The sequence below is a fragment of the Equus quagga genome, chromosome 7 (genome assembly GCF_021613505.1).
Source record: "Equus quagga isolate Etosha38 chromosome 7, UCLA_HA_Equagga_1.0, whole genome shotgun sequence".
Classification (NCBI taxonomy): domain Eukaryota; kingdom Metazoa; phylum Chordata; class Mammalia; order Perissodactyla; family Equidae; genus Equus; species Equus quagga.
The window spans coordinates 45,894,815-45,966,903 of record NC_060273.1 but is presented as its reverse complement, the minus strand read 5'-3'; the positions used below and the strand labels follow the sequence as shown (position 1 = coordinate 45,966,903).

Sequence of the window (72,089 nt, the reverse complement as noted above, 5' to 3'; positions counted from 1 at the left end):
GGGATGGCTTCCAGTTTTTGCCCATTGAGTATGATGTTGCTTGTGGGTTTGTCATATATGGCCTTTTTTATGTTGTGGTACTTTCCTTCTATACCCATTTTATTGAGGGTTTTTGTTATAAATGGATGTTGGATCTTGTTGAATGCTTTCTCTGCATCTATTGAGAGGATCATGTGGTTTTTGTTTCTCATTTTGTTAATGTAGTGTATCATGTTGATTGACTTGTGGATGTTGAACCATCCCTGTGTCCCTGGTATAAATGCCACTTGATCATGGTGTATGATCTTCTTAATGTGTTGCTGTATTTGGTTTGCCAAAATTTTGTTGAGGATTTTTGCATCTATGTTCATCAGTGATATTGGCCTGTAGTTTTCCTTCTTTGTGTTGTCCTTGTGAGGTTTTGGGATCAGGGTGATGTTGGCTTCATAGAATGTGTTAGAGAGTACTCTGTCTTCCTCAATTTTCTGGAATGGTTTGAGAAGGATAGGTATGAAATCTTCTTTGAATGTTTGGTAGAATTCTCCACAGAAGCCGTCTGGCCCTGGACTTTTATTTTTGGGGAGGTTTTTGATTACTGTTTCGATTTCTTTACTTGTGATTGGTCTATTCAGATTCTCTATTTCTTCTTGATTCGGTTTTGGGAGGTTGTAAGAGTCTAAGCATTTATCCATTTCTTCTAGGTTGTCCAATTTGTTGGCATATAGTTTTTCATAATATTCTCTTATGATCTTTTGTATTTCTGTGGTATCTGTTGTGATTTCTCCTCTCTTGTTTCTAATTTTATTTATTTGAGTCTGCTCTATTTTTTTCTTGGTGAGTCTGGCTAAGGGCTTGTCAGTTTTGTTTATTTTTTCAAAGAACCAACTCTTTGTTTCATTGATTCTTTCTACTGTCTTTTGTGTTTCACTTTCATTTATTTCTGCTCTAATTTTTATTATTTCCCTCCTTCTATTGACTTTGGGCTTTGTTTGTTCTTCTTTTTCTAATTCTGTTAGGTGTTGTTTGAGATTGCTTATCTGAGATTTTTCTTGTCTATTGAGGTGAGCCTGTATTGCAATGAATTTCCTTCTTAGGACCGCTTTTGCTGCATCCCAAATGAGTTGGTATGGCATGTTTTCATTTTCATTTGTCTCCAGATAGTATTTGATTTCTTCTTTAATTTCTTCAATAATCCATTTTTTGTTCAGTAGCATGTTGTTTAGTCTCCACATTTTTGCCCCTTTTCCAGCTTTATTCTTGTAGTTGATTTCTAGTTTCATAGCATTATGATCAGGAAAGATGCTTGCTATTATTTCAACCCTCTTGAATTTGTTGAGGCTTGCTTTGTTTACCAAGATATGGTCTATCCTTGAGAATGTTCCATGCGCACTTGAGAAGAATGTGTAACCTGCTGTTTTTGGATGGAATGTTCTTTATATATCTATTAAGTCCATCTGGTCTAATTTTTCATTTAATTCTATAATTTGCTTGTTGACTTTCTGTCTGGATGATCTATCCATTGGTGTTAATGGGGTGTTGAGATCCCCTACTATTATTGTACTGTTGTTGATGTCTCCTTTTAGTTTTGTTAATAGTTGCTTTACATATTTTGATGCTCCTGTGTTGGGTGCATATATATTTATAAGTGTTATGTCTTCTTGGTGGAGTGTCCCTTTTATCATTATATACTGCCCCTCTTTGTCTCTCTTTATCTGTTTTGCTTTGAAGTCTACTTTGTCTGATATAAGTATGGTGACACCTGCTTTCTTATGTTCATTGTTAGCTTGGAGTATCATCTTCCATCCCTTCACCCTGAGTCTGTGTTTGTCTTTGGGGCTGAGGTGTGTTTCCTGGAGGCAGCATATTGTTGGGTCTTGTTCTTTAATCCATCCTGCCGCTCTGTATCTTTTGATTGCAGAGTTCAGTCCATTTACATTTAGAGTGATTATTGAAATATGGGGGCCTAATGCTGACATTTTATTGCTTGTTTTATGATTCTCTTGTATTTCCTTTTTTTCTCATCCCATGATTTTTGGTCTACTAATTCAGGTAGGTAAATTTCTGTATTGGCTTTCTTCTTATTTGTAATTTGTGTCTTTATTCCTGTTATTTGTTTAGTGGTTACCATGTGGTTTGTGTAAAACATCTCATAGATGAGATAGTCCATTTTCTGATAGCCTCTTATTTCCTTAGATTAAGCCATTCCGTCCCTTTCCTCTTCCTCTTCTAGGTTGTTATTGTAAGATTTTTTTTCTTCCTTCTTGTGTGTGAGTTTGTGGTTAAAATGACAAGATTATATTTATTCTCGGTGTTTCCTTTCCTTTTATCTTTAATGTTATACTTAGCCTTTGCTAACCTGTTCTGATGGAGAGCTGAAACTTTCTGATTTTGTCTTTCTACTTATCTCCTTAGCTCTGGGTTTTGTACCCCCTTTCCTTTTTTTGATTTTTCAGGTATGAGGGTCTTCCTGAACATTTCTTGTAGGGGAGGTCTTGTGGCAATGAACTCCCTTAACTTTTGTTTATCTGGGAAAGTTTTTATTTCTCCATCATATTTGAAGGATATTTTCACTCGATAAAGTATTCTTGGCTGAAGGTTTTTATCCTTCAGAGTTTTGAATATATCATTCCTCTCTCTTCTAGCCTGTAAATTATCTGCTGAGAAATCTGCTGACAGCCTATGGGGCTTCCTTTGTAGGTTATTTTCTTCTGCCTTGCTGCCCTTAGTATTTTCTCTTTGTCATTGACTTTTGCAAGCTTCACTACTATATGCCTTGGGGTTGGTCTTCTTACATTGATAAAGTTTAGAGATCTATTAGCTTCTGTCACATGGAGTTCGATCTCTCTTCCCGAGTTTGGAAAGTTCTCAGCCATTATTTCTTTGAACAGGCCTTCTGCCCCTTTCTTCTCTTCTCCCTCTGGGATACCTATAATCCTTATGTTGCATTTCCTGATTGAGTCGGATATTTCTCTGAGAGCTTCTTCATTTCTTTTTAGTCTTAGTTCTCTCTCCTCCTCTATCTGCAGCATTTTTATATTCCTATCCTCCAAATTGCTAATTCTGTCTTCCATATTATCAACCCTACTATTCAGAGAGTCCAGATATTTCTTAATCTCCTCCATTGTGTTCTTCATTGCCAATATTTCTGATTGGTTCTTCTTTATAGTATCAAGCTGTTTTGTGACATAGCTTCTGAACTCGTTGAGTTGTCTATCTGTATTCTATTTTAACTCATTGAGTTTTTTAATGATGGCTGTTTTGAATTCATTGTCATTTAGGTTATAGATTTCAGTGTCTTTGGGATTGTTTTCTGGGTACTTGTCATTTTCCTTCTGTTCTGGAGATTTAATATATTTTTTCATACTGCTTGATGGCGTGGATTTGTACCTCCTCATGGAGATAGCATTTAGTTACTGCTTCCACTTGCTTCTACTGGAGTCGGGGGAGCAGCTGTTTAATCTGCACCAACCAGGATCCCTGTCAGCTATTGCTGACCAGACCTGGGCCCCTCCTCATGATCACAGTGGCCCTGTGGAGTCTCTCATCAGCTGTGGGGACAATCGCAAGGGGGCCTCAGGTTGCTGGTGCCTACTGTTGCAGACCACCTAGGCGTGCTCCCTCCTTAGGGTCTGCAATGGTGCTATGGGCTTTCACAGCGGCTAGGAGCAGGTTCACCTAGACTCGCAGCTCTGTCACCATCAGGGCCTGCAAGACCTCACTTGTCCACTGTGGGCTGCAGCAGAGCTATGGGTATCTACTGCAGTCTATGGTTAGCTCACCCAGCTGTGCTACTTCTACCTCAGGGCTTTCCAGCCTTGTGATTGCCGGGGAGGGCCTCTCCACTACCACTGCACAGAGGCTTTCACTGTGGCTGCTGTGGGACCGTGGATTTTCCCATTGGACCTCAGAGCAGGCTTGCTGGGACTCCAACCTGCCACTGCCCACTCACAGGGTCTCACTGAGTCTCCCTTGCCCCCTCTGGGCCACAGCAGGAGTTTGTGAGTCAGAGGTGGCTGGCAGACTGCTGCACCACCCGGGATCCTCCTGCCCTGGGGCCTCCCAGCATTCTGAGTACTGGGCGGGGCCTCTCCGCTAATGCCGAGTAGAGGCTTTCCCTGTGGCTGCTGTGGGACTGTGGATTTTCCCACTGGGCTTAGGGGCAATTGCAGGGGGCTTAGGTAGGGCTGTAGTCACCTCTTTCCACTGTCGCTCCACCGATGCACACCCACACCCACCCTTGGTGCCATGGCGATGCTATGAGCATGTCCACTGATAGAAATTCGCTTGCAGGTACTAGGCTGTCTGGGGGTCGGAGAGTTTTCACCTATCTCCATCTCTTCCCAGGGGGAGTCCATCCACCTTCCAATGTACAGCAGCACGGATCTCTCAGGCGTCCTAAGATGCTATGTGGATACCCTTTGCTGACTGATGAATGTCCAATTAGTTGTACTTTGAAGGAGGAGAGACAAAGAAAACTGCTCACTCCTCCATGTTGCTGACATCTCCATACAAACTTTTAAATTGGCTTGTCGATTTCTTTAAAAATGTCTTAGCATTTCACTTGGGATTGCATTGGATCTATAGATCAGTTTGGGGAGAATTAATTTATTTCCAATTATTTTACTTTTTAATGTTATTCTAAATTGAATATTTTAAATTTTATTTTCTAGTTTTCCATTGCTTACATATAGAAACAATTGATTTTTATATATTGAACTTGTACTCTAAAATTAAATTCTTAATTCTAGGAACGTTTCTGTAGATTTCGTCATGTTTTCTATGTATGTAAACATGTACACTAAAGCAAGAGTCAGCCAACTGTTGCCATAAAAAGCCAGATAGTAAACACTTTACATGCCGCACATCTCTGCTGCAACTACTCAGCTCTGCCATTTACCATGAAAGCAGCCGTGGACAATGTGAAATAACTGCTCATGCTATGTTCCAAAAACTTCTGTTTAAAAAGAAAAGAGCAGGTGGAGGGCTGGACTTTGCTTATAAAGCCCTATTCTTGGGTTTTATATAAATGAAATTATATAATGTACTTTTATCTGGCTTCTTGAACTTAAAATTATTTTGAGATTTATGTGTTCCTTCCTTTTTATTGCCGGGTAATATTCCATTTCATGGCTATACCACAGCTGTCCCTCCAGTCACTGTTGATGACATTTGTGTTGGCTGTTAGAAAAAAAGCTGCCATGAACGTTCAAGTACCAGACTTGTACAGACCTGCACTTTCATTTCTCTTGGGTAAATATCTAGAAGAGAAATGGCTAGATCATACGGCAGAAACTGCCTCTTTTCCAAGGTGATTGTATGCACATATCTCCTGGTGAATTGTTTGTCCAAATTTTTTGCACTTTAAAAATGATATCATTTGTTTTTCACTTGTTGAATTTGTATATTCTGTATACTTGTCCTTTATCAGATGTATGAAGTAACAGATAAATGTTCTTACTAGATCTATGATTTGCAAATATTTTCTTGTAGTATGTAACTTCTTTTAATTCATTTAGCAGTGCCTTTTGAAGAGAAGAAGTTTTTAATTTTGATTAAGTCCGATTTATTAATTTGTCCTTTCATGGATGGTGATTTCAGTGTCATATCTAAGACATGTTTGCCTAATCCAAGGTCCCAAAGGTTTTCTCCTATGTTTTAGAAGTTTTACAGTTTTAGATTTTACATTTAGATCTATAGTCCATTTTGAGTTAATTTTTGTATATGGTGTGAGGGAATCCACTTCTTTCTCTCTCATGAATCACGTGGATATCCAGTTGTTCCAGCACCACTTGTTAAAGAGACCATCTTTTCTCCCTTGAACTGCCTTTGTACCTTTGTCAAAGACTGGGTGACCTTTTGGGGCTGGCCCCGTGGCTGTGTGGGTAAACTTCCACACTCTCTGCTTCAGCAGCCTGAGGTTCACAGGTTCAGATCCCGGGGGCAGACATGCTCCACTCATCAGCTATGCTGTGGAGGCTCAGGGCTAATCCTGCTCAAACAAAAAAAAAAAAGGACGGTTAGCAATGAATGTTAGCTCAGGGTGAATCTTACACACACACACACACACACACACACACAAAAAAAAAAACCTGTTGACTTTATATATCTTGGCCTAGTTATGGTTTCTATTCTTTTCCATTGAAATACTTGTCTATATTGATGGTACTACTATCTATTGATTACTGTTTCTTTAGAATAATTCTTGAATTTGGGTAGTGTAAGCCCTTCAACTTCAATTTTCTTTTTCAAAGTTGTTTCTGCTATGCTAGGTTCTTTGCATTGTTATATAAATTTTAGAATCACTTTGCCAATTTCTGTGAAAAAGCCTGCTGAAATTTTGATTGTGACTGCATGGAATTTTATCAATTTAAGAATTGACAGCTTCACAATATTTAGTCTTCCTGACCCAGGAAGAAAAATGGAATATTTCTTCATTTTTAAAGATTTTCTTTAACATCTCTCATGAATGTTATTTTTAGTTTCTGTTGTACAGATTGCTCACATTTCTTGTCAACTTCAACACTATTTCATATTTTTATGCTACTGTAAATAATACCATTTTAATTTGAATTTTTCATTATTTGTTGCTATATGATTATTTTTTAAAATATTGATCTTGAATCTTGAAACTCTGCTAAACTTGCTGAGTAGCCTTAGCAGGTTGTTTATGGTTCCATGAGGAATTCTGCATGCATGATTATGTTGTCCACATACAAAGGCAATTTTACTTCTTCCTTTCCAATCCACTTGCCTTTTAATGAAGGTACTTCCTGCTAACGACATTTCTGATACCAAGTGTATGAGGTTTTTTCCCCACACTGACAACCAGTTCTCCAACTCTCAGAACACCAACGGGGTGTCCTACAATTCAAGTCAATTCTGACACTAACTATCCAGAGCTAGCACAGACACCAGAGGTTAAGGGCTCAGTCCCACAAGACTGTCCCCACTTCAGACGTCAGTCACAAGTAGTGGGTCCCCAGGTTACCCACAGTCTGTTTGACTTGGCTGCAGATTGGGGTTCTCATGACCCCCTCCTCAGACTAGATAATTTGCTGTAATGGTTCACAGAACTCAAGGAAGCACTTACTTACTATTATTGGTTTGTTATAAAGGATATTATAAAGGATATAAGTGGACAGCCAGGTGGAGAGGCATATAGGACAAGGTCAGGGAGGGTCGTGAGTGCAGGGTTTGGGTTGCGCTATCCTCCCAGAACATGAATGTGCACATCAACCCGGAAGCTCTCCAAACCCCATAGTTTAGGAGTTTTTATGGAGCTTTCATTATGTAGGCATGACTGACTAAATCCTTGGCCATTAGTGGTGAACTCAATATCCAGCCACTCTCCTCTCCCCAGAGGTCAGGGAGTAGGGCTGAAAGTTCCAACTGTCTAATCACATAGCTGGTTCCTCTGGCAGCCAGCCCCATCCTGAAGCTGTCTAGGGGCCCGCCAAGAGTCACCTCATCAGCATAAACTCAGGTATGGTTGAAAAGGGCTTATTACGTTTAACAAAATATGCTCCTCTCACCCCTATCACTCAGTAAATTCCACGTATTTTAGAAGCTCTCATGCCAGGAACCAGGGACAAAGACCAAATATGTTTCTTATTATATCACAATATCATATCTTTTATTTCTTTTTATTGCTTCATTGCACTGGCTAGAATCTCTGGCACCATAATGAACAGAAGTGGTGAGAGCCCTTCCTGTCTTGCTCTTAATACTAAAGGGAAAGCAGTCTCTCTTTCAGCATTAAGTATGATGCTAGCTGTAGGTTTTCATATATGACTTTAATCAGAGTGAGAAAATTCCCTTCTGTTTCTGTTTGCTGAAAGGTTTTTATCAGGAATAGCCAGCCCTGGTGGTCTAGTGGTGAAGATTCGGTGCTCTCACCACCATGGCCCAGGTTCCTTTCCCAGTCACCATACCACCCATCTGTCGGTTGTCACACTGTAGCAACTGTGTGTTGCTGCGATGCTGAAAGCTATGCCATCTCTATTTCAAATACCAGCAGAGTCACCTAAGATGGACAGGTTTTAGTGGAGCTTCCGGACTAGACAGACTAGGAAGAAGGACCTGGCCACCCACTTCCGAAAAATTGGCCATGAAAACCCTGCGAAAGGCAGGGGAGCATTGTCTGATAGAGCCCTGGAAAGGGAGAGGATGGCATAGAAAGACCAGGCAGGGTTCCACTCTTCTGTACACAGGCTTGCTGGGTGTCAGAATCAACTCAACAGCACTAACTTTATCTTGAATCTATGCTGAATTTTGTCTATTACTTTTTCTATGTCTGTTGGGATGGTTTTCCTTTTTTAGTTTGTTAATACAGTGAATCATATTGATTTATTTTCTAATTTTAATCCAACCTTGCATTCCTGAGATAAAGCCCATTTGGTCGTATATATTATCCAACTTAAGACACTTCTAAATAACACATGAGTTAAAAAGAAAGTAATAAGAGATATTTTTTAAATATTTTAAAATAAAATTTAAAAATAGTAAAATTTGTAGGATACAGTTAAAGCAATACTTACAGGGAAATTGAATTTGAAGTTTAAAGACTCCCTCCCCCAACCCCCAAAAAACTCCAGGCCAGATGGTTACACTTTCTTGCAGAATATAAGAGGAGAAAACTTTCTCAACTCATTTTATGAAGGCAGAATTATTAGAATACCAAATCAAAATAAATTACAAGAAAAGACAACTACAGATCAATATCTTTCATGATCATAGATGCACACATCCTCAAAATAATATTAGCAAATCAAGCCCAGTAACATATAAAAAGGATAATAAAATACATTACAGCCAAGTGAGGGCCACCCCAGGAATAGAAGGCTGCTACAGCATTAAAAAAATCAGTCAATGTATTTCACCCTCTAAATAGGCTAAGAAAAATCTTTTGATAAAATTCAACATAATTGGTGAAAATATTGACCTACACAAAGGAATGAATAGTAAAGGAAATAACTACTACATGGTTAAATATATAAGATATTTTCTTATTATTTAAATCTCTTTGAAAGATAATTATCTGTTAAAACAATTCAGTGGTGTAGGGCTTATAACATCTGTAAAAGTAAAACATATGACAACTAGAGCAAAAGGTCAGGGGAGGAGAAATGGAAGTGCACTATTGCAAAGTCCTTGTATTATATGTGAAATAGTATTATATTAATTCAAGGTAGAATGTGATAAGTCAAAGATGTATATTATGGACTTCAAAACACTGATCACTTGTATTATAAAAGGAGAAACTATACATATGTCAAATCATCACAATGTACACTTTAATTATCTTACAATTTTATTTCTAAATTATGCCTCAATGAAACTGAAAAAAGAAAGAAAAAAGAAGTTTCAAATCAGTAACCTAAACTTTACCTTGACAAACCAAAAAAACAAGCAAATGACACCTAAAGTAGGCAAAAGAAAGAATATGATAAAGATAAGAGTGTTGACAAAGATGTTTTGCTTGATCAAACTTTAGTCAGCCTCCTGATTATGTTAATACATTGTATACCACAGAAATAACTGTTTCCTTATCAAATGAACTCTCCTCAGATCTTTAACCTCAATCATTTTTTAAAAAAGTCTTTTGTCATTCACAGACAGTTACTGTTTTACTCTGATTCTTCTCTGAAAGCATTTACAATTAACTAGGTAGGAATGCTCCATGATGGCATCACTGACATGACTTTGGGACCATGCCACTGGAATGAGTAAGAATTCCCAAAACTAATGAAGAAGCCAGTGGATTCCTAAAATTGCTAACTCAAGGTCAAGCAGAACAAGAATTAATTACTTGGGACTGAATGAACTAATGAGGAAAATTATAATTTTTTTATATTCTTTGTTTGAAACATTGCTGGTTCTTTAGTGTTTTGTTTTCCAGGTTTAAGGAAAACTTCTTCTCTTGAGCTACCTATAACTTATGGCAATTTGGTAAATTATATCTGTGTAAACAGAAGTGAAACATTTCTCTTTTCTCCCCACCTGATTCTTCCAGAATTTGGAACGTATTGAGTATTCTTATTCTCATGGCAATATAGTCATTTACATAAGATCAATAAGAATTTGTTCTCCTTGTAACAGGATATAATTAGAGATGATGGTTATGTCACAAAGGCTTTGACTGGAATCTTGTATTTGAGAATGACGAGCATAGACTCAGCTATGACCAGACAGCTTTAAGGAACTAAGGTTGACTTTATGGAGCCAATAAAGCCCCTCGGAAAAATCTGGCCTGGGACCTTGTTTACAGGGTTCCCAGCAGTCTTACCAGGTGAGTAATGAAGGTCACTTTCTGACAGGCCCAGGAACCTCAAGATATTTGGAGGACCTCAAGAAGAGAATTCACTCAAATATGTAGGTATTGCAGGGAGAGTCTGATGGCGAGTCCTTGGCTTGGCTTCCTAGCCTCAAAAGGTTTTGAAAAGTCCTATCTGAGGTTCATCATGAAAAGCTCCAGCAAAGCAAACTCAAAAGGCCTATGTGATCAGTTGCTATTCTTGCTGTACTTACATAAGTAATCAGGCCTGGTTTAATTTTGCAAACAAATTAGTCTTACTTTGATTATCTTTGATAGAAATGGGAGTGACTGTAAAGAGAAAGATTATGTTTCAATGGTAAACTATAGCAAACCTGTGTGGGTATTAACTTCTAGTCTTGCTTATTGCCTTTAAGCTTTTGTTACCTACCTGTAAACTGGGCATCCAGCCTGAATTCTTCTAGTTCCCTCCAGTATCTGGCTACACCTGTCTAAATTAACATTTCCAATTTCTCTCCCTTTTAGCTTAGAATCATTGAGAACTAAAACTACCCTTTCCCCAAAATCCTGCAGGCTGATAAACTTAATGATTTGATACAAACTTCAAGGAAATCACCATAACAGATCACATATGGGCAACCTTCATGCCTGCTGCTGCGTGGGTCTCTCAGAAATTTTACTGGAACACCCAATGCTGTTGCCAGAGACGTTCAAACTGCAAACCAGGGAAACTTATCACATGGCCACTGCCACCCTCACTCCACCATTTAAAGGTATGTTGAGCCCAACATCTAGAAATCTCGACTGGCTGCCTTCTGGACTCAGAAACTGGGTTTCTAATTATTAATCTTTCAATTTTAATAGAAATCCTCCTCATTAAATGCCTGACTGCTAGCACCATCCAGCAAATATCCTTTACAACCAAGTCCCAACAGAAGGTTCAGCTGCTCCCCAGTGAACAAAAGGAGACAAAAGGAGAAGCGGATTTATATTGTTCAAAGGTAAGAAGAATGTATCTTCTTTCCTTAAACAAGAGGGGGAACTGACAAAGATTCAAACTTTGGTCAGGCTCCTGAACCTTCTCCTAGGCCCATCTGTGCACTTCCTTATAAAAGCCAATTTTAGCAAGAACCCTGCTGAGTTGGTTTCACCAGAACCCCCCACCCTCAATATCTGATCATTTCCCATATCTGACCCAGTTCCTCCTCCTCCACCATCCCCCAGGTGATCTCTGATCACCCTGGCCTGTCTTCGGCAAGAATCCTATTAGGTCAGTTTAGCCAGAATCTCCCAGTAACTCTGATGTTTCCTCTTAGTAATTTTCCATCCACTGCCCTCCACTCTGCTCCTTGGCTATAAATTCCCACTTCCCCATGCTGTATTTACAGTTGAGTGCACTGCCCATTGCAGTGGTCCCTGTACCCATGGGCCTGAATAAAGTCTGCCTCAGCATTTTTAGCAAGTATCATTGAATATTTTTTCTTAAACACTGATGATCTGCCTGAGGCCAGAGTAAGCCACAGGAATTTGAAGAAGCAGAGGCTACTTATTTCATATCTGAAGCCCAACAAAGAAGCCTTATTATTTTAAAAAGATTGCTCCTTTGGCTGTCCTTAAAATGGAACTCTCAGACTCAGGGGGAGTGAGTGTGTGCATGAAGCCTGGGCTCCTGCAGCGTGGGACAGAAGCCCTAAGAGTACAAGGTGGGGTCAGTGCTCAACCGTGGCTCATCTATCCACACAAGGAGGGCCCAGCAAGTGACCTGCACACTCTAGAGCTATCCGTGATACATACGGATAACTCAGTATTGCATGGGTATGCCAAAATGCAATAATCTATTTCTCTGTTGATAGAATTTGGATTGCTTCCACTTTTTTTTCCTCTTAAAAGTCATCATACTGTGAAAACATCTTTCCCATGGATGGGAGAATTCTTCTAGGGTCTATAGCTAAGGTTGAATCATATAAAGCTGTTGATTTTTAACTGATTTTTTGACCTACAAAAAAATGGCATTTTCCTGTGGTTCAATCTAATAGAAGAGGAATTACTAAGTCATAACGGTATGTACTTTTTTCCAGTTTTACTACATACTTGTTGTAAAACTTTGCTCTCAGTGATTAATAAACAATGAGACTTCTTTCTTGAGCTCTTTGCCGAGAGTTGGTGCCGTCATACAGTTTCATCTTTGCCGCTCTGGTGGATGTGAACGGTAACTCATTGTTTTAATTTTCTTTTTTTTTTTCTGGGAAATTGAGCATGTTTTCATGTGTTTATTAGACATTTTATTTTTATCTTCTCTGAATTGCCCTTTTGTCCTTTCCTCATTTGTTAATGGATTGTTTATCTCTTTCTTATTAATTTGTTTGAGCTCTTTGTATATTTTGGTAGTAATCTCCTGTTTTTTTACACATGGTACAAATATCTTTTCCCAGTTTGTGGCTTTCCTTTTAACTTTGTTTCTGCTGTTTTATTGTCTTTTGTCAAGAGAATTCTTTATGTGGCACGGTCAAATTTACTGAAATATTCCTCATAATTTTGCTTTTAATAGCTTAAGACGTTCTTCTTTAAACTGCGTTCATAAAGATAGTTTCCTATGATTTTTTTCTAGTAAATAATTTTATTGTAAATGCGGGAGTAAGTCTCCCTTATAGGGTCTTTAAAGATCACTCAAACGCGGCTGCAGAAATTACACTCGAAGAGGCATCTGAAATTAAAGGGTTTACTGTACAGGCAGGTCCCAGCGAGGGAGGCACGGTATGCCCAGAAGTTTGGTCACAGCGGGAAGGGTGGGAGAAGAGCAGCCCCGTGGGCAGTGCGTCTGCTGAGGGTCCTGCTGGAGCAGCTCCTGGCAGGGGGAAGCACTCTCAGTGGGTAACGTGCATATAACTGGATCACCATGGAAAGGAGTAAAATGGGGACGTCATCACAAAGCTCGCCACTTGAATGCACATATTGGGGATGAGTACTCAGAAACCGAAGGTAAGTAGGTGAAAGTTCAAAACAAGCAGGGTGGGGGCTGGCATTCAGGGAGCCATTGAGGCAATAAATAATAGCTTTACGTTGCAGTGTCAATTTTCACATTGGAGTCTTTAATCCATTCAATGATTATTTTTATGTAAGTTGTGAGTGGGGTATGCATTTCTAGGTAACCTTTTTTTTCAATGTGGAAAGCTAAGTAATCCAACATAATTTGTGGAATCATTTCCCTGTGGATTAATAAAGTCTGCTCTGTAATATATTAAGGTCCCATCTTTCATTGGTCCTGTTTCTGGTCTCTCTGTTCTGCTCTGTGAATCCTCTTTTCTACTTCTGCACAATAGCACACTCTCTTAATCTGGACTGTAAATTTACACCATCTTGATATCTGGGAGGACAAATTCTTCCTTCTTCTTTTTTGTTTGTTTCATTATGTGCTTGTTTTTTTAAAATAGTGTTGGCTTTTGGGATCTTTACTCTTCCACATACATTTTTAAATCAGTCACTCGAGATCCATGAAAACTCTTTTTGAGTTTGACTGAAATGATATCAAATGTATAGATTAATCCGGGAGAGAATTGACACCTTTCAAAATTGAGTCTTCTATCAATGAACTATCTTCTCACTTATCTTCTTTTATGTTCTTCAGTATCATTTCACAACCTTTTATCCTCTTAAGTGCTTACACATCTTTAACAATATGATAGCTATATACTATTGTGAATAATTTTTTGTGTCATAACATTTAACGAGCTACCGCTGGTAAATACCAATGTAATTAATTTTGTTTGTTAATCTTGTTTCTAGGAGTTTGTCGATCTCTCTTGTTAGTTCCCAAAATTTTTCTGTAAATGCTCTTGAGTGTTTTATACTGACAAAGATAAGATATATACATAATAAGAATGATTTTCTCTTTCAAATCCTATGCCTCTTATTTCTGTTTCATGTCTGATTGGATTGGCTGGGACATCCAGGACAACGTGGAGCAGTGGGAATAAGAGCAAACAGGCCTGCATTTTTCCTGATTTTAAGAGAATATTAATTATGTTTTGTCATTTAAGAATGACAGGTTTTTGACAGATAATTTTTGTCAGGATATCTTGTCAGTTTTAATGAATAGCCTTTATCAAGATAAAGAATTTGCTAATAGTGATATCATATTAAAATTATGAATAAGTGTTGAGTTTTATCAAATGCTGGATAATCATGTGGTTAACTGTTGATCTAACAAATTATCTTAATATAAGCCTGTTCTTGTCTTCCTTTTGCTAAGGTCAATGTCCCTTTTCTGGGACCTAATTCTACTCAAATACCTTATGTATTTTCTTGTCCAATACACTAAGTATCTTTGCATTATCCTTTCTGAGTAAATGAGCTAAACAAGAACTTACATAGGGTCTTCAGAGGGGCAGATAATTCATAAAATTAATTTAAAAAATTTTTAATAGCAATAGCTTTCCTCCTTAAAAAATGTGAACAACATGGAGACATAGTGAAAAATGTGCACATTCACACTCCCCATTATAAAGCAGAAACATCATTGCCAAAGTCCATGGGTTTCCTTCATTGACGGAGGTGGAAATGGAAGCACCTGTCAGAGTAGGTAAGTGAGAGAAGGAGAACCATGGAGACTAAAACATTCCTTTCAGAAGCAAAATGCAGTCTTCATGTTGAACTAGGGGATTAATCTTAACGAAGAATATAAATTATCCTGGGGATAGGGGACCCCCTACCTGAGATGTGTGACCCTTAGGAAGAGTTTGACAAGGTCCCTGAAGGAGAGCAGGTGTCAGCTGCTCTCCGGAGCAGGCTGCTACTCGTCTACACCAGCATCACTTCCATTCTCCCTCCTTACTGAGTGAATAACGATTGCTAGCTACCCACATTGCTGCTCAGAATAAAGATTACATTTTCCAGCCTCCCTTGCAGCTTAGTGTGGCCTTTTTACTAAGTTCTAGCCAATAAGACTGATGTGAAAGTGTGGGAATTCTGGGAAAGCTCCCTAAAGGGAGCCGACTCAGAGTGGAGGAGCCTCATTTTCGCTCTTCTGCTTTTCCTTCTTTCTCTGGCCTGCAGTGTGGAAATGACAACTGCTCCACGAGCTGCCATTCTGGACCATAGGATGAGGATAGAGCAGCGATATCTGAGCCTAGGGGTCTAGTGACGCCTTAAACCCACTGTACCAGCCTGGGAATGCCTACTTTGGAACTTATTTTGTGTGGGATAGAAATAAACTTCTACTTGTGTAAGCCACATCTTTTGCTGTTCTATATAGCAGAACCCAATCCTAACGGACCCATCAGTTGTGAAAGTGTATAGCCCCGCCCTACCGCTCTTAAGCTATATTAAAAGAAAAGAACAAGCAATACACGATTTGCAAACTGGAACTTTGAGAGAAGGCCAACAGGTCTCAGATAGCTTGAGAATGGAGGCAAGGAGAATTCCCTCATGCTATCTTAGGATGAATAGATAGTCTAGATTCAAGAGACCTTCTGAAAATGAGAGTTAGTTTAAAAACAAAAAAGAATTGCAACTGTGCAAAGATAATACAACTCTTCCTCCTCCATCAGACACACAGAACAACAAGGAAGAAATGAGGGCACCAGTCCTGCAGGAAAAAAAGAGTAACGTAGCCTCAGAAGGACACTGTGCTTTTGAGGATTGCATAAAGAATAAGAAATCACTAAGAAAAGAAATCTAAGGCGACAGAATGTGATGAAATGGAGAATGCAAAGATACAGAAACAAATGGAGAACCAAAACGATACAATTATGGAATTATTAATCCATTCAAAAGAGTAAGGAACAACAAGGCTAAAAACAGAATTAGTCACTTAGAGAAAAACCTCTAGATAACTCAGTGAATGCACTGGAAAGAGACAAAAATGAGACAAAGAGAAGAGGTAAAAAGGCAGACAGTGCGAGCCAGCTCTGGGGCCTGGTGGTTGAGATCGGCGCACTCTGCTTTGGTGGCCTGGGCCCGGTTTTCGGGCATGAACCTACACCACTTGTTTATCAGTGACCGTGCTGTGATGGCAGCTCACATGCAAAATAGAAGAAGATTGGCAACAGATGTTAGCTCATGGGGAATCTTCCCCAACAACAACAACAACAAAAAGGCAGACAATGTGATCCAAAAAGAAGGTAAGACAATGTGTCCTTATAGGCATTTGATTCTCCCTGGTCTCAGGGGTCCTTGTATGGTCAGGCATGAGTTCACCTTGTCTCAGGATGGCAAACAGGCATCCTGCTTACATTAGGACATCCTAAATGCTCAGAGTGCCCTAGTGGAGCAGGAGGTGTTTCGAGGCTCCGAAGAGGCCACAGAGGGTCAGATGAGTCTGAAGGGTGAGAGTTGCAGAGTCTGGCAGACTTGGAGAGGCCTGGGGAGGCAGGGGTATTGAAGAGACAGAATGTCACAGGGGGCAGGGTGTTGTGGGCCTCATGACATTTTTATCATGTCAGAACATTCTTGAAGTGTCCTTATAACATCGCTAACTTCGAGGTCAGAGTGTCCTGGAAAACCAGACTGTTTTCCTAGAGTCAGGGTGTCCTGGGGGGTTGGGCTGACTGGCTGATCCAGAAACTTCAGGGAGTTCTGGGAGTCCAGAGCTGCCAGGGTTTTCAGGTAGGTCAGCATAACCTGTTGGTCTCTGAATGTGTGAAAATCAGGAATTCTAGGGAGATGAAAGTTTTCTGGAGATCTGGGGTCCTTGAAGGTTTGGATAGGCTTGAATGGACGTGTTATGGAGTAGAGTGTCAAGGTGTCCTTGTACAGTTCAAGTGCTCTCCAGAGGCAGAGGGTCCTGGAGGAGCAGAGGACGCTTGGCAGGGGTGAGAGTATCCAGGAAGTGAGGGTGCTTTGTCGGTTCAGGGGATGTCATGGAGTAAGAGTGTCTTGTAAGGGATGGTTTCCTTGAGAGACCAGGATTTCTTGAGGGTTAGAATAATCACTTTGTGGATTCAGGGAGTCCTGGTGAGTCAAAGCCATTCTGGGCTGTCTGTGTGTTGGGGGTAGGGGGAGTGTGGCAGTGATTAGGGTGCCTGTTGAGAAATCCGGGGCTGAGTGAGTCAGAGTGCACCGGAAGGTCAGAGTTTCCCCACGTCAGATGTCCTGATGCGCCAGCATCCACAGGAGGGTCACGGTGCCTTGGGAGATCACGATATGTCTTTACTTGGTCCAGACGTCTTATGACTCAGGCCTGCATGATCAGGGCATCTCCTGGGATGGGGTTTGGGGGTTCAGTGGTTTTTCAGTATCAGTGAGCCCTTTGTAAGATTGGAACCAACCAGGGGCCCCAAACAGACTGGAGGACAGGCTGCCCTTGAGTGTCTGGATCCTGCCGGGTCAGGGATTTCCTTACAGGACCAAAGTTTCCCAAATCTCACCATGTCCCGTGAGTCTGGGTATCCTAGAGGGTCATGGAGTCATTGTGAGTTCAGGTGACCATGCTGACTGTAAGGTGCCGAAGTCAAAACTTCTTGGAGGGCCTGTGAGTCCTAGAAAGTGAACGCGTCCCTTGTGCCCTAGGGATTCAGGATCAGAATGACCCTGAGGGCTGGGGTTTCCGGGGGACTTCGATAATAATAATGATGATAACAAAGTAACATTTTCTCGTGTGCTTACTATGTTCAAGGTGCAGTCCTAAATGCTTCTCTTTTCTTGACTCTCAGTCTTTACCACGCATCAGGTAGGTACAGCTGATCATTATTATTTGTGAATTCCGTATTTGCAAATTCACCTGCTCGCCCAAATTTATTTGTGACTCCAAAATCTATGTCCTTTGCAGTGCTCTTTGGCACCTCTCTGGTTAGCTGGAGCCACGTGCATGCACAGAGGGGAGAAAAATTTGATTTGCCGGGTTCCCAGCTGAGGTCAAACAGGGCAACTGTTCCTACTGTAGACACGTGTCCTCTTGCCGTCTATTTAGTGCCGCCATTTTTCACACTTTTGTGCCTTTGGGGGTAATTTTGCTGTTTCAAATGATCTCCAGGCGTAGTGCTGAAGTGCTGTGTGGTGTTCTTAAATGCAGGAAGGCCACGATGTGCCTTAACGGAGAAAATGTGCGCGTTAGATACGCTTCGTTCAAGCACAGTTATAGTGCTGTTGGCTGTGAGTTCAGTGTCAATGAATTAACAGCGTATGTTAAATGAGGTGTCTTTAAACAGAAACACACAACAAAGTTATGTATTAATTCGTTGACAAAAACGTTGTGGCCAGAGGCTCACAGAAACCCATTTCCCCTAGCAGCAATGGTTCAGTCTTCACTAACTCAGTGTTTACAGTGACTCTATGGAACATTACCTCAAATAAAGAGAATCAACCCCAGATGATAAGACTGAGGCACAGAGATATTAAGTAATGAGCCCAGGATCACACAGCTAGTAAGTGGTATAGCTGGGACTTGAACCCATGGCAGTCTGGCTCCGGAACCTATGCTCTTCCCCACCACACCATTCTGTTTCTTACAGAGTGGGAGGATCCTGGCTGTTAGGCTTCCTTGCTAGGTCAGGGGTTGGGGTGGGAATTAGGATGCCATGGAAGACGAAACGCCTCTAACCCTCCCAGCCTCCTGAAGGATCACAGTATTCTTCTTTGACTTGGGATGTCAAGTCAAACTTGTAGTGTCTCAGTGCCCTCAGGGAACAGGAGTGGTGGGTCAGAGTTTCCTTGTAGTATCAGAATGCCTAGGGGCAAATCAGGCTGTCCTGGACGGCTGCCCAGAGTCCCCTTGTGGGGTTAGGGTATCTCGAGGCAGCAGAGCATGTTGGAATTCAGGGTTTGTTTGTGGACCAAGCTGACCACTTGTTTCTGGGTCTGGGGAGGTCAGGCTGTCACAAGGCTCAGGTGGCTCTAGGAGGTCAGAGTGTATTCTGGGGGAGGGGGAGGGGTGGGTGTCTTGGGTCAGTGCCTCTTGACTTTAACATTGTTAGGGACTGGATATTTGAGTCTCTCCCTTAGTCATGTGTCGAAGCCCTAACCCCAGTGTGATGGTGGTTGGTAGCGGGGCCCTTGGGAGGTGATTAGGGTTAGAGGAGATCATGGGGGAACAGCATGAGGGGATTGGCATCTTTATAAGAAGAGGAAGAGAGATCAGAGCTAGTTCTCTCTCCACCACATGAAGACTCAGAAGGCGCTGTCTGCAGCCTGGGAGAAGAGCTCTTGCCAGGAGTTGAATCAGCTGGAACCTTGATCTTGGACTTCCCAGCTTCCGGAACTGTGAGAAATAAATGTCTATTGTTAAGCCGTCCAGCCTTCCGTATGTTGTTATGGCAGCCCAAGCTGACAAAGGCTAATGTACATTCTGTTCTCCCGGGGATCTCGTTACAGTGCAGATTCTGATGCAGTAGGACTGTGCTGGGGCCCAAGATTCTACAATTCCAACAAGCTTTCATGCGCCACTGATGCTGCTGATCCATAGACCATATTATAAGCATCAAGATCCTAGGGGATTATGATGTTTTTCTGTCTTAAATTATCAGGTTGCTTTTAAAGGAAGTGTGTGAAGGGTTAGTGTGACCTAGGAGACCAGACAGCCCTGTGGGTACAGTGTTCCACAGGGCTTAGGGTGTCCTCATTGCGTCTGTATGTCCTGAGAGGTCAGAACTTCATGGCTGGGGCTAGGGGCATCTCCTAGTAGAGGCGGAGTGTTCTGGGTTTCAGTAGGTCCTAGAGGATCCTAGAGTCCTGGGGTATCAGGTTGCCTTTAAAGGGTCAGGATGTCTTAGGGATGTCAGAATGTACTTCCTAGATCTAAGTAACCTCAAGAAGCAGAGGACTGTGGGCACCAGGGTGACCTGACTGCTCAGGGATTCAGTGTGTCAGAGTTTCCTTGAAGAATCGGAATGTCAGGATGTCATGGGAATCTCAGTCTCCTGCAGAGTCTCGAGGTCGGGGGGGTCAGGGTGCACCTCGAATGTAGATGCGCTTGAAGATCAGGGTTTTCTGAAGATCTGGGTGACCTTGGAAGGTCATGGAGTGCTAGAGGTTCTGGATGAAGGATAACGTGATGCTTGGGAGAGGAAAGCAGAGGGTACTTGAGAACAACACTGTCCTGGAGACTCATCCTATGGTTCAGCTTGTCCTGAGGGGATGTCGAGTGTATTCTGAGAATGAGGTATCAGGAGGAGCCAGAATGCACCTGTGCCTTTGAGTTTTTTAGTTTCCTGGAAACAGGTCCTTGGGTATCACCTACACACTGAGATGCCAAGCAGGCTCTACTCCTGGACCCCATTTGCACCCCCTCTCTCCCTCCCCCAATGGTGGGGTTCTGAGGAGGGGTCTTGGGAGGAATGCAGTTTCTCCTCCTTACCCTGCCTGCTCCCAGGAGGGGATTTAACAGGACAAAAGAATTTGGCCCTCTGGGAACACGAGCTCTTGGCCCCAGTCCCTGGACCCTCCAACAGAGCACCTTCCCTCATCCGGCTTGTGAGCCTCCCCTGAGGAAGGGGCTCCGGGGAGCGGGCAGTGATTGGATGGGCCCACGAGGGTGAGGAGGAGGCCACTCCGCCCAGGCTCAGGGAGAAAGAGGTGGTGCGAGATTGCAGGCTGGGCAAGGAGGCAGCTGAGGGCAAAGGGGGAGAACGCATCCCAGGGAGAAGGAGCAGGAGGAGAAAAGTAGAGACAAACACAGAAAGAGCGGGAGGGCAAGACAGAGAGAATGAGAGGACACTCAGTTGAAGGAATGAGAGTTAGGAAGAAGGAATGAGAGTGCAAGACAGAGCTCTCTATCTCCATCTATGCAGAGAGAGACTCTTGGAGCCCTGTGAGCAGAGGGAGAGGGCGCGAGGCAACAAGCAGAGAGGGGAACAGAAACAGAATCAGAGACTCGGGCACACGGGAGGCTGGACTGTCCTTGGTCTTTGTTGTTAGCCATGGAAGCGGAAGGTAGGAGTGGGCAGGGTAGGCAAAAGAGGGGGCGAGTTTGCAGCAGCCTCTGGCCCGAGAGCTACCCAGCCGCTGGGACTGTGACCTCCACGGTGGGTGAGTGATCCTCTGGGGTGGGCCTGAGGAGTCTCTGTGCCCAGGCTCCTGTGGGGCAACGGTTCCGCGAGGAAGGTGAAGAGAAGTGAGAACCGGGATCCTAGCATGTTAAACCGTGGGAGCCTTAGAAAGTCAGGGTGCTTATGACGCCTTTGCTTTACACACGGGAACTGCGGTACTGGCGCTGGCGGGCTGTGGAGGGCACACCTGCTGAGGCAGAGGCAGAGCTGACATCTGTCTCCTTGCTCCTGGCCAGCAGCTCGCCCACTGCCCTGCCTTCTCTGAGGGAGGGAGCTGGAGGGGCCAGGGCTTAGGATCTGAGGACAGCAGGGGACCCACTGCTTGCTCAACGAATGTGTCTCCAAGGTGGACAGTGAGCACTGGTGGGGGCCACACCCCTGGGTCCCCATGGGGATGGGTGCCTCAGCTCCAGACATCCCCTTCTCTCAGTGTGTGCCTTCCAGGTGTTTCCTTTCCCTCCCTGTTCTCTTCCCTGCCTGGCTCTCAGACTAATTAGTGTGGGGCTTAGCGAGCCTGTGGGGAAGAGAGGCAAGCCTTTCCCACGAGCTCAGGTTCCTGCAGCCCGGTGGCCAGGCCAGGGCTCAGATAGGGGAGAAGACGAAATGTATGTGAGGGGAGGGTGTGTCTGAGCGGAAGAGGGGACTGTCTCATCCTCCCCAGTGAAGGGTTTAGGAACAGGGCAGCCACGTAAAGGAGGTGTAAGTTGAATGTGAGCCGTGAGACCAGGGAACAAGTCACGGGGGTCTTAGAGACCTGGACAGTTTGTTAGGGGGCAGAGGAAACAGGATATCCACAGGGTGAGACCCTGGAGGGTAGTATGTGTGCTCAGGGAGGTGAAAGGAACAAGGAGGGGTACGTTGTCTGCGGAAGTGTAATAGAAGGGGGCCTACAGTGGAGATGCGAGGCAGATGGAGCCGAGGGCCCAGGAGGTAAACTGAGTCTGAGGGGTGTACCCTATGTGGAGGGCACAGCCTGGGTTGGGGGACTCAGGTGAGGCAGGGCTGAGGCTGAGCTGGTCCAGCCAGTTTTGAAAGCTGAAGGATTTCTGGGCAGGCAGAGTGTGTGAGCAGCACGGGGGGCATGAGTAGAATCTGGGGGGACCAGCATACGTGGTCTAGGGAGGGAAGGGTGGGTCCACTTGGCAGCAACCTCTCCCCCCCCCCACCCCACTCCTCAGACATGAGCACTCGGCCCTGCAGGAACCTCTCTGGTATAGGAGGGGGGAGACCAAGGCTTTCCCCGCAAGGAGGACAGAGGGGTCGCCCGCACTCCCGGCGCCGCCACCGCACCACCTTCAGCCCAGCACAGCTGGGACAGCTGGAGTCAGCCTTTGGAAGGAACCAGTACCCCGACATTTGGGCCCGAGAGGGCCTTGCGCGGGACACAGGCCTCAGCGAGGCCAGAATCCAGGTGATGCCCCAAGATCGCCCCTTCCTCTGGGAAGAAATGCGGATTTAGTGCTTGGGAACCACTGGGGAATAGGTTCTCCGGGGCATTGTGACCTTAACCTAGATGCTCACCAGAACATAGCCCGTCCACCAGTCAACGTGACTGCATCTGCAGCGGCCTCCTCTGCGTCAGGAATGCCCCGGGAGGTTAACCCTAGCTCTAACCTCAGCTAACTGGAACTCCACGCCTACCCCAGCCTTAATAGTGATGCGACTTCCAACAGAAACTCAATTCCAACTGTTCACAGATGTATGTAACCTTGTCCCTAATCAAACCAGCCTGATGCTCCCTCCATCCCAACCCTAGAATTCATTCATCTTAAGTATAGACCCTACTCTAAATCCAGCCGTGTGTGTAACAATCAAACTCGTGCAGTCTTAACCTCTAACGACCCTAGGGGAAATTTCCCCTTCTCTGAGGAGGGAAAACGCCTTGTGTCATATTTATCTCTTTCTGTTGGAAGTTGACAATTCTTACCCAAAGTTGGAGAAGTTGGGCACATTTAGATACAGATTGGGGTAATAGCATGGGTCTCCCTTTGTCAGTAGGTTGGGCTCAGCCAGGCCTCTGGAACTGCTTTTCTTCCTGTGGCCATGTGGGAGAGGCCTATGCCCTGTACCTGTTGCTTCTGTCACTGGGGGAGGAGGTCACATGTGACGATGCACCTATGTGAGACAGGGGCTCTGATGTGCCTATTCTCCCTGCTCCTCAGGTCTGGTTCCAGAACCGCAGAGCTAAGCAGCGGAAGCAAGAGCGGTCACTGCTCCAGCCACTGGCCCATCTGTCTCCTGCCACCTTCTCTGGTTTCTTGCCAGACTCCCCTGCTTGTCCCTACTCCTACCCAACACCACCTCCACCGGTGACCTGCTTCTCTCACTCCTACAACCATGCCCTTCCTCCTCAGCCCTCCACAGCTGGTTCCTTTGCTCGACCCCACCAGTCTGAAGACTGGTACCCCACCTCGCACCCAAACCCCGCTGGTCATCTGCCCTGCCCTCCACCCCCACCCATGCTCTCCCTCAGCCTTGAGCCACCAAAGTCCTGGAACTAAGGTCAAACAAATGCTGATAAGGTAATTCCTCAGCCTGTGGCCCTCATGAAACACAGAGAAAACTGGGTGGCTCCCTTTCTGTCTAAGGGTGAAGTAGAAATATGGTGGGGGCCAGCTCAGACATTGGGAATTTAAGAATGGGAGTCCATGATGAAGGCTCACTCAGGTGATTAACGGAGAGAATTTGGGAAGATGAGCTAATGGAATATACATGTTGAAACACATCCACAGAGGAGGCCGGTGGAAGGGTGGTACTAACGGAAGCAACTGTGGTGGCTGGTGCATGGAAACTGTTGAGGGAGGCGGGGCGTGCAGGGCTTCATTCATTGAGATCATGGCTGGAGATCTCCATCCCAGCGGTTTCAGGCTGATTTCAATAAGGCTTCTGATGTAAAGTCTCCGTGTACATCCGTCCTGTCTCCCCGCTGCTACCCAGGTCAGTCATTAGCTTCTGTTCATCCTGTCCTAGAAACCTCTCCTGATTCTTCCTCTCCTTTCCATTCCAGCAGACGCTTTTCTGGCCCCATATTTTCTAACTAATCCTCCTCATTAGTTCCCTTAGCTCCAGCCTTTCCCAGTCCCAGTGGACCTTGCAAATCTGATCAGCAAAGAATGGCTCTCCAAAGTCTTATAAAAAATGAATAAGTAAGATCTGATTAGCTTGACCTGTAAGAGTCTCCAACATTACCTTCAACCTGGCTGTTATTCAGTTGACTGTATGTTTTAACATACGTGGTTTCTGATAAAAAAGAAACACTTTGATTTAGGGCAGACTTTTCCGAGAGCAAACCACAAGTCTTGAGGCTCATGAGAGGGAATTTCCAGAAAAGAACCTGCTGTGAGGCGCCTTGGTCGAAGCCTTACTAACAGAAACATGTGTGGCCTAGTTGGTGGCACCATTTTTGTATCATATTGCTTATGATGTACTTATTTTACTCATTTACTTATTTGTATATAGGCCTACCTCACTGAGTGGCAGGTCCATAGCAGAATTCTGAGTAAACAAGCCTCTAGCGATGGATGCTCACGTTGTTTGCAGTTTTTTAATATGTAGTATTAGAAAGTCTGTAATTGAAACCTCTATATTACACATTTGCACTCCCATCTAATTATCTCCTTGGGCCGGACTGCCTTCCAGGAAGATGACACCAGTTCACATGCCCCCAAAGTACCTAAGTGTCAGTTTCGGCACATCCTTGTTGACCTTTACTATTTTTCACAATTTGTTAACTGAGTGATGCCTCCTTGTTGCTTATTTTTAAATTTTCATTTAATCAATTGCTAGTGAGATTTAAAATAGTTTCATGTTTATTGGCAATTTACCTTTTTCCTTTTGTGCACTGCCCCTCTGCGCTGTGTGTGCCTTTCTGTACCGCTACAGTCACCCTTGATTAGCGCCTGAGACTTCTCTGTGTATTGGGGACGTCACTACCTGTTCTACACCTTGCAACTATTTTCAACATTTGTTATTTGTTTTTGAGCCTATGTCAACAAGAGTTTCCCGAGAGAATTAAGCCCTAACGCTGTAGGTACCGATTGTATGTAAGGAATTCACTTCTATTTTACGCCTCTAGAATGGTACCAGTTACACAGAATTGGTAGACTTGGGAAAGCAGTCACTCAAACCATTTTCTGTAGTTTGGATGAGGAACCCCAGGTGAGAAATCTCCCTTTGTTGTTACTGCTTTCACCCATGTTTTCTTCATTAGTTGGATCAAAATGTCACGCCTTGAATCAGCTGAAATTTATTTTGGGATGAGCAGTAAAATAGTCATAGAATTGCCCCTCAATCACCTAGCTAGTTCCTACAATATAATTCATTTAATAGTCTCACTTTGCCCCATTCTTTTGTAAAATCATATTTTTTCATACACTAAGTCCTCATATATACACAGGACAATTGTAGACTCCTAATTCTTTTCTGTCAATAAGCTTCTCTATTCTGATACTAGTACCACAGTGTTTTAATTATCAAAAATTTAAAGATTATTGCTCTTTAAAATGTTAAATTCTCTCAACCAAACACAAGATGTGTCCTGTCATTTTTTCCAGACTTGTCTCATGTCTCTCAAGAAAGTTCTTTTTTTATAAAACAAATCTTAAGAGTTTTTAAATTACAAAAGTAATACATTCTCTTTATAACAAGTCAACTCAAAAGAAAAAGATTTTATACATATACAACTTACACATATAATATACAAATATATATTATATATGCATATAAATATATATGATATGTATTAAAATATATATTATATACATATATGTACATATATATATTAACCTGGATTAAAAACAAAAACCTCGTTGAGCAAAATTTTTTCTGAAAAACATCTTCAATATATCATACTATTTATATAAAGTTTTAAAATATGCAAAATAACTTCTAGATGATAAAAAATTTAAATATACATACTTTTGCATATTATATGTTTGAATATATATGTTCAAGTCCAACTGCACAGGACTGATAAGCAGCCGTTTCGGAGAGACAAAGCACACAGTGACCCAGGAGGGGCCCACAGGGGTACTCAATTCTTCTGGGGTACATTTGTATTTGTTATAGTAGTTAATCCTAACACTTTTTCGAATGTCTCAGATATTTCATAATAAGTGTTTAAGGTAATGATCTTGTCCATTGAGCCCTCTCCAACTCGGTATCATGAGATAAACGACAGCAATAGTGTATCTCTGTCCACAATTATTTATGCTCAGAGAAAAGTATACAAATATACACACTAATGTTTTTTCCTTTTTTAAAATAAAATGGTATCCTACTATATATATTATATATAAGGAGTATATATATACTCCTTAATGTCTTTTGTAGAATTAGAACCTATGAACACCTTTCAAGTGGATTATATAGATTTTACTGTTTCATTGCCGTTAAGTGGCAGTTCCATGAGCCACACAACCGTTTCCCATTATTCAAGAGTCAAAGCTGGTTTCGTATTTTGCTTTGTTTTACCACCATAAATGCCACTATAGTTGTTTTGTTATAGGATAATTCTCAAAAAAAACCAAAAAGGATAAAACCACAATTCTTTCATAGAGATGTAAAATAAACACGTACTAATGATTTAACTCATTATTAATGAGGCCATAAAAAAGATGTCAAAACCAGTTCAAAGGACGATCTAAAGAACAGACACACGTATAGATGAGGAACAGTGAAATGAATGTGTAAATAGAGGCAAAATTGGCTTCTTTCACTGGGGGAGAGAAGTCAATTGAACCTTGGGGGGTGGGGCAGGACTTATTTACATGTCTACAGACAAGAATTACTTCGCTTTGCTATCAGTTATCTACAACTCACAGAATTGCGGAATAGCTCAACGGCAAAGAAAGCCTCAGAGCCCCCAAAGAACCAAAATCCAATAAGCCAGAAAGGTGGGCCCTCGACCAGCCGCGGTTCCCGGTTGAAGCGCGTTTGCCCCGCAGCTTCTCCCGGGCAGGTGCTTTTCCTCCCGCTGCACACGTCCCCAGCGGGGGGTGCTGCGGTCAGGGTTATGTGCAGTGACAACTGCAAGAGACACTGCCTGATTAGTTTGCCAAAATGTGTAGCTTAGGAATGCTGTCCCGTTTAAAAACTATGTTTTAAAAAAGCCTAGAAAAACTCCCCCCTTGTATTTCTTCCTTGGTTTGGATGTTTTTTCTGTCTGCAATAACTCACGAGCCTATTTCTGCACATGCTGAGCACCAGAGGACTGTCTCGTAGACGATGCTCAAGTACTCGACCAGCACCACTAAACGAACCACCGTTCTCACATCGAACCAAGCTGCTGCCTTTAGCACAGATCATCAATTAAATTCCCATGGGTTTAAACGTGTCCTCGGTTCTCTATTCGGGGGCTGGTTCTTTCATCAGCTTTTCAGGCTCACGCAGGCCGGCCCCCACCCCGGGTCTCCCCGCCCTCCTCACACCCGGCCCGGCGCCGGGCTGGGAAGGGCTGCAGATGGGCGGTCAAGTTCTCTGGGCCCTTGGCTCGCGCCTGCCCTAGCCCGTCCCAGCCTCCTCTCCCGCGCCAGAGCCTCAGACGGCTCCCGGGGAGGGCAGGGGCGGGAGCGCAGGAAAGCTGGGCTGCTCCCGCGGTACCGGCTCCTTCTCGTCGCCCGCCCGCGGGGGCCGTGGCGCCTCCGGAGCCCGGGACTGACGCGGGGATGAAGCCTTCGGGGTTAGCAAGGCCTCACGGCGGCCCGGCCTTCTGAGAAAGCCAGGAGGCAGGGCAGGGCGCAGCTCGACTCTTCGGGCTCCTCTGTCCTGCCTTCTCGGGAGAAGAGATACTCAAAGTTAAAACTGGCAGCGGGTTGGAATCTTTGCCCCAGTTGGGATTAAAAAAATGAAAAAGAACTTCCTTCAAGCAGCAACATACCCTCCTCATCCCCGCCAACCAAAGGGCAAACGCAGCCACGCGAGGGTCAGCAAGGCTCGCGTCAGCAAGGCACGCGTTCGTCTTTGCGTGGGACTTGGAGCCCGAAACGGGCGTGCAGGGCGTGGAAGGGCAGGAGCTCCCGGGGGCCGAGCGACGTGGGGGCGGCCGCGGCTGGGCACCGGGAGGGGGCCGCCGGCGCGCTTCTGCGCGAGCCCGGCCGCGGCGAGGACCGCGGGACGGGACGCGACTTAACCACCAGGCCTAAGAACGCGGAGGCTTTAAAAGCATTCCGCTTCTGTGAGAAACCCCGAATGCCAGCAGCATTCCATCGAGGGACTGGCTGGAACCCGCAGGGGACGCTCCCGGACTCCTGGACTGAGGGCGGTCGGGGCCCTTTCCGGCTCTACCAGCCTCACCTCCCCCGGAGCTCGACGGCCGCGTGTTTCTCTGCGCTTCAGATTCTTCTCGGTCCCGGAGTCTGGCTCTTCGCCGACCCGCGGGCTGTCTGTCCAATGCAAACTGCACCCGGCCGCCCTGCAGGATGCAAAGGGACTTGGTCCGTCCCGGCTGAGCTCGCCAGGCCTGGAGCTCGCCGCCTCCGCAACCTGGTCTGCGCATCACGCATGACCTCGGGGTCTTGAGAAGAGTCCTTCCCCGCCGTCTTGGGTTTTCCTCTCGAACTGGGGCTCCCGGCTCCCAAGACTGGCAAGAGGACACGTGAAGGCCTGTACCACGAGAGACCTCTCCAGTTCGGGTATGTAAGCAGACTGCACGTCCAGGCGCCGTCTACACCGCCCACCTGCGCAAACAGCGCCCCCCTTGGCTCTCTGGGGACCAAGGCTCAGCTTGCTCTGGGGAGGATGGAACCGGGGAATAAGTCTTGCAGACCCTGGAAGCGGGATCAGTGCCATTCCGGCAGGGAATCATGGTACCGGGACCTAAGTATGACACCTATGTGGGACAAGGGCTGGAGCTCCCGGGGGCAAGTACCCTGGACCCCGAAAACTTCTCACGGGTGGAGACAGTGGCAGCTGCCGGGTTGGAGCAGGGCCCCGGTGCCAGGCTCTAACACTACACTGGGTGGGTTTCCCTGCAGGGGCCTATCCCAACAAATCTTCCCGCTATTTTCCAGGTTTTCCCGAATTTCTCCGGAATTGAAATGTCTACTGTCTCTTTTCCACGGTAGAAGCAAAAGCTGGACCCAAAGTCCCAGGAACAAGAAGGGCTCAGAGACTCCGCCTCTTTTGAGTTTGGGCAATTAAGGCTGGCGTTTTCCAAGCTCCTGCTGCACTGGGCTCCCTTCTCCTCTCCTTCGGACCTGCCTCACTCACATTCACCCCCTCCACACTAGGTGTCTAAATGTCCAGGGGGTCCTTTACTACTTTCCTGGCACCCAAATAATAAGCCCAAGGTGGGATGGGGCAGGGGTCAGCCCCACCGCAGGTGTGTGTGTCTTTGGGGGCTGCAGAGTCAGGAGAGGCCTAGGAAGCCACATGGCCAAGGCTCTGGGGCTCAGGGTACTCAAGTTGTTTGCAGGACTCCTGGCCCCTCCTGAGCCCTGGCCTCTCTGGACCAGCAAACGGGGCCTGGGGAGCTGGTGCAGGGCACCTCAGCTAGCAACCAGAACACCTCTGGGAGGTTCCAGCATCTTCTAGGGTGAGGCGGGCCCATGTGCCTCAAAGTAAGGAAGACACTGGACTCCTCAGGAACTCAGGCCTGGGGCCTAAGCCTGGCCAGGTGAGGGAGGTGGGGGGGCAGCATGGGTGTTGACAGCTCCCACTCCACCAGATAGGCTCTTGGGTCACAGGGACAGGAACAGCAAGGTCAAAGAAGTCCGGTCCTCTTGCCCATCTCCAGAGGATGGAACTGAGCCCTGACCAAGCCACCTGCCCAGTCCCCAAGCCCTCCCCTCCCACCGCCCGTCCACTGGTTAAGTGTGTCTGCTTTTCGTTGGGCTCCTCACGTATCGCAGCCAGACTTCTCATTCTCCCAGAACTCCGTGCGAACATTTGTCGGGCCCCTACCTAGAGCCCAGATGGCGGTCAGATGCTGCAGACTCACCTAGAATCCAAGAAATTCCTGCCGACGCTGGACAGACCGGGACGGGGGCCCGTGTGAACCCAGCCTCTGTCGTCGGTGCGAACGGCAGACAGAGGAAGAAAGGAAGGCTCCGAGAGGGGACACGCCTTCCTCTTCGGAGACCACGTCCCCGCTCTGCTGCGGCACCTGCAGACGCTGGAGGGGGGCGGGGGAGGGCGGGGGGGGGGGGGGGGGGGGGGGGGCAGGGGAGGAGAGGGGGAAATGCGAGGGTCGCGGGAGCGCCTGCTCCCGACAGGCACCCGCAGAAGCCCTCGGGACGCAGAAGCCCTGGGGACACGCGGGCCGCCTGGCCTGGCGGGGCTTCTTTCGAGCGCTCGCCTCCCGCGGCGGCCACTCTGGGGATCTGCCTGCTTTTCTGGCCACCTTCTGGCTAAGCTGGGTGCCCCATCCCGGTTTCGGTATCCCAGCCCGGGGGCGGGGATGTCAGCAGCAGACGCGCGAGAGAACCCTTCTAGCAGCTGGGCCTCCGCCGCGGTCCAGGGTGGGGCTCCGGGCGCCCCGAGTTCCGCCTGCGCAAAGCCTTTAAATCAAGGAGCCGCGGGCCGCGCAGGCACCTCCCGGCTCTTTCGTGCTCCGAGGCTGTGCAGGGGTCCCAGACACCCCTTCCCACCCTCCGGGGCCCCCGGCACAGCGGGGCGTCCTGCGCTGGGGACCGAGGGCGGGGCGGGCCCGGGGAGGGGCCTGGGCGATCCGCATTTGTCACCCTGCCCCACCTCATTAATCAAACCGTCCCCAAATAAAACAAAACAGCTTCTTCAGAAACCCCCCCTTGCCTCAGGAATTCAGTGTTCAAAAACGCCGATGTCCGTCGGACGCGCCCTTCCCTAACACCGCCCGGCCGCGGGTGCCTGGGGTCGTCGCTGCGGACTTTCCTTTCTGCAGGGGACACCGCGCCCACCGGCTCAAGCACTAGTGGGTAAGCGGGTTCCTGCGATCCGGTCTGGATGCGGAAGACCCCGCCGCCCTCGCCCGGCGCGCCGCCTGGCGGGTCCACACCGCCGCCCCGCTTCCCCGCCCGGTGCGCCGGCCGAGCGTCCGCGGCTACTTGTCGCGGGGACCCCTTCGCGCTGGGGCAGGGCCTGGGGCAAATCTTTCTTTTACCTCGAGAGGATGCTTAAGAGGTGGCTGCTGGGCGGAAGTTGGCACGGGGCGACTCTAAACTTAATTCTCGTCACATAACAGCCTCGGTGGCTCCGGCCCGCTCCTCCTCCGACTCAGAAGAGAGAAAGCAGCGGCGGGACCGCAGCGTCTTGGCGGAGAGCCGGGCTCCGGGCCGCGGCGGGCGCGAGTCGGAACCCAGGATGCGGGCTCGGAGCCGAGGGCGCCCAGACCCGCTGCCCCGGCGCCCGCGAGTTCCGGGGTGCAGACGGGGGCGGAGGCGGGGCTGGAAGGCGCAGCCCTCCGCGCGCGGTGCCCGGAATGGCCTCGTCCTGGCTGCGTGGCCTCCGCGGATTGCAGGCGGCGGGAACTGCTTTTACCACCGTTAAGCCTGAGCCTTCCAACCCGCTTGGGCTGTGAATGAAAACTGGTGCTTGGCCTTCAGATTGACAGGGCAGGGTCCGAGCCCCGGGTCAGCGGAGCGCAGAGGTTTCGTTTTGTAGACCGAGTTTGTCACAGTGCAGTGGGCGGTGTGTTTAAACTTTAATATGTATATTAAATATGTATATTATGTCGTAGATAAATTGAGGCCCAGTAGTTACTCTGGAGGGGAGAGGCGTCGAGGTACCGGCGCTGGGGCGTGAGCCCCCTCCCCCTGCGGCGGGGAAGGCCAGGAGGTGGGACGAGGAAGGCAGGCAGGACTAGGAGCTGGGGCTTTGAGCCTAGGGATCTGTGAAGGATAGATTTTCTTCCTGAGGGCTCAGAGCGAACCCGGAGTTCCCCTCGCTGTTTTTGTTGTTGCTTCTTTCTTTGTTTTGGTTTAATCTTTTCAAATCCTGTCTCTTCCTTTGAAGCTTATCCAGTGCGCTCCTCTAGGGCGCGTTGTCCGCCGCTGCTTGGTGTTCTCCGTGCTCATCGCTACCGCCAGGCCGCCTCTCACGAGGGTGGCCCTGGACGCCACATGGCTGTTCCTTGCTGCCTGGTCCCCAGTGAGGCATGATGAGGACCAGTCTGCAGGTCGTGGCCTTACCTCACCCTTCTCCCCAGAATGTGTGGGGCTGCTTCCTGGGCCTTGAGGCGGTGTGGTGAAGCTCCAAGGAGGCAGTGAGAAGCTGGGTGCCAGGATTTCCCGCAGCCACCAACTCCTGGTGTCGCCCTGGGGCCCACTCCCCTCTCCCTCAGTCCTAGGTCCCCAGCCCCCCGGAGTGGGCAGGACAGGTGTCCCCCCTCTGCCCCAGCCTTGGTAGACCAGTGTTACTGACCTCAGGCCCCAGGTGCTGAAGAGGCTCATTCTGCACAGTGAGCTGAGGGCCCCCACATGGGGCTCCAGATGGTTTTTTTGTGGGGGCTGTTGGAGCCCCCTCCAGGGCTAACACCCCCCCCCCCCCCCCGTAGGACAGAGCTAACGGGGAGCCCCAAGAGAAACAGTGCGTAATAGGGATCACAGGCATCTGGTTTAAGAAAACAGCTTTTAAATCCTTCTGGAAGCTAATTTTCCATTCTCTTGGTGGAGTTGTGGAGGAATATGTTTTGTGTGAGTCGTAGTTGGGCCTGTCAGCCATCCATCCACGTATGCGGGTCTCTCATTTTTGTCTTTCCTGTTCCTGAAGAAGAGTGCACGAGTCCTAAGTGCCGCTTGTGTAGTTGAGCACTGACTGCGGGGAGGAGGGTGTGGTTGGGAGAGCACTAGGAGGACTCAGAGAACTCAGAAAAGCCATTGTATTCATATCACAAGTTATGATGGCAAAGGAATACAGATTAAAATCAGCAATGGAAAAAGGCACGTTGGGCACCGTCCAGGAGACACTAGGTGCAAGCTTCCAGTTGTCTTTTCTTAGTGGTGTTGTGTGGGCAGGGCTCAATGATGTGAGACAACATGCTTGCCAACCAGGGAGGCTCAGTGAGCATTAGTTTCCAGGGTTTTTAATTGGAGGTTGCTCATGTAGGCATGGCTTTCCATCCCTGTGACTGACCTTCAGTGTCCAGCCTCTCCAGAGGTCAAGGTGATACCTCCTAGGTCGAGTCCTATCATTATTCACATTGTCAGCACATACCACCCGGTGTGACCCAGGGCCCCCAGGGAAACAAAGACACTCTTACCAAGCAGGACAGGAGAGAACCTCCAGGGCTTGGAGGTCGCCTCCCGGGAGCAGAGCAAGGGCCAAACCCCTCTTTGGAATGGGCGGCGTCTGGACAGTCCAGACTTGCTGAGTTAAGTCTTTTCTGCATGGGGTGGGGGGGCAGTTAAAGAGTTGATCTAAATTTTTATTGCTTACTTTTTAAACTTGTGGGTTTTAGACATTCTTTTGCCCATCCACCTCCTGGAAGTTACTGGATCTGTTCCCTTCTTTCCTAGTCATCATTTCCTATTTGAAAACAAGGAAAGAGAGTATTAAAGAGTTTGTGGGTCTTAATCACGTTCACTTCACACAGTAGTTGTGCTGATTTTGGAGAGTGTGATTGAAGATATTCTGTAAACGTCAGGGGTTTTAAACCTTAAGATTCGTGGGCTCTAAGCTTCAAAGAGCATTTGTGATATTATCTTATTCGATCTTCCAGTGGACTTCGGATTTCTATCCCCATTTGTCAGGTGAGGAAACTGACGTTCAGGGATGTAAACTCCCTTGCTTAAGGTCTCTGCATTCCTAGAAAACCGTGAAGCACCCACTGAGGGCAAATGCAATGCATTTAAAGACGTGACCATGTCAGACTACTTCTTTACAGAAATCCTTAGAAGCCCACTGTTGATTCTGTAAGTCTAAGAGGAAACCCCCAGGTCATAAAGCTGGATATCTGCGCTGCTTTCATCTACTAAGTGTACATTTTAAGCACGCCTCCTGTCTCCCAGATCTCCTGAAGATCATGCGATATTTTTGCTCCAATGTGAGGAAAAAATTCATTCAAATTAAGAAAAACTCCATATCTCAACAGATCCTGAGAAGACTGTCGACTGCAGCTCAGGGATTTTAGTTGGTGTATTGGTTTGCTAGGGCTGTTGTACCACAAAGGACCACAAACTGAGTGCCTTAAAAATAGAAATTTCTCTACATCATGTGTCATCAGGGAAACACAAATTAAAGCAACAATGAGATGCACTACTCACTCACTACTCGTTGTTAGAATGGTCAAAATCCAGAGCGCTGGTGAGGATGTGGAGTAACAGGAACTCTCATTCATTGCTGCCATGAGTGAAAAATGGTACGGCCAGTTTGGAAGACAGGTGATTTCTTACAAAACTAAATACTTTTTTCATAGGATTGTACTCCTTGGTATTTACCCAAAGAAGCTGAAAACTTATATTCACACAAAAACCTGCAAACACATGTTTACAGCAGCTTTATCAATAATGGCCAGAACTTGGAAACAACTAAGATGTCCTTCGGCAGGTGATGGATAAACTGTGGTACATCCGGACATTGGAATATTATTCAGCACTAAAAAGAAATGAACTATCAAGCCATGACAAAACATGGAGGAAACTTCAATGCATATCACTAAATGAAAGAAGCCAATGTGAAAAGACTACATTTTGTATGATTCCAACTGTATGACATTCTGGGAAAGGCACAACTCTGGAGACAGTAAAAAGATTGCCATGGTTGCTGTGGAAGAGAAGGATGAGTAGGCCGAGCACAGAGGATTTTTAGGGCAGTGAAACTACTCTGTACGATGCTATAATGGTAGATACATGTTGTTCAAACCCGTAGCATGTAGAACACCAAGAATGAACCCTGAGTAAACTGTGGACTTTGGGTGATTGTGACGTGTCCATCTACGTTCATCACTTGTAACAAATGTGCCATTCTGGTGGGGGATGTTGATAATGGGGGCGGCTGTGCATGTGTGGGGGCTGGGGTAAATGTAAAATCTCTACCTCCCACTCAGTTTTGCTGTGAACCTAAAACTGCTCTAAAAAAAAAAAGGGTATTTAAGAACATCCCAAAATTTATTATCTCACAGTTACAGAGGCTAGAAGTCCAAGACTGAGGTGTTGGCAGGGTTGGTTCTCTCTTAGGGCTGTGAGAAAAAAAATCTGTTCCGTGCATCTTCCCTAGCTTCTGGTGACTTGCTGCCAATCTTGGCTTACAGAAGCATCACCCCAGTTTCTGCCTTTATCTTCGTATGGCATTCTCCCACTGTGTCTGTCTCCTTTGTATCTGTACATATATAGGGCACCAGTATATAGGCACAAGTATAGGGCACCCCCTTTGTATAAGGGCACCAGTCGTATGGATTAGGGCCCACCTTAACGACCTCATTTTAACTTGATTGCCTTTGTAAATACTCCATCTCCAAATAAAATCACATGGGAGGTACTGGGGTTAGGCTTTCAGTTTAGGAATTTTTGCAGGACACAATTCAACCCGTAGCAGTTGGTAAACAATACTTCAAAAAAAAAAGCAGTGGCAGAATTCTGGCTCCCACCTGGACTGTAAAGAGCTGGAAGACATGTAGCTCCCATCCTTGCTATAAAAAAGAGCCACTCTAACATGGAACTTTTGACTTTATTTGAACCCATTGGATAGCTGAGGTCACAGAGCAACCAACTAGCCTAAAATCTGAGAGCCAGTGCCTCAAATAGGACACAAGTAGGAAAAGTTTAGTTAGGATAGTTGAAAAATTGGTGAAGAGTAAGTATGAGCTGACAGGATGGTATGAATCCCCTGAAAGCCACAAAAAATGGAAAAGTACACGCCCTTTGGCAGACATTTTTTCCAAGAACCTCACAGGGTGCTCGTGGAACACATCTGAACAAGCCCTAAGAAGTGGGCTGTGGACCAACATCAAATAGTTTAACGTATGCACAACTGGAATCCCAGGAAGGGAAGAAAGAGAAAATGGGGCAGAAAAAATATTTGAAGCAATAATGGCTGAAATTTTTCCAGATTAGTGACAGACACTAAACCACAGACCAAGAAGCTCAGTGAGCTCTGTATTAATGATGTTTTATTGTTTCTGTAACTTGATGCTGTAACATCTTCAAGATGGATGTCAGTTACTTTAGGTAAACAACTAGGGACTTGAGAAAAGCATCCAACATCCCCACATTCCTAGCCCAGCATGAGGTCGCAGGGCACCACTTTTAAAATAGCTAACTAATCTCAGAGCCTCCGTCCACCCTCCTTGCTTCCTTCTGGAGGAAACCACAAGAAACGCACTTGTCCACAGCGCCTCCCTCTCCCTCTGCCTCGTGACCAACCCCAGTGCTCCCCCCGACTGGCCCCCATGGAGTGCTGCCTTTTCCCCAGGAAACCATGAGTATAATAAACTTTATAATTAGCCATCCCCCCTGTCTGATTTGTGTTTGGCCTCACCATACTTTTGTTAAAGTAAAAAACAAATGAAGACCAACCTTGAAAATTCCCTGAACAGACAAAACCAGTTTAGTCATACAAGCAAAGCTTAATTTAGCTTATTTTGCAAGACTAACTTGACCTGGCTCATTTCTTGCTCATGCTTCTGGAAATTATAAGCAAAACTTGAACTGTTTCCCACAGTTGATATGAGGTAACCACTGACCAATTCCTTATCATTTAAGAAAATTCTAATAACATAACCAATCACAGTGAAGAATAAACAGTCATCGCTTTCTCACTATATAAGCTGCTTTATAACAACAGACCCCTGAGCCTCATTCCATGTTTTGCTTTGAGTGCTCCCAGTTTGCAAACTGACTTTTGGTGTGTGCACAATAAACTTTTACTAATTACTACTTTGATGATTCATTGATTTTACTCCCCTCATTTCTGGACTTTTGATACCTTTGTTGATAAATTATGATTTAAAAAAATTCCAAGAAGGATATAACTCCCCCCCCCCCCACCAAATCACATTTACTCATCATATTCAAACTGAAAAAAACCAAAGACAAAGAGAAAATCTTGAAGGCAACCAGAGGGAAAAAATACACATTAGCTACAAATGAATGAGGATAAGAAATACAGGAGACTTCTCATCAGCACCTGTACAAGCAAAGAAGATGACAGCGCCATCTTTACAGTGCTGACGAAGCTCTCAACACAGAAATTTTACTTAGTGAAAATTCCCTTCAAAAGTGAAGGAGAAATAGTTTTTCAGACACACAGGAACTGAGGGAATTCAGTGCCAGCAGACCTACCCTACAAGAAAATTTAAAGTAACTGATCCAGGCAGAAAGAATACAATATAGGGCAGCAAATTGGATCTACACACACACACAAATAAAAGCATTGGAAATGGAATAAATGAAGCCAAAGTAAAATTTTTCTATTCCTTGTTTTTATTATTCTAAATGCTAACTGCTTAAAGCAAAAACTATAAGAGTGTATTGCGTATTTATAGCATATTTTAAAGTGACATATATGACACAATGGCAAAAGGATGGAAGGGAGGAATTGAGAATATACACTTATAAGGTACTTATAAGGTTTTTGTTTGTTTGTTTTTTTGAGGAAGATTAGCCCTGAGCTAACGTCTGCTGCCAATCCTCCTCTTTTTGCTGAGGAAGGCTGGCCCTGAGCTAACATCAGTCCCCTTCTTCCTCTACTTTATATGTAGGACGCCTACCACAGTATGGCTTGTCAAGCAGGTGCCATGTCCACACCTGGGATCCAAAATGGCGAACCCCGGGGCTACCAAGGCGGAACATGCTCATTTAACCACTGCACCACCAGGCCGGCCCCATACACTTATAAGGTTTTTACACTACAAGAGAAGTATGAAAAAAGAGGCATAAATAATAAGTCAATGAGGAGGTGGAGAGAAATCATAAAATTAAATCCACAAAGGCAGGAGAAGAGGAAAAACAAGAAGAGAAAACAAACTGAACAAAGAAAAAACATCTAGCAAGAAGATAGCTTTTAATCCAACCATATCAATAAGCAGTTTAATGTGAATAGCCTAAACATACCAGTTAAAAGACAAAGATTGTCAGATTGGATAAAAAAGAAAAAGAAAGAAAAATCAAGACCCAACTTCATGGTCTACAGGAAACCTACTTTAAATACAAAGACACAGGTAGGTTACAACACAAGCTATAAAGGGGGAGGGGTGATTTTGCTCACCAGGATCCATTCGGCAATGTTAGAGACATTTTTGGTTTTCAAAACTAGGAGGTGCTACTGACATCTAGTGTATAGCGGCCAGGGACACTGATAAACATCCTACAATGGACAGGACAAAGAATTATTTGTCCCAAAATGTCAGTGCTGAGGTTGAAAAACCTCGAATTAAAATAAAAATATTGGAGAGAGACCATGAAAAACAGTAACCAAAAGAAAGTCAAGGTCGCCATATTTATTTCAAACAAATTAGACTTCAGAACAACAGTGTTATCAGGGATAAAGTGGTACATTGCAAATGAAAAAGAGGCCAATTTTCCAAGAAGACATAATAATCTTAAATGTCTATGAACCTTCATACACACACTTCAAAATATATGCAGCAAAAATGAATAGATCTGAAAAGAGAAATTGATAAATCCACAATTATAGTCAGGACTTCGACATTCCTCTCACTAACTGAAAGAACACGTAGCCAGAAATTCTGTAAAAATATAGATGACTTGAACAGAATGTCGACCAACTTGACCTAATTGACACTTAGAGAACACTCCAACGCAACAACAGCAGAATATGTGTTCTTTTCAAGTGCACAAGGAACACTCATAAATATACAGCATGTTCTGGGAAATAATACAAACCTTAAAAAATTGAAAAAAGTTGGATTCATAAAAATGTATGTTCTCAGGCCTGCCCCAGTGGCCTAGAGGTTAAGTTTGGTGCGTTCCACTTTGGTGGCCTGGTTTGATTCACTGGGCACAGACCGACACCACTCATCTGTTAACAGCCATGCTGTGGCAGTGGCTGACACAAAAGGAAAAAAAGAGGAAGACTGGCAATGGATGTTAGCCCAGAGTGAAATCTTCCTCAGGAAAAAAAAAAAAATATATATATATATATATATATATATATATTCTCAAACCATAATGGAACTAAACTAAAAATCAATAGCAGAAGAATGAGAGGAAAATGTACAAACACTTGGAAATTAAACAATAAACTTATAAGTAACATATGAGTCGAAGAGGAAGTTGAGAAATTAAAAGGAATAGTTTGAACAGAATGGAAATAAAAATACAATATATCTAAATCCGTACAGTGCAGCTAAAGCAATGTATAGAGGGAAATTTACAACCTTAAATGATTTTATTAGAATAGAAAAAAGATCTAAAATAAGTAATCTGATTTCCACCTCAAGAAACTAGAGGAGCAAATTAAACCTAAAGCAAGCAGAAAGAAGGAAATAACAAAGATTAGAACAGTAATTAATGAAATTGAAAACAGAAAAGCAATAGAGAACAATCAATAAAATCAAAAGCTGATTCTTTGAAAAGATCAATAAAATTGATAGACAGAGCTCTAACCAATGTGACCAAGAAAATATGAGAGAAGACACAGATTACCAATATCAGGAATGAAACAGAAGACATTACTACTGATCCCACAGACATTAAGAGGATAACAAGGGAATATTATGAAAACCCCACGTTTTTTGACAACTTAGATGAAATGGACCAACTTATTGAAAGACACAAACTACCAAAACTCAAGAAGAAAGATAGGTAATTTAAAAAGTTGGATTTAATAGTTTAAAACCTTCAAAAACGAAGCAAGACAACATACTCTGGGCCCAGAGGGTTTCACTGCTGAATTCTACAAATATTTAAGAAAAAAATAATACCAATTCAAAACAGTGTCTTCCAGAAAATAGAAAAAGAAGGATCACCTCCCAAATCATTTTATGGAGCCAGAACTACCTTAATCGTATAACCAGACAAAAGATGTTACCAGAAAGAAACACTACAGACCAATGGCCCTCATGAACACAGATATTAAAATCAATAAAATATTAGAAATTGAATCCAACAATACATAAAGAAGATACTACATCACAACAAAGTGAAGGTCAACACAAGAAAGCAAGGCTGATTCAACATTAGAAAAATCAATCAACACAGTTTGTTTCATTAACAAATAAATAGGGGTTGGCCCCGTGGCCCAGTGGTTAAGTTCTTGCGCTCCGCTGCAGGTGGCCCAGTGTTTCGTTGGTTAGAATCTTGGGCGCGGACATGGCACTGCTCATCAAACCACGCTGAGGCAGCGTCCCACATGCCACAACTAGAAGGACCCACAACGAAGAATATACAACTATGTACCGAGGGGCTTTGGGGAGAAAAAGGAAAAAAAAAACCAAATAAATAAAAGTAACCCTATAATCATCTCAATAGATGCAGAAAAAGCATTTGACAAACTTCATCATTTTTTAATCACAGAAACTGTCAGCAAAATAGGGCTTAAGGAAACTTCCTTAACCCAGTAAAAGGCATCTACAAAACCCTACAACATCCTACTCAATCAGGACCGACTGAATGCATCGCCCCAGGACAGAGAACAGTTGAGGACGGCCCCTCCAACCACTCCTATTCAATATCAGGCTAAAAGTATGATATTTTATTTTAAAATTTATTTTAAAAGATTTTAGAAGTAGTTCAATAAAGCAAGAAAAAGAAATAAAACACTTACGGTTGGAAAGGAAGAAATAAAACTATCTCCATTCTCAGAAAACATTCTTTGCTATGCCAAAAATCCCCCCAAATCTACAACAAACAAAAGAAAATAAAACACAATCCTAGAACTAATGAGTTAAGGAAGGTTGCAGGGTGCAAAGTCAATATACCTAAGTCAACTGTATTCCTTTATACCTGGAATTGGCACACTGGAAAGGCTAATTAGTAAATATTTCAGTTCTGCAGGCCACATGGTCTCTGCTATCCTCAAACTCTACTGCTGCAGTGGGAAGCCATCCAGAGACAATATGTAAATGACAGGGCAGCATGGCCATGTTCCAATAATACCTTATTTACGGACACTGAAATTTGAATTTCACATAATCTTCCTATATCACAAAATATTATTTTGATTTTTTTAACCATTTAATAATGTAAAATACCTTTTTTCTTTTTTTGAGGAAGATTAGCCCTGAGCTAACTGCTGCCAACTCCCTCTTTTTGCTGAGGAAGACTGGCCCTGAGCTAATATCCGTGCCCATCTTCCTCTACTTTATATGTGGGACGCCCACCACAGCATGGCTTGCCAAGCGGTGCCATGTCCGCACCGGATGCGAACCAGACGAAACCGAGGCCACCAAAGCGGAATGTGCGCACTTAAGCGCTGCACCACCCGTGGGCCCTAAAATACCATTTTTATCTGCACGAAAACAGGTGGGGGATCAGATTTGGCCCATGGTTTGCAGACCCTGCTATATACAGATTTGAATTTCACATAATAGAAAATATCATTTACAATAGTAACAATAAAATTGAGTACCTAGGTATAAATTTGACAAAATATGTGCAAGATCTATGCGCTGCAAACTGCCGAACTCTGATGGACACAATCCAGTAACACTTAAGTAAACAGGTACACGGTTTTCGTGGACCAGAAGACTCGATGTTCTTACAAGGTCAATTTTTCCTAATTTAATCTATAGATTCAATGCAATTCCAATCAAAATCCCAGCGGGCTTTTGTGTAGATGTCCACAAGCTGACGTAAGCGTTGTAAGCAGTCGGCGCTCTGATAAAACCGGCTCCAGGAAAGTGAGGGAGACTGATCCGCTGACGGACGAATTTTACTTTTTCTCAGCATACTTTGAGTGTGTCTTCTGCACACTCGGTGACCACGCCGCACCCACAAATGAACTCAGGCCGGAGCAGACCCTGGAAACAGCGAACCCGTCACCGGGGAGGTTTTGGGGTCCCCAGCCTGCCACCTGAGGACTGGGCCTGGGCATCCTCCCTCCCAGCGCACTCCTCAGCTCAGCCGATTGCGAACAGACGGGTTTCATACCCTCTCCGCCCCTACAGCAGCAGGGATTCCGGCCAGCACCCCGCGCCCCACTGCCGGAGACGAGGTGCGCGCCGTGCGCGCGGAGCGCGGCCCCCCCCCCCCCCCCCCCCCCCCCCCCCCCCGGGAAGCTCTGCGGGGTTTCCGCCGGCACGTGGTTGCCCGGCAACCGGGGTGCAGCCCGGGACGCGTGAGGAGCTTGGCGGGCTGCGGTCCAGCGGGGTCGGCGGCGAGGCGGTCGGCCTGGGTCCCGCGGGGAACAGGACCGCGCGAGTCGGAGAACCAGGAGAGAGACTCCCGCCCGGGGGCGCTCCAAACCCGACTTTCCGAGAGCGTGCGACACCGAGCGCGCCTCTCACGGCCCTCGGTCCTCTCCTGACCTTGAGGATGCACGTCCCGTTTCAGAGGCGAAGCCACCAAGCCTCTGAGCCTCGCTGTCGTGAAACACCTGCCTCTTGTCTACTTGTCTGGTTCGTGCTAATTTTCAGGAAACGCCTGTAGCTTTAAGTTTCTCGCGTAGCTTATTATGATTACTCCTAGGCATCTACTTTCGTTGCTTCGTGACTAGGATCCCCTCCCCCTCCCTCCACCACAGTTTTATCTCCCGATTGTTTTATTGCCCGTGTGTAGAAAAGCTTTTGCTTGTTGTTTATACCGCTGTCACCTTGCTGAACTGTTTTCTGAATTTTTACTGTATTTGTTCTTTGTTCCAATACTGTTGGGAAAGTTCGACGCGTTGCCTCTTCTGTGGGGTTTCAGGTTTGACTGCCTGGGCCGGTGCTTCCCCGACCAGGCGGCGGGAGGCGTTCGCGGGGCGGCTGGTTCTGCGCGGCTGCTGTGGGGGGGCCTCCAGCGCGCGAACGTCGAGGGTTTGGGAACTGCTGCTTTGACTTAGATGCTGTTTGACATTAAAGAAGATGTCATTCTTGTCCTACTAGTGTATGTACATGCTCGTTTATACGGAACGTAGGGAAATGCGTGAGGCTTCGCCTGCGACTTGTATTAAAATGATCTTTTTCTCATTTCGCCATGTAACACCATTTGTAGCATAGGAGCCATCACGGCGGACCCACTGTGGATTCCGGGGATAAATGCAACGTGATTACATTAGGTCATTCGCTTAATGTGCCTTAGCTTCTATTTGCTTTTCCGATTTTATCAGGGTTATTTTTTCCTCCTCTTTATCAGGTTTAGGCATCATAGGTTAGATTCTTTTGCATAATGTGCTGGATAGACATCTTTTGTTCTTTTCTAAAAAACATCTAATATACAACGGAAATCATCTTTAAAATGTAAAACCATCTAGATTCAAAGCCTCTGAGATATTCTTTGTTCCATTTTAATTTGTTTTGATTTTTCTTTCTTCTGAATATATTTTCCTCCATATTGTCGGTTTCATTGAAATTCTCAATTTTGTGAGTAAACAAAAAGCCAGAGTTTTAAAAAAATTGTTTACGTTTTCTTTGACCAATGCTAGTTTCACTATTCTTTTCCTCCTCCTCTGCTTCCTCCTCCTCCTCGTGATAAGCCTGGATTGTCTCCTCACGTGGGAGGAAGGCGGTGCCAGAGCGGGTCAGGCAGCGGGGGCGCCGGCGGGTTCCTCCTCTGCCTCCTTCAGGAGGCCCTCTGAGTTCCTCAGCGTCCCGGCTCTGGGTTCCACGCTGCCTCTGCTTGAATGACATTCATCTGTTCGTTCATTTAGCAACTATTTTTAAATTTATTTTTATTGAGATCAAAGAAATAGCTTTATTTTAAAGTAGCTTTTAAAAGTAGTTTTCAAATAAGTCTTATAAGGCCGCCATCAGGCTTGCAACAAAAAGCAATGACCACCTGCTTCTCTCCCCTGCAGGAACACAACACAGCCTTTCTGCAGTTGCAGATGAAGATTTAGCTCCTTTCTACCCACCCCCATCCTCCCCCCCCCCCGACATAATTGCATGACAATTTCGGTTGTCAGTAATGTTAGTAATTCTGTGTTTCTGTAGATATCATTTACTGCAGTGAGAAATAGTGTAGCATTATTACACTTCGTTTTCTGTAACATTTAATTTTTCTGGAGCGTATATCTGCCTTTTGTTTTCTTTTTAGCTTGCTTTCTAATTTTCCCCCTAATTGCCCTAAAAGAACATAAAATGACTGAGATGATTTTCTATATTTTCAAACCAATCAGATAACTAGTCAGATCCAGTTTTGTTCGTTTCCCTGGAGACGCTACTCCTTCATAGCCGGTGACTTTCACGTCCTCGTGGGTTTCAGGATCTTCTCTTCCTTTCTGGGCTTTTGCTCTGAGGCTGTGTGAAACCGTCTATTCGCTCAGTGCTGCCGCTTCGTGGGCCCTGTCATTCAAGCCATTGTTTATTCTTAAATTCTGAAACATTTGCATGAAATTGTCTCTCTTTTACTTTTCTTTGTTGCCTATTTCTGGAGTTTCTCTTAGTTGGGTGTTCATCTCTTGGTCTATCCTCTGTTTCTCAGCTTTTCACTCATATTTCCCGTTTTTTGTCTTTTTGTTACACTTTCTTATAAAATTTTTTTCTTTACCAAATCTTTCTTTCTTTGCCCCCATTATCTTATTTTTAATTTCTGCTGTTAGATTCTTTAATGTTCAAGGGCTTTTATGCATGGGGTTGAACACCCATAACTTTATTCATTTTGTGAATTTATGAATCTTCTTAAGTATCAATCATTCTTTTGAATATTCACATACTCCCTTAATAACAAATCAAAATAGATTTAAAATAAAATTTCCTATTTATAAATGACTTGCAAGCTTACTTGACAAAATACTTTTAAAAGTTTGTTCCGCCGCAAGCTCAGCTGGGCTAAGATGACGCGGTATCTTGCTGAGAGACTGAAGAAATGACCCGGAGACTGCAAAGGAGACATATAGGTTTATTGGGTCCTACTTATGGGAGACTGTCCAGTGGCCGGCTGGACGGAAGTGTGCACCTGCCCGCCCCCTAAGAGAAGCTTGCTTAAGCAGGCAGAGGAACAAAGGCTGCATGCTTGCAAAAGGGCTGTCCTTGGTACGACCAGCGTTCCCAGGATCAGTAGCTCCCATGGAGGGGCTCTGTGTCCCCATAGGACACGATGTTCTTCTCGTGGGATAGGGGAGGGTCCCGGCTGGCCAGGCCCAGATCGTTACAAATCCCGGTAGCTGGGCTGCCTGCCCAGAAGGGAGCCAGAAGGACACACGGTTGCAGTGGGCCTGGGGGTTTCTGCTGAGCAAGCAAGGCCCAGACCCTACAAAGTTCAATTAAATTACAAACATATCTTAACCTCTTGAATGCTTTCAACATTTTAAAAAGCAGACAAAAGTCGTTTCATAGGTGATTTTTTGACTTTGACTAAAATCAAGTACAAAAGAGCTAATTCCATGGATTGAATTCTATATCTTCAATGCCGTTTTTTCCTTCATTCTAATTGCTGTACTTTCCTAAGTTTTCCATAGAGTGTGGTAATTTTACAAGACGCTGTCTTCCTCCCTCTCTAGGGGTGCAGTGGTTGCAACACCCTCAGGAGGAATGGCTGCTCCAGGGGCAGCGGTGACGCATGGCCGTTTGGTTACTGTCGAGTGATATTTGGTGGGCTCTGGACCTGATGACTTCTCCCCAAAGGAATTCAAACCTGAGCTGCTGCTCAGCTGATTCAGCTTAAAGATCACTGCTAGATCAGTGAGACATTTTTTCCCGCAGCTTTATTGAGGTGTGATTGAAATCCGGTGCTGTGTAAGTTTAAGATGTTGATTTGATCCACTTATATGTTGTGAAATGGTTACCAGCATAGCGTTGGCTAACACCTGCATTATCTCACATAATGACCGTTTCTATCTGTGGTTAAAACATTTAAGATCTACTCTCACAGCAACTTTTAAGTATATAATACAGTATTGTTAGCTCTAATCACCATGCTGTGCACTAGATCCACAGAAGGTATTCGTTTTATAACTGGAAATGTGTACACTTTGACCAACGTCTCCCCATTTCCCTCTCCCACAGCCCCTAGTAACCACCATTCTAGCCTCTGTTCCTATGAGTTCGGCTTTTTTAGATTCTACACACGAGTGACATCACACAGTATTTGTCTTTCTCTGTCTGATTTTTTTCATTTAGCATAATACCCTCAGGATCTGTCCATATTGTCTCAAATGGCAGAATTTCCTTCTTTCTCATGATTGAATAACACTCCTTTGTGGACATATATATGCCACTTGCTTACACATTTATTTGTTGATGGGCACTTAGGTTGTTTCCATAGCCTACTTTTTGTGAATAATGCTGCAATGAACATGGCAGTGGAGATCATCTCTTGAGATCTTAATTTCATCTTCTTCACATACTCAAAAGTGGAATAGCTGGATCATATGGTAGTTCTATTTTTAAGTTTTTGAGGAACCTCCATACTGTTTTGCATATTGGCTGCACCAATTTACATTCCCACCAACAGTGTGCAAGGTTTCCCTTTTCTCCACATCCTCACCAACACTTGTTATCTCTTGTCTTCTTGATGATAGTCATTCTAACAGGTGTGAGGGGATAGCTCATTGTGGTTTTGATTTGCATCTCCCTGATGACTGTTGACATTGAGCATCTTTTCATGTACCTGTTGGCAATTTGTATGTCTTCTTTGGAAAAATGTCTATTGAGTTCTTCCGCCCATTTTTAAATTGTGTTGTTTGTTTTTTTTGCTATTGAGTTGTATGCGTTATTTATATATTCTGGATATTAACCCCTTATCAGATACATGATTTATAAGTATTTTCTTTCATTCCACAGGTTCCCTTTTCATTTTGTGGATAGTTTCTTTTGCTGTGCAGCAGCTTTTCAGTTCCTTGCAGGACATTTGGTCCTGTTCAATACGCCCATGGAGACATTTGGTCCCTGATTTGTTAAATAATACAAACATTTAACTTCATTAAAATTGTATTCACATTATTGTTTTTGTAATTCATGATGAATTTTGGGTTTCACATTTATTCTTCTTCCTTGTCATAAAGTTCCGTAGGGTTACTCTTAAGTTGATGGCAATTGCTCTCAAGTATATATCAACCTGATTATTGGCTTTATATTTGTTATATCTGTTAACAATTTTGTTTATATGAATTTGATTTTGTTGGTATCATTGTCAAGTTGGTGGCTATATTCGAATCTGACCGCCAAGAACCAGGGTGATAACTTGGCCATTGCTTTGCTCTTCGTCTTTTAACACTTCACTAAATCTCCAAATTGAAGGATGATGCACTAGCATCAGCTTTTGAAATTTGCTGTGCCAGCCTTCCACTGCATTGTTCGTCCAGTGATCACTGTTCAGTACTGATGTGCGAACATTCCAAGTTTCTGAGGGGAATTTTGGAGCTTCTGGTCTTCTTCTGCCTCTGCCACGCCTTCCACAGACATGCACTCTCTCAGCATAATGCATTAGGTTGTCTAAATTTTCTCCTGCATTCTCCACAATGTACTCAAAAGTTTCATTTACATCTTCCAAAGACGCAAATGGGAGTCCAAAGAACATGGATGCATACTTGCTGGTGTTTCTCTCTGTGGTCGTATACTTAGGTGTTAAACCCAAAGAAGATATTTTTTGCCACAGTGATTGTAAAAAGTGAAACAAGCATCCTTGTACTTGTGCATTTGGTAGGAATAGTCAAATCACGTTCATATTTGCAGTCTCGAAATCCACCATGCACAATGAAGGGTTAATGTCAAGTTTCTTTCCCATGCAAATGTAAGGACTTTCTCATATATATATATCAATGTCTTCTTGTGTTGTCAGTGTTAAATCAATGGCTTAGTATAACCCAATACTACACCGTGCACGGTAAATAACTGCGTGAAGTGTGTTGGTGCCATCTTGAAGGTGCCACACTGGATAATGTTGAACTGGTACTTAAATATTGAATATTGTCGTACGTTGTGTAAATAAGAATTCTTTCGTCATCTCAAGCACTGGAATCATGCATAGGAAGTGGGTCTTCAAGTCTGGTCACTTTATACTTCTTTGGAATTCAATTCTATGCAATGAGGTTGGGTTTGGAGGTTGATGTCTGTTTTGAATTCTGTTTACTTGCCTCTTTAATGAGTTTCTCCTGGAAGCATTAAGAGGAACCCTCAATCATGAATATCATGGAGAGTTTTTTGAAGTACCTGCGATGGTGTTGCATTTGGTTCTTCTTCTGCACATTGTTTTAACCTGTTCAGAGTTTTCTTTACCTCCCCTGAACACCAGCATCGTGCCGATGTTTTCCTGTCCCATCTTGAATGATTGTAACGTTATGCATCCAGCATTGCAGGTGCTTCTTTCTTCACAGCTCCAGTAAAAACTCCTGTCAAAACAAAAACCATTATAATGTAGCATTGGCTTTTCTTTTTGTGAGCATATTATTTTTGCCATGTTCCACTGAGAATTTTCAAATAACAATGTCATACTGCTAAGCAACAGAAGAAGGGTTTTTTTTTTCTTTTGTAGCCATCTGACCAGTGTCACTGGTTTACTGGTAGGGGAAACCTTACCAATGTCTTATGGATTTGACACCCGGTTTGGCCAAGCTCAGCCAGCAGGTAGGCCCCAGCCAAGGGTGTGATAGTCCACGCTGATTGGTAGCTAAGTGTGGGACTGAAACCTGTCCAAATTGCGGTAGATGCCTCTTGCAGTCTACCATGATCATAGGTAGGACATGATTCAAGGCAAACATCGCCCATTAACCCTGGGCAATGGGATAGCTGAAGAGGGGTTAATTAGATGCTCAGCATCCTCCTCATAGTGGCTGTGACACTCATCCAGTATGTGGTGGGAGACCATATCTGTTCTCACTGTTCCTGGACAAGCAAGATGCTCTGTGAAGTGTTTACATGCACGAGTTTGCTGCCTGTTTTACATTGCGGCTTCACTAAGGTCCTCCTTTCAAACTTCACCCTTATTGAATGACCCAGCCACATCCAACCAAATGCCCAGTGACATACGACACCCAAGCACTGCGAGAGCCCAGCCTCAACTTGTCCTCTGTGCCTTTCTCTAACTGTAGAGACTCTTCCGTGGTACTCATTTGAATATAAATCCCACTCTTCTGCAAGATTTGAATCCTGACCCATCTACCTAACCCCATGGGCCATTACTAGCGAGGCTCCCAAGGCAAGAAGGGTTATTATTGGGAATACAGCCACAACACAATTTTTGGACCAATAAAACATGATAGTATTTTTAATATATTAATCCTATAAACCAAAGTATAAATAAACGTTATGGGCTATTTGAACCCAGGGACATTTTCTACATGTGGACATTTTTGACAGGAACAAATATCAAGGACCATTTGGCATGGAGCAGATATGCTCATGGTTGTCTTTTTCAAAGAAGGATTTGCCCTGAGCTAACATGTGTTGCCAGTCGTCTTCTTTTTTTTTCTCTATAGCCCTGGTACATGGTTGTATATCCCGGTCGTAAGTCCTTCTAGTTCTTCTGTGTGAGCTGCTGCCACAGCATGGCACCTGACAGACAGGTGGTGAGGTTCCACAGCCAGGAAGCGAACCTGGACCATCGAAGCGGTGAGAGCACTGAGCTTTAACCACTAGACCATCAGGGCTGGCTCGGATGTTTTTGATAGAACCAAATTCAAGGACCTTTTGGTGTGGACTAAATGTCTACATGGATGTTTTGGATAGGACCAAATGTCCGCTAATCTTTTAGTTTGATGTAGTCCCACTTATTTTTTTCTTTTGTTGCTTGTGCTTTTAGTGTCATATCCAGGAAATTGCTGCCGTGGATGGATTTCTGGGCCCCATCTCCCTGGTCTAACAGGCGAATCCAGCAAGCAAACTGCATAGGCTTTAAGTCAGTACAACAAAATCCACGCTGTTCTGAGAAGCAGCCATGCAGGCCACTGTCAGCCTGTGTCAGAGTGACCTTGCAGCCCCAAACCTCATGGCTGAAGACGCCAGCTGGAGACATCAGCAACAGGAAAAGATAAAGGGTACATAGCTCCTCCATCCCCAGCTGCATTTCTTGGAGATTGAGGGAATAAACAATAACCCTGGTCCTTGCCTCCCTCCACACATGGGTGACATCAGCATCTCTGAACTTGTCTGATGCATAAGCAAGAAATTCTTGTTTATGTTACCTTCAGTGTATAATCTAGAGAAAAACTAGATCTATCCCTTTTTTGACATATATGAAATCTAGTTGCTGTTTTCCCCCTTCCTTGCACATACCGTGTCATGTGAAAGAGATAGGAGCTGCGCTTAAACTCGCAACTCAGAGCAGTTCCGTCAGAGCGCTCTGTTGGACTGTTTGCTGGGGCTCGAGCTCCTCACGCTGATCTCTGAGTAAACTCCTTCACTGATGTCACCTAGACTCTTTGTCTCAGTCGACACTGCCAGGACCAAAGTCAAGGAACTTCTTTAGTGGGTTTTCTTCTAGGAGTTTTATGGTTATCAGGTCTTAAGTTTAAATCCTTAGTTCATTTTGAGTTAATTTTTGTGAGTGGTATGAGATAGGAGTCCAAATTTATTTTTCTGCATGTGGTATCGAGTTTTCCAGCACCACTTGTTCAAGAGACTATCCTGTCTCCATTGAGTATTCTTGGTTTCCTTGTCAAATATCAGTTGACCAGAAATGTAGGAGTTTATTTCTGGGCTCTCTATTCTGTTCCATTGGCCCATGTATCTATTTTTATGCCAGTACTGTACCGTTCTAATTATTATAACTTTGTAGTATAGTTTGAAATCAGGAAGTGTGATGCTTCCAGCCTTGTTCTTCTTTCTTATGAAATAGCTTTGGCTATTTGGAGTCTTTTGTGGTTCTATATAAATTTTAGGATTCTTTTTTCTATTCCCATGAAAAATGTCATTGGGATTTTGATAGGAATTGCATTGAATCTGTAGATTGCTTTAGGTAATATGGATATTTTAACTATGATAATTCTGCCAATCTATGAGCATGGAATATTTTTCCACTTTCTTTGTTTGATTTCTTTCAACAATGTTTTATAGTTTTCAGTGTACACGTCTTTTACCTCCTTGTTAAATGTATTCCTAGGTATGTTTTCCTTTATGTTGCAATTGTAAATCAGATTATATTCTTGATTTCTCTTTCTGCTAGTTCATTGTTAGTGTATAGAAATGCAAATGATTTTTGTATGTTGATTTCGTACCCTGCCACTTTACAGTTTTTGCTTATTATTTCAGATAGGTTTTTGGTGGATTCCTTATGGTTTTATATATATAAAATCATGTTATCTGCAAATAGTGACGGTTTTACTTCCTCTTTTCCAGTTTGGATTCCTTTTATTTCTTTTTCTTGCCTAATTGCTGAGGCTAAGACTTCCAGTACTGTGTTGAGTAAGAGTGGGGAGAGTGGGCACCCTTGTCTTGTTCTTGTTCTCAGAGGGGTGGCTTTCAGTTTTTCCCCGTTGAGTATGGTGTTAGCTGTGGGTTTGTCACCACCACTTGTGGGTTTTATGGGCTTTATTATGTTGAACTATTTTCCTTCTATACCCAATTTATTGAGAGTTTTTATCATAAATGGATGCTGAATCTTGTCAGATGCTTTCTCTGCATCTATTGAGATAAAGTGTTTTCTATTCATTATATTTGTTCTTTCTTTCTTTTTCTTTTCTTCTCCTTTTCTGCTTTCTCTGTTTTTAATTGAGTATTTTATATGATTCTGTTCTTTCTCCTTTCTTAGCATATCAATTATACTTCTTTGAAAAAATTGGTTTAGTGGTTGCCCTGCAGTTTGCAATAAACATTTTCAACTAATCTAGGTCGACTTTGAACTAACACTGTTCTACTTCAGAGGCAGTGCAGGTGCCGTGCACGACTGGTCCCAATTCCTCCCTCCTATTTCTTGTAACATTTCTGTTATTCATCTCACTTAGCCAAATACTATAATCCCATAATGCATTATTATTCTCATTACTTTGAACAAACAGTTGTCCACCAGATAAATTAAGAACAAGAAAAATAAAACGTTTTGTTTTACCTTCATTTGTTCCTTGTCTGATGCTCTTCCTTTCATTTTGTACATCCAAATTTCTGACCTATATCATTTTCCTTTTCTCTGAGGAAATTCTTTTAATATTTCTTATAAGGCAGATCTGCTGGTGACAAATTTCCTCAGTTTTGTTTGCCTGAAAAAGTCTTTGTTTCTCCGTCACTTTTGCAGGAGGATCTCACTGGGTGCAGATTCTGGGCTGGCGCGCTTTCCGCTCGACATTTCACGTATTACGCTCCGCTCTCTCTTTCTGATAAGAAGTCTGAAATGGTTCTTATCCTTGTTTCTCTATATAAAGGTGTCCCCCTGCCTTACTTTTTTCAAAATTTACTCTTTGTCTTTGGTTTTTCCTGTTTGAATATGATATTCCTAGGTGTAGGGTTTTTTTTGTAGTTTGTGTTGTTTTTATTTATCCTGCACAGTGTTGTCTGAAGTTCCTAGACCTACAGTTTCATATCTGTCATTATTTTGGAAAACTCACAGCCATTATTATTTCAAGTATTTCTCCTGCTCCTTTCTCACTTTCTCCTCCCTTGGTATTCTCATACTGCGAATGTTACACCTTTTGTAACTGTCCAACAGTTCTTGGATATCTGTTCTGTTTGTTAAATTCTATTTTTCTATTTGCATTTCAGTTTGAGACATTTCTGTTGACTTATCTTCGAGATCACTTATTATTTCCTCTGCTCTGTCCACCTCTGTTACAAGGTTTTTGATTTCTATCATTTCCTTTTGATTCTTTCTTCAAGTTTCTCTTTGCTTACATTATTCCTCTATTCTTGCATATTGTCTACTTTTTCCATTACAGTCCTTAACATATTAATCATAGTTATTTTAAATTCCCCAACTGATAACTCCAAAATATGTGTCATATCTCATTCTGGTTCTGATGCTCTTTTTGTCTCTTCACACTGTGTTTTTATTGCCTTTACTATGCCTTATAACTTTTATTTTTGAGGAAGATTAGCCCTGAGCTATCATCTGCTGCCAATCTTTCTCTTTTTGCTGAGGAAGATTGGCCGTGAGCTAACATCTGTGCCCATCTTCCTCTACTTTATATGTGGGACGCCTGCCACAGTGTGGCTTGAGGAGCAGTGCGTACGTCTGCACCCGGGATCTGAACCTGTGAACCCTGGGCCATTGAAGTGGAGTGTGCTAACTTAACTGCTGTGCCATCGGCCAGCGCCTGCCTTAGAACTTTTTGTTGAAAGCCAGACGTCATGTATCACGTGATAGGAACTAAGGTAATTTGGCCTTAGGGTGAGTTTTTTGCTGGGCTATGTTCAATGTTTGTTGTAGCTGTAAGTGCCAGCGGCTTCAGTTTTCTTATTGTTTTTTCTCCTTGTTGTCTTGGGGTTTCCCTAATAACTCGATCTTAAACAGAGTCTGTCTTGCAGCTCTCTCACTTGGAATCCGATGTTATCATACTGGAGTCTGTTGATGTGGTGGGGAGGTGTTGAGGGCGGGAAGCATCCTGTAATTTTATAATTAAATCTCGGCCTTTGACTAGGTCTGGGTCCCTGAGCGGTGACCTTTAGAAGCTTTTCTTATCCTTTTTTCCTCCCTCTTACATGAGGCCCGAAGGCTAGAGGAGTTTGCAGTTGTCTAGTTGCCCTTCTCTGAGGTCGGATAAGCTTCTGGTGAAGAAATTTCCCTTAGAGCGGAGGGCTTTGTCCTGGAGAAAGCCCTGGCCATGTTTCAGAATGGTTCTTTTCCCCTCCCCCCGCCAAAACAGGAGGGCATTTTTCTCTCAGCTTCACTGTGAGGACCTGGTGGGGCTCCTGGAGGTAAAACCCATGGATGTCTGAGCCCACCTCCAAGGACAGGCTCCTGGAGTTTTTAACTCTCCATCTCGTCCACACTGAGCCTCCAGCACTTCATCAGCCTCCAGTTGCGTGTTCCCACTGGAACTGGTTCCCGTGGCTTCTGCTTCATGTAGACTGATCTTGCCTGTGATTCCCAGTATTTGCCTGTTTGTCCAGATTTTGGGGTGGCGGTTTGTCCTGTGACCTCAGTTCTCTGATGAATCTAAGAAAAGTCTTTGAATTTCAGTGTGCTCAGCTTTTTTGTTGTGAGGATGGGAGTGACAACTTCCGTGTTAGAGCTGAGCGACTTTACAGGGGAAGTTGAAACTGGAATTCTGGTATATAGATTTCTGATAAGTTTTTTCTAATTCTTTTCTCTATTTGGGAATTCAAAAGAACTAATTGCCATGGATTCTTTTGTAATCCAAGAACTCGGCCTTTAGTTACTGAAACAAAATCTGTAATTTCCTGCAGTGCCTTTGCGCTGTTAGGACAGGCAACATGACAACTCTGATGAGAAATGATGGCCGTGAGTCGATAGATACCCTACGAAAGAATTTTGGATCCATGAAAAAATAGCAGAAGAGAATTGTGTTAGCATAAGCTGACAAAGAAATTTTACTGCTTACTATCAAAATGGTGTGTATAACGTGGAAAGACTGTCATTAAGGCTCTAATGTGTTCGGTTTGGAAATGGCAGACTTACATTCACATTGGGGATCAAGGTGGTGTAAGCAATTCTTTACTTAAAGGCAGGGAGAAGTGTGGTTATCACCTGAATTCCAATCTCCGCCCTGCTCCTTCCCTGCCTCCTCTCCTAGAATCACTCTTCTCTTTCTGATAGCAGATTTTGCTCTGGAGTGAGAAACAGGTGCTGGCTAAGCACAGTCATCTTCTGGGAGAGCTCAAAGCTTCGTTCAAGGAGGAGAAGTTATAACACGGATGAAGACCAAGGACAGAGTCTGGCACGAGTGTCCGAGGAGAAAGTTGTCAAGGTTACAAAGACAACACCTTTTCACGGAGGTGCCTTATGTATTCTTTCTTTCTTGGCAAGAGGCTTCCTCTTCCCTTAAAGGCCACACTGGAACCTGACTAGAGCTCAAGGAAAAGAAGGCTCGGTGTAGCTGCTTAGCCCTACACTTGGGCCAGGCCTTAAACTAGATCAGCAAGCAATGGTTTTTATCCCACAAAGCTGCATGTGGCACATGTGAAAATATGTCAGGGAGTTTTGGTTGTCACACTGACCAGGGTGGAGGGTGATATTATCTCTCGCCCAGGAGCCAGAAATGCTAAACGTCTTGTAATACGCGAGATTGCCCTACACAATGAAAAGCATCCATAATGAAGGAAAAAACATGCAGGAAAATGTTGAAGTTCACTAATAATCAGAAGAGTTTAAAGGAAATCCATGAGGTACTGTTTCACTATTTTTTATATAGCAAAATATATTTTAACAACAATGTCCAGCACTTGCAATGGTGCTGTGAAACTTGTGTTCCTGCCTGCATCATGGGTGGCAGTGTTAATTAACACAACCCTTTTGAAAAATCACTTGGTTATATGTACCAATGGTCATAAATATTCATATTCTTTCATGGAATAATTACCCTTCTAGGAATCTATTATAAGGAAGAGAAAGCAAGTCAAACAACAAAATCAGTCTTTGTGGGTGTTAATTGAAGTTTTTTTTTGCTGACAAACATTTATTTCTCACAGTTCTAGAGACTGGAAAGTCCAAGATCATGGCAGCAGAAGGTTTGGTATCTGGTGGAGGCCTGCTTCCTCATAGACGCCTGTCGCTTCCCTGTGTCCTCACCCGACAGAAGGGGTGAGAGACCTCTCTGGGTCCTCTTTTATAAGGGCACTAACCCCATTCACGAGAACTCCACCCTCAAGACTTAATCACCTCCCAAAGGCCCCATGAAGCTTTAATATAGTTCACTAAAAATTGGAAGTTTCAAGTGAATGGTTAATTAGCCATAGTAGAATTTGAATTCCTGTACAGTTATGCACACATGGAATGAGATGGGTGAGTTCTGGGGATCTAGTGTACAGCAGGGTGACCACAGTCGATAATACTGCATCGTACACTTGAAAGTTGCTAAGAAAGTGGACCTTAAGGCTTCTCACTACATACACAAAAAATGGTAGCTATGTGAGTGATGGATGTGTTAAGTAACTTGATTGTAGTAACCATCTCACAATGTAAACATATTAAGTAATCATGTTGTACACCCTAGATATATACAGCTTTTTAATTTGTCAATTATAGCTCAATAAAGCTGGAAAGAAAAAAAAGAGAATGAAGCATCAAACATTCATTGTAATCATAATTACAGAGAATTACCCATTTAAAATGTGCTTCATTGACAACTTTTAAATTTATGGCCGTTAACTTTTGGGATATTACTGTATTTTTTTCTTTTTGATATAATTTCAGACACTACCTGCAGCCAGTAGCAGTCGATCCCTGCACCTGAAGCCCCGTGCTCCTGCCACATCGCTTCACCTTTGTGTGTCCTGCAGTTTCCCCATTGGGCTCCTGTCCCCACTTTTCCCTTCCTTCTGTCATGGAGGCACCAAGGATGGGAGTGACCCACTCTGTAGATCCCACCTGAGCAATTCTCTGCTCCTGAGCACCTCTTAGGTTCCCTGCTGCTGAGCGTGGGGCAGTGAAAGACCATCGGGCTGAAATTCCAAATGTCAGTTCTGAGCACAGCTTGGTGAGTTGGGAGCTGTGTAAAGGAACCTTATGTTTCTGATCCTCAACAACCTCACCATCAAAGCTGAGAATAACCACACCCTGGCTGTGTGCCTTTAAAGAAATTAGTCTTCAATGAATCTTTATCAAGTGATTGACAAGAATGTAAAGAGTGCAGAGAGTAATACAAAAGTGAATCAAGCAAGATCCTGCGCTTAATAATAATAGCAAAGCTTTGTTGAGCGTGTTTGTCTGTGCCAGGTGCTTCTTATCAGTTAACGCACTTACTCCTCATAGCTTGTAGGCAGCTGACACCATCACCGTACTTTACCAATGAGGAAACTGAGGCATGGGGAGGATAATAACGCGCTCATGGCGTCACAGGTGCTAAGTGATAGGTCTGGGATTAGAACCTGGTCACACAGACATTACATTTCTTCTAGATGCTGTCCCAGCCAGTTCACCTTTCACGTCCTAGACATCATTCTCTGTATTCGGATTGTCCTCTCCCTCCTGTAGACCACTGACAACTTAAAAAAGTTACAAAACTTAATTGCAAGAAGAAACGAGTGATCCGTTACTCATTAGACTTTTCTGTAGTGAAACCAGTGACTGGAAATAAGGTTTATGTCGTTGAGCAGAGGCTGGAGCACTATTCCATGAATTCCTGACTTTACCCTTGCGCCAATCACATTAAAATACTTAAAATTTAGAAGAATGAGAGGATTTCTGGATGATTTGTTTATCTTCATAGCCCATTCTCTTAATATACCAATATGAATAGAAGACCGCAGCTATCCTTTTGAATTTGGTGAGATTCCTGAAAGCTATTATATTTTTTAAAAAAAGGTGTATTGAGATATAATTCATATACCATAAAATTCACTCAAAGTGTAAAATTCAATGGCATCTCATATATTCACAGAGCTATGCAACTATCACCACAATCTAATTTAAAAATATTTTCACCACCCTAGAAAGAAAACCTGTACCAATTAGCAAAAACTCTCATTCCATTTCCGCCCCTGCCAGCCCTACATAGTCACTAATCTATTTTTTGTTTCTATAAATGTGCCTATTCTGGACATTTCATATAAATGGAATCATACAATATGTGGTCTTTCTTGACTGGCGTCTCTCACTCAGCATAATGTTTTCAATGTTCATGCGTGTTGTGGAGTGTATCAGCACTTCACTTCTTTTTATTACCAAATAATATTTCATTATATGGATATACCAGATTTTGTTTATCCATTCTTTGTTTTTCCATTTCTTTTTTTGCTTGGTGTCATGTCTAAGAAACCATTCACTAAACCAAGGCCACAAAGATTTACCCCTATGTTTTCTTGTAAGAATTTCATAGCTTTAGCTTTTACATTTAGGTCAGTGATCTATTTTGAGTTAGCCTTCGCCAGTGGCATGAAGTAGGGTCCAGCTTCACTCTTGTGTGTGTGGAGATCTGGTTGTCTGAGAACCATTAGTGGGAAAGGCTGTTCTCTCCCCACTGAATTATCTTGGCCCCAGGTTAACTGGCCCTGACTGCAAGGGTCTGTTTGGAGATGCTCGATGCTGCTTCACTGACCTTTCCTCATGCCAGTGCCACACTGTCTTGATTACTGTAGCTTTGTAGTAAGTTTGAAATCAGGAAGTATGAGTCCTCCAACTTTGTTCTTCTTTAGATTGTTTTTGTTTCTTTAATCTCAACGTTTTCTAGTTCACACATTTTGCATTTCTTTTTTTAGATTTATTCCTAAGTATTTTATTTTTTTGAGACTGCTGTAAATGGAATGTTTTCTTAATTTCACTTTTGAATTGCTTACTGTCATAGAAATACAACTGATTTTTATATACAATCTTGTATCCTGCAACCTCGCTGAACCCATCTATTAGTTCTAAGGATGTTTTAGTGGATTCCTTAGGATTTTCTGTAAACAAGATCGTGCCATCTGCAAATAGAGATATTGTTTTCCTTCTTCCTTTCTAACCCGTATGCCTTTTTTTCTTCTCCTCTCTTTTCTCTTTTTTCTTCTCTTTGTTTTTCTTTTCTGTCCCTCTCTCCCCCTCTCTCCCTCTCTTTCCTGCTCTCTTAATTTATCTGGCCAGAACCTCGAGTACAGAGTGAAACAGAAGCAGTGAGAGGCAGTGTTCGTATCTTGTCTATTCATGTTATTAGCCGAAAACACTCAGTCTTCCACCAGGAAGTATGATGTTGACTTTGCAGATTATTCTTAACTGTTGATTGATGTGCGTCATAATTAATTTTGATACTAATTCTACCGTTTAAGTATATTCTACTTTATCATTTAAAATATTATTACAATTTAATCTACTTAAATTTATAAAAACTAGATGTTTTATTCCCTTAAATTATGAAAACAACTGGAAAAAGCAAGTAGTGAACGATAAGTGGGAAGGAGATATCCTCACAAGGTCCCCTAGGATGTGGCCACTGTGACGCATCAGGAAAACTGGCCCCAAATTCCCAGAGAAAGAGCCCACATCCTGGAGGAAGGCCCGGGATCCTGGTGTGGCTGCATGTGGGCCTCGGGCTGTCCCCGAGCCTAAACCGAGCTCCGGTGTTTGATACCAGGGAAAGTGTTTCATGAAGTTTCTCCTCATACCTTCCACTGAACTCTTGTCTAATAAGTATTAAACCCTCAAAAGGACTGTAGGGAGGCATACTTTCTGTTTTTGAAGGCCGTTGGTGGAATGAGAAAACGTTGAATATTTTTTGTACCTCTCAATTTCCTTTAAGAACAGGCTCATTGATTCTGGAGTGTCATCTTGAACTTCCACAGTTGCAGGGCTGTGGTTAGACAGAGATAGCTGATAGACTTCTCCATGATGGCTCAGAAGGGCTCATTCTGGCCCTGAACGGTCACCTAAGAGAACTGTACAGTTTTTGGGAGAAAGAAGGACACTAGCCTGAGGCAGACACATTAAGACTGGGAAAAACAACTTGTGTTCTCTTTCCCTAACTCAGCTGGGGAGAAAAGTCTTCAGGAAGGGCTGTGTCAGGATGGCCACATCAGGGCAGAGCTGCCTGGATTTGTGTTTCCATGTGGTGCTGGTCTTGGGGGAGGGAGGCCCCCTACATAGGTCTAGCCTCCAAGGGCAAGACTTTGGCCCATGTGTGAAGTCTGGCCCACCATGTCCTGGGGTTCCCATCTGGGGAGAGCGGGCCACCCTAAAATCTCTTTGACCACGTTACCTGCACACAGGTGTTTGTGCAGTGTAAACTCTGGAGTCACTGCAGAGAACCTGCTGAAACAAACAAGGGTCAGAGAGGCTGCCCCAGCTTTGGGTGGGGTGGGGGACCCAGGGAGCACAGAGGAGGGACCCAGGGAGTCCTGCCTGTGGCCCCACGGTCACCAGTGAGGGCAGAAAGGCTAGAGAAAGGAGATTCCCAGGCAACTGTTGAGCATACGTCTTTTGCTTAGAGCTGGGGACACAGGTGCAGTGCCCCTGGCAGGACTGATCCCCAGAGCCAAGAGTGACTGCCCAGGCCAGACAGAAACACTAAGGGTGGGTGGGAAACAGAGCAGGCCCCGCCCATTCCCCAGAGCAAGGGCCTTGGACGTGTTCTCTACAAAGCCTTGTAAGAGCCTCTGTCCCTGACACTGCCCTAGTCCCCTGACAGGACCTGACACATGTCACTTGTGTTTCCTCAGCTGCGCCCAAAATTCGGGCAGTGTCCACCAGCCAGTAGGACCATCTCCTGAGAAGGCTCCTCCCTTGGAAGCAGCTGGAGCTTCTTGCAGTCCCTCCTGCTTCCCTGGCTGCAGAGCCTAGGGTCTGGGGAGGGAAGGAGCTGCCCTCGTGCTCTGTTTCTCCTCTCCCTGTGCCTGTGGGTTCCTCTCACTGAGTGTGGGCGGAGAAGCCCCCTGCTTCCAGAAGCTCAGCTCTGGATTCTCCAGGGATGGGGGCCTGGTGACCGGAGGATTGCCCACCCCAGCCCCCCCGCATCAGTTGAAGTGAGCAGCTTCACTCACTGGAAATTGTTTAGACAACACCCCAGCCAGGCGTGTACTGTGTATAAGTGAGTGTGTCTCTCTGGTATTTTTTTAATGGACTTGTTTCCTCCCAGGGCTTGCAGGAGGAGCAGCCAGGAGGACATTAGGTTGCTCTGTACCCTGTATTCTGTGAGTCAGTCCTTAAACTCTCTGTGCATGACTCTGAAATGCAAAGCTGAAGGCACAAACAGCCCAGGCTCTCCTGGTTCCTTCTGAGGCCTTAGGCCAGCAGCTCTTCCGTCCCAGGGAGACCCAGGGAGGGATGCTGGGAGGCAGCTGGGAGTCAAGGAGCTCAGCACTGCAGGGCGCTGAAAGTCAGTCCTGCCCATGAGTTCAGCAGCAGAAGCTGAGTGATCTCAGTGACAGTCAGCAAAGCCATGGGCAGGGGGCCCCCTAACTTCTCCCTTCAGGCCTTTCCCTGGCTGTGGCCTCCCAGTCAGGCTCAGGGCACTGCTGGGGGGAGCCTGGGTTGCCCTGAGTGCATAAGCACAACCCGCAGGCCTGGATCTTCTCTCTCCAGAGTCTGAGTGATGCGCTCAGTGGAGGGTCAGGGACGCTGGCCCTGGGATTAGAGCCAACCTCTAAGAGGAGTCCCCACCCGGTTGCTCTCCTTGGTCCTGAATTCTCTGGGGCAGGCACAGGTCCACCAAGGGCATTGAGCTCTGTCTTAAGTCTTGAGCAGTCGGAGTTTCTTTCAGCCAGTCTTGTCTGTTTTTCTATTGCGTGGAGTCTTGTAGTTACAAAAAATCATCCTGTGGCTTAGAACGTGACAGGGAGATGGTTGGAATGTTGTATTTTCACCAGGCTTATTAAAAATGTAAAAATAGAGCCAGCCCTTAAGGCCTAGTGGTTAAAAGTTTAGTGCTCACTGCTTTGGTGGCCCGGGTTCATTTCCTGGCTGTGGAGCCCCACACCACCTGTCAGTGACCATGCGGTGGCAGTGGCTCACATAGAAGAACTAGAAGGACCTACAACCAGAATACACAACCATATAGTGGGGCTTTTGGGAGGAAAAAAAAAGAGGAAGACTGGCAACAGATGTTAGCTCAGGGTGAATCTTTCCCTGAAAAAACACCCAAGAAACAAAAACTAACACAAACAAACACCATCTCTTTAGGAAAAAAAAAGGTAAAAATAAGAGTATTGATTTTCAGTTATTCACATGGAGATGCTGACTGGGGACTGTTGGTGCCTTCTGTTCAAAGGCTGCAGGACCACTCAAGTCTGGCTGTGCTTTCAGAAAATCACAGCTGAGATGCTAACCACCACCCAACCAGAGAAAGGGCAGGGTGAAGCCGCTTGTCCATCATGTCCTGAGCAGTTTGGATGAGTTTTTGTGAGGGTAGAGACGGGGCTCTGAATTTGAGTGGTTATCATGGAGATAGTGGATGTGGTAGAAATGCAAGAGAAACAGTCTAGGAAGATATCTCTGCCTCTCCCCTAGGACTTCTCTATTGGCATGTCTAAAATTAGCATCTTATTTGCAAATCTGCCCTATAAGCAATATAGCACAATGCCTATGTGCAATGGCTAGTTGCAAATATAATTTTAGATCTTATTCAAGACAATTAGGCTGGCAATAAAATTTTGAATTTTTCAGTATAAAACCCATATTTAAAGTCATGGATTTTTTTTTTCCCTGAGGCAAAAAAAATCTGCTACCAATCTTCCTCTTTTTTGTTCCTTTTTGTATGTGAGCCGCTGTCACAGCATGGCTACTGACAGATGAGTGGTGGAGATCCACACCCGAGAACTGAACCCAGGCTGCTGAAGTGGAGTGTGCCAAACTTAACCACTAAGCCACTGAGGCTGGCCCGTGGGGTTTTTAAAGACCACACAGAGATTATACGTATGTTTAAACTCTTTGCAAAATGCAAAGAACCAGAGGGCTTAGGATATAGCTCTACAAAACCTTCCCTTTATAGAACTGGAGCATGTGGCCCTGTATAGGGGACTCTGCAGTGAGCAGAGGAGTTGTAAGAAAATCGCAAGGGAGTTGTGGCGCATCAGCCAAGGATGGAATGAGTTTTTGCTTTTGCTTTTGACTTTTTAATAATTAAGTAGTTTTTAGTAACTTTTTTTTCCTCTTTAAATAGACACTTCTAGGACCAGCCCGGAAGCACAGTGGTTAAGTTTGCACGTTCTGCTTCCACGGCCTGGGGTTCGCCGGTTCAGATCCCGGGTGCAGACATAGCACCACTTGGCAAGCCATGCCGAGGTAGGCGTCCCACATACAAAGTAGAGGAAGATGGGCACGGATGTTAGCTCAGGGCCAGTCTTCCTCAGCAAAAAGAGGAGGATTGGCAGATGTTAGCTCAGGGTTTATCTTCCTCAAAAAAGTAAAATAAAAAAAATAGACACCATTATGTGCCCACAGGTGATAAAATGCCAGAGCTACTGTTAGGCAGGTAAATACGGGTCCTGCTGAATATTTAATATTATCACACTTGTGCGCCTGAATCATGCTTTTGAGCCAGCAACCTCAGTGTCTGGGTGAGGGGCTGATCCTGGCCGCCATGCACTGCCACTATTTCTGTCCTCATCTCCAGCAGCTTCCTTTTGTTCGATGAACACAGTTATTCTACTCTGCTCTTTTTTAGGTTGAAGTTTAATTTGGTATCTGTTCAGACTTTGATTACTCCATTCTGTAACTGATGTAGTTCAAGTTTTATGTTCTCATTTTCTGCTCTGAAGGCTGAAAAGTCACTCTTCTCCAAAGTAATCACATCCTTTTTCACATTAGCAGTCTGAGACGTCCTTTGCTGAAGAGCGATCTGCTGCATCCGGTGACATCTTTGTTGCTACCCACGTTGGCCTCCAGGACCCTGAGCAAGGCAGACTGATTTCGGCTTGTGGAGTAGTAGGTCCAGGTTCTTTGAGTAAACACACTAAGGCTGGTGTCAGAGAGAGGTTCCTAGTCCCAGAAGAGCTGAAATCTCTTTCTGCGCTCCTGCTGCAGGCACCGGCCAGGCCTGGGCGACGGGGGTGCCCCCTGCCGCGCCGGGAGGAGCGCGGGGCGAGGGGAGGCGGGCAGCGCAACGGGTGGGGGGAGGTGCGGGGCCCAGGGTGGGGGTGGGGGCGGGGGGGGCCCGGGCCCGGGGGGGGGCGGGGGCGGCGCGGGGGCTTCGCCGGCGGCCTGCCTTGCGCTGGGCCTCAAGCGCGAGGGAGCTGCAGCCCGTCCCCCAGGCGGTCGTGCGAGGCGGGGTCGCAGGTCACGGTTGGCCCAGGCCGAGTCGGTCTCCGGCGAGCGTGGGCGGCGGCGCTGGGCCGCGTTTCCCGCCAGGCATGCGGGCTCCGGGCTTGTTCTTGGCGATTTCAGTGAGCATAACCATCAGCATCAGTCAGTTCTGGAACATGTTCGTATGCCAGTAAGATCCCTCATGCCTGTTCATAGTTAATCCACATTTTTGCTCCAACTGTTGAGCAACCACCACGCTACTTACTGTCTCTTAATTTGCCTTTTCTGAGGATTGCATATAAATGGAATCAAACAATATATGGCCTTTTATGACAAGTTCATTTCACTTTGTCCACAAAAATAATCCATAACCCATCTATAAATGAAAATTTGGGAGAGTTTGTTCTGAGCTAAAATCTGAGGACCATGGCCTGGGGCCTTTCTTCCTGAAGGAAGAAAGGGCACCAAAGAAGTGGGGTGCACAGAGTGGTTATATACCCCCAGAGAGGATGTTCCACATATGATTGAAATGCCCCTTTTACAATAGTTGCAAGGCTGATCTGTCTGGACAGCGATTGATGAAACAGCAGGTAAATCTGCTGTCTCGGTGAACACAGCCGGGTGGCAGGTCTGCTGTCTTGAGCTGGGTGGTCACAGGTGAGCTCAGCAATCAGTTCCTAGCCTAAGGAAAGGTGCTTATCCCTAAGGAAATGCAATGTGGAGGGAAGTTGCACCTTTATCTTAAGGCCATTTGTTCTTGCCATAGGAAATGTTTTAAAGCGGATATACAATGCCTGCTCAATGGCCCTGTCAGGCCCTTTTGGGAAAAAAAAGTCAGGCCAAATTAGTTTTATACCAAATGACTTCCTCATATACTCCAATATATCCTACTGCTTGCCATTTCTATTTGTCAACTTAGCCCAATGTCTGTGCGGTTTCTCCACGTGGTAGTGGGTGTCAGCGGTTTGTTCCTGTCTCCCTGAGTAGTAGTCCATGTATTGACATTCCACATTCTGTTTATTCAGTCACCAGTTGATGGACGTTTAGATTGTTTCCAGTTTGGGGCTGTTGTGCAATGCCGTGTGTGCGTCGTTCTGTTCTCTTTAGTAGAGCCCCGAGGTCGATCCTGGGCTGCATGGTGGTTTTATGTTTTAACTTTTTGAGAAACTGCCAAACTGTTTTCCACAGTTGCTGTGCCATTTTACCTCCCCTTCTGCAGTGTGCGACGATCCTCCTTTCTCCTTTTGTTATTGTCCATCTTATTTATTACAGCTGTTCTAGGGGGTGAAATGTCATCTCATTGCGGTTTTAATTTGCATTTATTTATTGACAAACGGTGTTGAGTATCTTTTCATGTGCTGGTTAATCATTCTTAGATCTTTGGTGAATTCCATTCAGATCTTTTGTCTAGTTTTTGAAGGGACTGTTTGTCTTATTAATATTGAGTTGTAAGAGATGCAAGTCCTTTACTGGATAAATGTTTTTTCAAGTATTTTCTTCTAATCTGTTGCTTCTCTTTTCCTTTTCTTTCTTTTTTTTTTTAAGGATTGGCATCTGTGCTAACAACTGTTGCCAATCGTTTTTTTTTTTTTCCTTCTGCTTTTTCTCCCCAAACCTCCCCTGTACACAGTTGTATATCTTAGTTGCAGGTCCTTCTAGTTGTGGGACGCCGCCTCAACGTGGCCTGACGAGCGGTGCCATGGCGCACCCGGGATCCGAACCCTGGGCCACCACAGCGGAGTGCGTGAACTTAACCACTCGGCCACGGAGCTGGCCCATCTTTTCCCTTTCTTACTGGTGTCTTTTGAAGTGCAAAAGGCTTGAATTTTGATGAAGTCCAATTTACCATTTTTTTTTCTTTTATGGACCATACTTCTGGCGTTGTATCTATGAAATCTTTGCCTAAACTAACATCTTGAAAACTTTCTCCTGTGTTTTCTTCTAAAAGTGCTATTGTTTTAGCTTTTAGATATAAGTATATGATCCATTTTGAGTTAATTTTTGTGTGAGGTGAGTGTCTAAGTTGATGTTTTTGCATGTGGATACCCAGTTGTCCCAGCACCATTTGTGGAACAGACCGCCCCTTCCCCAGGGAACTGCCTTCCCACCCTTGTCAAAATTCAATTGAATATAAATATAAGGATTTATTTCTGGGCTCTCATTTGTATTCCATTTATCTAAAGGTCTATCCTTATGTCAGTACCACGTTGTACTTGATACCTGTAGCTTTGTAGTAAGTTTAAAATTGGGAAGCGAATGTCCTACAACTTCTTTTTCACAATTGTGTTGGCTATTCTAGGTGTTTTGCATTTCCATACATATTTTAGGATCTGTGTGTCAATTTCTGCAAAGAAATAGCCTGCTGCAATTTTGATGGAGATTGCATTAAATCTACAGATCAATTTGGAGAAAACTGCCCTCTTAACAACATTGACAAGGATTGTTAAGGATTAAGTGTTCCAATCTTTGAACGTGGACTGTTCCTTCATTTATTTAGATCTTCTCTTATTTTTCTCATCAAAGTCTTGTTATTTTCAGTGTACAGGTCTTGCACTTTTGTTAAATTTACTCAAGTATTTTTTTCTTTAATGCTATTGTGTATGGAGTTGTATCTTAATTTCACTTTCATTTTTTAAAATTATTTTTTACTGGGGTATAATTGACATAACATTATATTCGTTTTAGATGTCCAACATAATGATTTGATATTTGTATACTTTGTAAAGTGATCACCTCAGTAAGACTAGTTAACATTGGTCACCATTCAAAGTTACAGAACATTTTTTACCTTGTGACTTAATTGCCTTTTGAAGTTGTCCTTTACTCGTATGTAGAAATACACTTGATTTTTGTATATTAATCTTGTGTCATGCAACCTTGCTGTACTTATTAGTTTTAATGGTTTTTTAGTGAATTTTTAGGATTTTATATTTTCTGTAGAAAATCATTTCATCTGCAAATGGAGATAGTGTCACTTCCTCCTTTTCAATCTGAATGCCTTTAATTTCTTTTTTCTTGACTGGTTGCTCTGGTTAAAACTTCCAATACGATGTTGATAAAAAGAGGCCGAGTGGAAGCCTTGCTGGTTCCTGATCTTAAGCGAAGCCATGCAGCCCTTCACTATTAAGGCTGATGCTTGCTGTAGGTTTTCACAGCAGCTCTTAATCAGGCTGAGGATGTCCCCTTCCATCCCAAGTTTGCGAAAAGTTCTTGCCTTGAATAAGTCTTGGATTTTTTAAAAATTACATTTTCCATTTTATTTCTTTCCCCGAGGATAGTTTTTCTTGATAATGTTGGATTTTGTCAAATGCTTTTTCTGCATCTATTGAGATGATCATTTGTTTTTTATCCTTCATTGTATTAATATGGTATATTACATAGATTGATTTTTGGATATTAACCTTAGATTCCTAAGATAAGTCCCACTTGGTCATAGTGTATAGTATTTTTATATGTTGTCGGATTCTGTTTGCTAATATTTTATTGAGGATTTTTGCATCTATACTCATGGACAGTAGTGGTCTGTAGTTTTTTTTCTTGTCATGCTTTTTTGTGGCTTTGGCATCAGGGTAATACCAGCCTAATAAATGAATGGGGAAGTGTTTATTCTTCCTCTATATTTTGGAAGAATTTTTGCAGTATTTGCATTATTTCATATTTAAATGCTTGATAAAATTCACCAGTGAAGCCATTTGGGCCTAGGGCTTTCTTTTTTGTGGGAAAAATATGTAATTATTAATTCAACTTTTTGTTATACGTTTATTCACATTTTCTGTATCTTCTGGAGTCAGCGTCGGTAATTTGTGACTTTCTAGGAATTTCTTCATTTTATCTACAGTGTCAAATTTGTTGGTATAGAGTTTTTTATAATATTCCCTCATAACTGTCTTAATTTCTGAGGGGTCAGTGGTAACGTCCTCTCTTTCATTCCTAATTTTCCCTGTCTGTGTTTTTTATTGGTTGGCCTAAGAGTTTGTCAGTTTGTTGACTCATTCAAGAACCAACTTTTGGTTTTATTGATTTTTCCCATTGTTTTTCTGTTTTCTATTTTATTCATTTCTACCCTAATGTTTATTATTTTCTCTCTCTTTGACTTCAGTTCGGTTTTCTCTACATGGATTTTTAAGGTAGAAGATTAAATTATTTATTTTGACATGTTTCTTTTTTTTTCTAATTTAGCTGTTTAAGGCTATAAATCGCCCTCAAAGAAATGATGCGGGGTCGGTGAGCCAAGGAGTCGAAAGAAAGATTTCTTGGACTCTCAAGGTCTGGCAGTAGTGCTCTTTTATTTAGAGAATAGACTGGAGTAGCATGGGGACAGGACCCATGGGCAGTCAGAGCTGCTGCACGGGGACAGGACCCACGGGCAGTCAGAGCTGCTGCTGGCATGTTGCTGCTGCCGCTTCTGCTGCAAACATGGGTGGAGAGTAAGGCTAAATTTAAGGCATAGGTACGTGAGTTATCTCTTTACAAGACAAAAAAAAGTTAAAATGGTACCAGTTGCCAGTAGGGTCCGGCCATTGGGCAGTCCCACAACTTTTAGATAAGAATCAAACCGGATTGAGTAAATGACAGAAGTCGCTGCTTAAATATTATCCTCAGCCAAAGACAAAGGAGGATTTGGGGGAGTCAGTTACATGAGGTTGCCAGACAGTAAACAACTTAAGTTCTTGCCTTCCCCATTGAGAGTTTCCAGAGATAAGGCCATCCCCTCTTCCTCCTGGCGCAGAGAGGGAGGCATGGAGATTTCCTTCACAAATGCAACTGTCTCTGATCAAAGGACAAGCAAATTCCACTCCTCGGAGCCTGCTTCTCATCTGCAGTTTTAAAATTAACCAGCCTAAAATCCTCATCAGTACCACTTGAGTGCATTTCATAAATTTCCTATGTTGTCTTTTTATTTTTATTCAGATCAAAATACTTTCTAACTTCCCTTGTTATTTTCTTTTTAATCCTTGGATTATTTATAAATGTATTGTTTAATTTTCAAATAGTTATGGATTTCTATGATTGGAATGAGTTTTAAGGAAGAGTAAATGGTCCCCACTCAGGTGTCCAGTAGAAGTAAAGCAGGGTATCGGTAGGAAAGCACCTATAGGTTTCAGCAATGCGGAGGGAATTGGTGACCTCCCAAAGAATATGTAGTTTTCACAGTTGTACTTATAGGACATAATAAAATGCCAGATGTATAGCATAATAAAATACCAAAATACTCCAGGAATTACACTGCAAGCAGAAAAGAAATAATCCCAGAAAAATGGCCTGGTATATATAAAGGTATGGTAAATAAATAAGTTCATGTACATGTAGGTATATCCAAAGGAATGAATGTCTTATAGAAAGTGACATAGTAGTGTCTACCTAATGAAGTTAAAAAATAAATATTTGAAATGTTGAACCACAGTGGTATGTAGATAAGAGGATGAAGAGTAGAGCTAAAGTCGTATAGTTGAGTTTTTGTTTAATTTGCTTTGTTAATTACTTGCACTAGTTTGGAAACACTAGTAGAGTATATAAATTATGAATCAGCAGAGGAAAAATAATTGGAATAGGAAAGAAATAATTAACTCACGTACTCTAAAGAAGGCAAGAAAAGAAAAAAAGAAATATGCAAAAAATGTTGCAAATAGAAATAAAAAGATGATAGAAACAAGTCCAAATATATGCATAATAATAATTATTAATTCACTAAACATAAAAAGTAAAAGACAGATATTGTCAAATTGTCAGATCAAATAATAATAGCAATGATAATGATAGCAATAGTGACAATAATAATAATAAATCCAGTGATACTCATTTAAAAAAAGACTCATCTAAAACATAAGGGCATAGAAAGTTCGACAGTAAAATGTATATAAAGATCAGGCAAATACTAACTAAAAAAGCTGACATACCATACTGATATCAGACAAAGTAAACTTTAAGACTTAAAAAAATTAGTTATTAAGAGTATTACAATATAATAAAAATGTACAATCCATGAGAAAGATATAAAAATTCTATAATGTATGCATTTAATAAAATTAATATTTTATATTTATTCAAACGTTATATATATTAAAGCACACCAAATACATCTTATAAACTTGGCTTCTTTTGTTCAATATTAAATTTTTGAGATTGTGCATTAATTTTTGTGCCTGCATTTTATTTTATGATTTGTAAAACCCCAATTGTTTTAACCATCCTACTGCTGATGGACTTTACAAAGCAAAAGTTGATAGAACTTTAGAGAAAAAGTGATAAATCATCTAGGATACTGCAAGTTTTGTACCATTGCTCTCAATCACTGATTGGTCAAACAGACAAATATTATCAGCAAAGATACAGAACATTTAAGTAACACAATTAATAAATATGATCAAATGAACATACACAGAATTCTGCGATCAACAATTGGAGAATAAACAATCTTTATAAGACCATTTGGAACATTTATAAAAATTAGCCAAAAAAGCAAATCTCAACAAACTTCAAAGGATAAGTCTTCTACAGACCGTGCTTTGTGATCCCACCACACTTAAGGTAGAAATTAATAAAATTACTAGTTAATTTATTCTTAAATTATAAAACTTATTTTGATTTACTGTTGGGAACTTGGGCATGCAAATTATCTTCCCTGGGTCTCAGTGTATCTAACCAGAAAAATGGGAGCAGCATGTCCACTTCTCTGTGGGAATGCTGTGGGACTTAGTGGAGCAGTGCTTACGTAAGGATTTGCTGATGTAAATGGCCCCAAAAGTGCATTATATTAGTTGTAGGAAGTTTGCAAAGTACCTAGCCCCTCTGACAAAAATGAGCTTTGAAAAGGGCAGGCTATGAATATTGTAAAAAAAAAAGAATCTAAAGATAAAATTGGGACTCAGACATTTTCAGGGTAATAAAGAAAATGTTGTCACCTGAGAACACTTATGAAACACTTTGCTTACTCCCTGAGGGAAGCAGTAAATATAAACCCTACTGTAAGGTGCAGCTCAATGGGATACGTCTTTGTGTCACAGGGAAAGTTGGCTTTAATTCAGAGCCACCCGAGACAAAGACGGAAGCCACCAAAAGATTCGAAGCGAGAGAGGATGGAGTGCCAAGGCCTGCTGCTCAGAGACAGAAACCACAAGGGTGGCTCCAGTTGAAAGGTTTATAGAAAACCACAGTGAGATGCCACTTCACACCCACTAAGATGGGTATAATTAAAAAGACATAACAATAAGTGTTGGTGAGGATGTGGAGAAATTAGAACTCTCCTACATTTCTGGTGGGACTATGAAGTGGTACAATTGCTCTGGAAAACATTCTGGCAGTTCCTCAAAATATTAATAGCAAAATTAGGTTAAAATAAATAAGCAGATATATATCTATAAAATGAAAATACACTTAAAAATAACACATAGGTACAAGATATCAATGGAAATAAAAAACAGAAATAAATGATATTGAAGATATTTAAATAATTGAAGAGTTGCTGAATATTAACGTTGTGTCCAAACTAAGAATTTAAAAGAATAAAACAAAATAATTCAAAATAAAACAAGTAAGTATATAATAAAGATAAAAGAAGAAAACAGAGTGTCAATAAAGAGAATCAACAAAGCCAAAAGTTTGTTCCTTGCTTGGTAAAATGGAACTCTCCCCACAAAAATATAATTTACTAGAATGACTCAAAAAGGAGAGAGACTGACCTAATAAAGGAATTGAAGTAGCAGTTAAAATCTTCCCACAAAAGGAGCTTTAAACTTGAGTTCTACAAAAATTCAAGGAGGAGATCATTTCAATGTTATAAAACTCTCCTTGAGAAAGGAAAGAGGGAATGCTCCCAACACATTGTACGAAGCCAGTATAGCCTTGCTACCGAAGCCAACAAGGATAGCAAGAACTTATTATTAGGCCTATTTCACTAAAAAACATAGATGCAAATTTCGAAAACAAAATGCATACAATTGAATATGATCATGCACAAAATTATTGCACATGACCAAAGTAAGCTTATTGTACCAGTGTAATGATAGCAAATATTATTAACTGCATGAACAGTTTTAAGGACAAAAAATATATATGATAGTTTCCAGGTTTGGAGAATGAGAGTTTGTGAAAAATAATTTTTAAAAAAACAACTAAAATTAGAATCAGGAGGGGGACGGCCTGCAGGAGAAGCTCTCACATTATCACTTACCGTTTGCATGCACTTGCCGCTGTTTGCATACTCCAAGGGAAGAA

At 43.5% G+C, this 72,089-nt stretch overlaps 1 protein-coding gene and 1 pseudogene across 1 annotated transcript; one reads left to right on the top strand and one right to left on the bottom strand.

Annotated features, from left to right (window-relative positions):
- The first annotated feature begins 21,102 nt into the window (after positions 1-21,102).
- Positions 21,103-23,732, top strand: PROP1 (PROP paired-like homeobox 1). The gene is made up of 3 exons (XM_046665839.1): positions 21,103-21,211; positions 22,410-22,642; positions 23,394-23,732. The coding sequence occupies exons 1-3, from the start codon at positions 21,103-21,105 to the stop codon at positions 23,730-23,732; spliced, it is 681 nt and encodes a 226-aa protein (XP_046521795.1).
- Positions 23,733-27,768: 4,036 nt separating this feature from the next.
- LOC124242597 (mitochondrial calcium uniporter regulator 1-like) lies at positions 27,769-64,029 on the bottom strand (annotated as a pseudogene).
- Positions 64,030-72,089: the final 8,060 nt, after the last annotated feature.

Coding starts and splice junctions, on each gene's coding strand:
- PROP1 (XM_046665839.1), top strand. CDS start 21,103: ATGGAAGCGGAAGGTAGGAGTGGGCAGGGTAGGCAAAAGAGGGGGCGA. Junction 21,212..22,409: donor GACTGTGACCTCCACGGTGG/GTGAGTGATCCT, acceptor CCCACTCCTCAG/ACATGAGCACTCGGCCCTGC. Junction 22,643..23,393: donor TCAGCGAGGCCAGAATCCAG/GTGATGCCCCAA, acceptor CCTGCTCCTCAG/GTCTGGTTCCAGAACCGCAG.